This window comes from Nomascus leucogenys, chromosome 18 (genome assembly GCF_006542625.1).
Source record: "Nomascus leucogenys isolate Asia chromosome 18, Asia_NLE_v1, whole genome shotgun sequence".
Lineage (NCBI taxonomy): Eukaryota > Metazoa > Chordata > Mammalia > Primates > Hylobatidae > Nomascus > Nomascus leucogenys.
In genome coordinates, this window is record NC_044398.1 from 44,598,981 (window position 1) to 44,671,069 (window position 72,089).

Genomic DNA, 72,089 nt, shown 5'->3' on the forward strand with positions numbered 1-72,089 from the left:
GGCATGAGAAACAATCTGTCTCCCACACCCACCAGTGCTTTCACGCGAGTCAGACCAGAGCTTTTCAGATGTTACTGTGCGCACACATCATCTGAGATCATGTAAAGTGTGAATTCTGATTCCGTGGGTCTGGAATAGGACCTGACTTTGCATTTCTAAAGGGTCCTTTCCCCCAAATTTTCCCATGCATATTTTAATATCCTCATATTCATAAGAATGGTGGAAAACAAGAAGGAAAGCCATGAGCAGACAGAAACCAAAGAGTAATCTCTTGCAGAGAGAACTAAAGACTTTTGACTTAAACATTTCCCAGTCCAGGGCCGGGCACCGTGGCTCACGCCTATAATACCAGCACTCTGGGAGGCTGAGGCAGCTGGATCACCTGAGGTCAGGAGTTCGAGACCAGCCTGACCAACAAGGTGAAACCCCGTGTCTACTAAAACTACAAAAATTAGCCAGCTTTGGTGGCAGGCACCTGTAGTCCCAGCTACTCAGGAGGCTGAGACAGGAGAATTGCTTGAACCAGGGAGGCGGAGGTTGCAGTGAGCGGAGATCATGCCATTGCACTCTAGCCTGGGTGACAGAGCAAGACTCCATCTCAAAATAAATAAATAAATTTAATTTAATTTAAAAATTCCCAGTCCAGATAGGAAGATGGCTAGAGAGGACAGCTGAGATGCTGACAGAGGTGCCACTTTAAGAAACAAACCAGAAATGAAAGTAAACACACCCCAAACCTCAACCTGCCCTCTGACTCCTGTTCAATCTCCCCACTGGTGCCTCCTCCAGTCTTTGATAAAGTGTGGAACATCCTCACCCTCTCCCATTCCTCATCTCTGATTCACAATTACCTGTCTTGATTCTCCAGTCTTTCTTTCCTACCATCTCCTTCTCCCCTGTGACCTCCTCACTTAGTCAGCAAGTTGTCTATGTCCAAAAAGCCATGGGAAGTTTTTCAGATCTTGGAAGTTGTCACTCGCATCCCCTTCCTTTAGTGAATCTCTCTAACCCCTCACTTCAGAAAAAGCCCCAAGTCTTCTGATTTTCCAGTACTTTCTCCTTCTACTCCCGGGGTTCTCCTCACTTGACAGAGAATTCAGTGGATCTATCAATCAGGTGAATTTGTCCTCTCCAGCACTCACCAGACTGCTATGTGCTGATCTCCTGAGCAATCAAGAGGGGAGACAGAAACCTGGCTTCATGAGTACCCTGGCAAGTGGATTCAGGGCTGAATCACCCCTGCTTGTAGATAATGTATGCTTATTTCAGCTGCAATTTGTATATGAGATAACCCTTCCCTTAAGAACTCCTTATAAAGTGAGAATTGTGCACCCTGTTCCCACTGAGGAGGCCTACATAGAAAACTAAAGACTGAGACATCAGGTGGCTGCCCTGAGGAAGAATCTCACTCTGTCATTGGGCAGTGAGTGGGCAGGGGTCCTGGCCTAGGTGGAAGCAGGAGCCTCTGTGAAAACCACCCCACTTTTGCCATGTTGGCCAGGCTGGTCTCAAACTCCTGGCCTCAAGTGATTCACCCACCTTGGCCTCCCAAAGTGCTGGGGTTACAGGAGTGAGCCACTGTGCCTGGCCTCTACTAACTGTTTTCATGTGGGCTTTACACACTGGAGAGTTTAATGCCTGATTCCGTTTTGGAATATTTTGAGTGGAATAATGGATATAAAACTAAAACCGGCTGGGTGCGGTGGCTCATGCCTGTAATCCCAGAACTTTGGGAGGCCAAGGCGGGTAGATCATGAGGTCAGGAATTCAAGACTGGCCTGGCCAAGATGGTGAGACCACGTCTCTACCAAAAATACAAAAATTAGCCAGGTATGGTAGCGGGCACCTGTGGCAAAGAATTGCTTGAACCCCGGGGGCAGAGGGTGCAGTGAGCTGAGATCGTGCCACTGCACTCCAGCCTAGGTGACAGAGCAAGACTCTGTCTCAATAACTAAATAAATAATAAAATAAAACGCTTCTGTTTCTCCAGTTAAGAAAGAAATAGCTGGAAAGATCACAATCACACCAGGAGAAGTGTATCCAGACTGTCAATAACTAAGTAAAAGGGACTGTGTTGAAGAAAAGCCTATGGTCAGGGTTTTATATCAAATACTATAATCCTGAGTAAGCCCAGGGATACAGGGTTCTGAGTTGCAGGCAGGCCAGATGAAGATGTATTTCCTTCTCTTTATGCACCCAGTCCAGGTGTCAGAGTGCTACATCAAATCCCAGAATGAAAGTGTGTCCCAGGCTGGGGGCAGTGGCTCACGTCAGTAATCTCAGCACTTTTGGAGGCCGAGGCAGGAGTTCGAGAACAGCCTGGCCAATATGGTGAAACCTCGTCCTTACTAAAAATACAAAAATTAGCCAGGCTTGGTGGCATGTGCCTGTAATCCCAGCTACTCAGGAGGCTGAGACAGGAGAATTGCTTGAACCTGGTAGGCGGAGGTTGTAGTGAGCCCAGATCCGGCCATTGCACTCCAGCCTGGGCAATAAGAGCGAAAATACATCTCAAAAAAAAAAAAAAAAGTGTGTCCCATGGGAAGACATGGAAATTGGCTGGTGCACTGGCAAGTGGCCCACTGGAGTTGATGGTGCAGAAAGCAAGCACAAGAAACCATGTAGAATGAGGCTGGATCTGCCAGAGTGTTCACTAATGTATTTGTTGCCTCCACATTTCCAGCCATGTTTAAGACTTCTTTCCTGATTGCATTTGAAGTGACATATTGAGAGAACAGATGTAACAGTTTTACAAACTGCCTGGGACATAAGAGCAGGTCAACAGGTATTGCTTGTCTTTTAGGATAGAATCCTTATCGTGAGTTATCAAGTCCCCACATGAAATACTAAGGAATGATTAAAAGCACATTCCTGGTCGAGCACAGTGGCTCATGCCTGTAATCTCAGAACTTTGGGAGGCCAAGGCGGGTGGATCATCCAAGGTCAGGAGTTCAAGGCCAGCCTGGCCAACATGGTGAAACCCCGTCTCTACACAAAATACAAAAATTAGCCGGGGCACGATGGTGTGTGCCTGTAATCCCAGCTACTCGGGAGGCTAAGGCAGGAGAATTGCTTGAACCTGGGAGGCGGAGGTTGCAGTGAGCCGAGATCGCACCATTGTACTCCAGCCTGGGCATTGCAGCGAGACTCTGTCTCAAAACAAACAAAAAACTGCATTCCTCTACGCCCTCCAGTAAGGAGGAGGCAGCCACAGGGTTTGATTATGACAGTCACAGTGTATTCAGAGTTAGGTTTTTGGCTCATAGGAGTCTCCTTATCTAGTATTGCATCTGGAATGAATGAACTCTGAGGTATGTATGAATGATTCCAGGCTCAGCAGTAAGTATTGGTAATTAGTGAGCTCCTCTTTAAATGGATTTTCATCAGAGGTCCCATCACATGGATTGTGTGTTATGAAGTGCCTTTGACTATGGGGAGATGACAGAGAGCCAAGGAAAGTCAGTCAGTCCTTGAACAAAGCTTTTGTGAGACCTAAACAGTGAGAGGGAGGCAGAAAGAACAAGTGAGCATGAGACAAAAACAAGTGTAGGGTGGGGAAGAGGTGAAGGAAGAGTGGACACACACCCGTTGGCCAGCCCTGGCTTTAGGATGCCAGCCAGTGTCTCCTAACCCAGGGACCTTTCCTTATGAGACCACAGATGGGACAGAGAAGGAAGTGATTCTTGGTATTGAGCTCAAATAGACACTTAAAGTTATGTAGACTAAATTGGATAAAACTTGAATCTTGTTTTCCCACTTAGATTTGGCTTCAAAACCAGATAAGACACCTGAGGCTGAGCTGGCTGCAGTGTGGATGCTCCTCAGGAGGACAGCAGCTCCAAGGACATGAGAAGCCTCAGCCCTGGGCCCCAGGTGAGTCCCCAGCAGTGTCAGTGCACTTCCCCAGCACAACTCTTAGAAGTAGAAATGTCTCTTTAGGCTGTTTCCAAATTTGTTGCAGAGAATGCTGTCTCTTCCACAGCACGCTAGTATTGGAGATGTGACCACCATCCCTATCTTGTGGGAAGGTAGTTTGGAAGAAGGGAAGGCCATGGATCTTCCAGTCCTGGTGTGGCAGGCAGTGCAGAGTCCTCTTCTTCCAGCACTGCAGGGGTTTAATCCAAGGGCATGAGCACCTCAGGGGCCTGGGAGGGAGTAAGGATGGTGAGAATAATATTTGAAAATGTCTGTTGTAGGGTTGATGTGAAGATGGCCTGAAAGCCCTCTTTTCTTCCCGTTTTCCTACAGAATGCTTAACCAAAGGAGGGAGACAAAAGCGATGCCATCACTAAACCACAGACAGGTGTCCTCCTTCAAGCTTTTCAGAGGAACTGATTCATTGGAACTGCCATCAAGGAAGTGCTGGCAAAACAAACAGGCATTCCAGAATCCAGAATCTAGGTAAGTTTTCTGTCTGTGGTGCACGATTCGTCCCATAATTTTGGAAGTGGTATTGCCCACTTAGATGGTACTAAAGAAATGGGAGCTGGTATCTTGACAGAAGTTGAGAGTTCTTTGTTATAAGGGTGCTGTCTTATGTGTCTTGTCTTATGTCATATTTGTCTTATGTCTTTCTTATGTGTTATGACCTTTATCTCCAATCCAGTCTTCTAGGCACTAGACACTAGTGTAGACTTTGCCCCTCCACTAACCCCCAAGTGTGATAATCTAATCATCTAGGGGCCTCTCTTTTGTGGGAAAACCCTGCAATTCTAGCAAATCAATGTGGGATCCATTCGTGGGCCAGTGCGATAATTCTCCTAACTTGTCCACATTTTGCTGACTAAATGTTATATACAGACAGAATCACCAAGATAAAGCCCAACAGATGTCACTTCTGCCTCACAGATGAGGGAATGAAGCTGGAACCTCTTACATCTTCTGACATCCTTGTTTCCCTTTCTCTTAGATGTGGGCTCAGAACCAAAGAGCTTGGCCCCCAGGCCAGAGCAGAGGCAGCCCTGTGAATTCCCTGGCAGCTCCAGTCACAGACCTCACCCTACTGCTCAGCTGCAGCACAGCAACCTGTGCATTGCCCAAGCAGCTCTGAGCACAGGCCTCCCTCCAACTCCCCCAGCAGTCATTGGTCATCTGTACCAGCCCTTCCTCCACTAAGCAGGTCTGTGGAGGCTGTGTGAGCCAGGCACCAAGGGCCATCCTGCACCAGTCCACTTGGGTTGTGCCAGGAGATCTCTCCTCTCAGGACCCATGTGTCAACAGGACCAACTCTTGGAGGGGTGCCCCCACCCACTTAGTCTTTCTGGCATGTGTACTAAGAAAATTGCCAGAATGACAAGGACAGTGATGGCACTAGCCTGGGAGTTCTGCCCTTCAAGGACACTACTCAGCCTCCATATGATCATCCTGAGCAAGGATCACAACAAGGTGTGCAAGACACAGCCCACCTTAGGCAATGGTGGTGTGAGCAGCGCCAGGGCATGGTGATCAAATCGCCACCTGGGGACAGGGAGCTGCTCCACAATGTGATCACATGGACACACCTGCAGCAGCCTAGGGCATGGCCAAGCAAGGGGTCATCTCTTTCCTTTGAGAATCTTTTTTTCTTTTTTTTGAGACAGAGTTTCACTCTTGTCACCTAGGCTGGAGTGCAATGGTGTGATCTCAGCTCACTGCAACCTCCGCCTCCCGGGTTCAAGCAATTCTCCTGCCTCAGCCTCCCGAGTAGCTGACAATACAGGTGCCCGCCACCACACCCTGCTAAATTTTGTATTTTTAGTAGAGACAGGGTTTTACCATGTTGGCCAGGCTGGTCTCGAACTCCTGACCTCAGGTGATCCACCCACCTTGGCTTCCCAAAGTGCTGGGACTACAGGTGTGAGCCACTGTTCCCAACCTCACCTCATGCCTTTTAGATGAATGCCCTGACAACCTCACAGTTTCAGAAATCAGCATCACCAGTTAGGATTAGGACAGGAGAACCCTCCACAGCCCGCAGCCAGGAAGAGTTTCAGGCTCTGCTCAATGCCCTGCAGAGCTCACTAGGGCTTCAGGTTTAGGAGGGAGAAGGTGTCCTTCTCACCACCTCATCAGGTTCCTCCCCAGGATGAAGAAGTTGCATGACTCACAGGGGGATAAACAAGGGGACACACCATGTCCTGGAACAAGACTAACGCAAGAGGAAACCGAACACTTGGAAACCCAAAAGGAGCGTCTTTTCTCTGCCTTGTGGACACTGCTTAAGTTTCCAGCCTCACTTGATGGCCTACGTGATTGTTTCTAAGATCCACACTGTCCTGCAGGCACCACAGACACCAGGCAGTGGATACCTTTGCTGAATCCTAAGGAGCCAAAGCTGCGATCGTCACATCCTGGGTAGTCTGGACAATGCACAAACCAGAACTGAACCAAGGTGAAAATAGGTAAAAGAGACACATCCACACTTCACTCCCTTTGGTGAGTTCACAGGGTGAGCCTGAAGGCAGACTGATGCAGAGAAAACGGGGGTGCTATATTTCGTCTTGATGTCAGTTCATCACAAAGGGTTTGCATCTTAGCTCTTACCGGAGGAGATGGGAACTAGAAGTTATCTCACTATCTATCTACCAATGATTGGTAACACAAGCTTAGATGCATAATACTGAACAGTGTTCACATGTAATCCTCCCTTTAAACATGTAGACAGAGAATATGACAAGGAAATGCAAAACAGCAACTCCATGAAATCACTGAACAAAGCAGGATGTTCATCTTCTGACACTGTTAGCATTTTGTATATATTTACATGCACGTCTATGCACAAAGCTGCCCTTTTTGTTATAAATAAATTTTTGTCAAGTTTAAGCCTCTTGGTTGTCTTTGCCTCCTCTCTTCAAGTGGTACCTTCCAAGAATACATCACAGATTACCAAGCTATGTCTGCTTCCAATGGTGCCTTAAAAAGGAAATGTGATTTATCAAGATACCTGTCTTTCCCACAGTTCCTTCATTCATTTGTGCTGTCTCCTTTCCATGTGAACCTGTGGGACCAGAGTCTGGATGCCTTGCTCTAGTTCATAGCTTGTATCTGCAAAGACACCATTCTGTTATTACTACACACAGACACAGACGCATTTTGCTTTAGAGTTTCTTTAGAGTGTGCATACTCCAAACTCACTGTTTACTTCCAGATGATCGGCACAGGATACTTTTCTTCAGGTTTTGTTTTTGTTTTTTTTTTTTTTTTTTGAGATGGAGTCTCACTCTGTCGTCCAGGCTGGAGTGCAGTGGCGCAATCTCAGCTCACTGCAAGCTCCGCCTCCCGGGTTCACGCCATTCTCCTGCCTCAGTCTCCCAAGTAGCTGGGACTACAGGCACCTGCCACCATGCCCAGCTAACTTTTTGTATTTTTAGTAGAGCCAGGGTTTCACCGTGTTAGCCAGGATGATCTCAATCTCCTGACCTCGTGATCCTCCCGCCTCGGCCTCCCAGAGTGCTGGGATTACAGGCGAGAGCCACCACACCCAGCCTTTTGTTTTTTAAAGAGACGGAGTCTCACTCTGTCACCCAGGCTGGAGTGCAGTGGCACCACCATAGCTCACTGCAGCCTTGAACTCCTGGGCTCAAGCGATCATTCAGATTGATTCTATTAACTGGGGTATTATAAATCTCTCTCCCAACCTCACCTCACATACACATAGGCTGCATGCCCATACACACGCACTCATAATAGTCTCACAGTTTCCCCTGAAAATAATCTGACAAATGTCTTAGGCAGCATTGGGACCATGCCGTTAGGTGTTGAGTTTGTTTTCTTTCAATAGTGTCCCAACATATTCCTCATGTGCAGAGATGAGACTGTAGCATGGCCAAATGCCAAATTTCCAAGAGACATTTTGTCTTCGTCCATTTGTGCGAACCATGGACTATAACAAACCACCTGAGACTAGGTCATTTATAAACAATAGAAATTTACCTCTCACAGCTCTGGAGGCAGGGAAGGCCAAGATGAAAGCGCCAGAAAGGTGAGTATCCGGTGAGGGCCAGGTCTCAGCCTCCAAGGCAGCCCCTCCTTGTTGTTTCCTCTTGAGGGGAGTGACACTGGGCCCTCACATGTCAGAAAGGGGAGGGGCAAAAAGGGGTCTAGTGTGTTCTCTCCAGCTGGCTCCTAAGATCACTAATCGTTCATGAGGTAGAGCTCTCATGACCTCACCACCTCCCAAAGGCCAAACCTTTGCAAGCTGTTGCACTGAGGATTCAGTTTCAACTTGACTTGTTTTTTGTTTTGTTTTGTTTTGTTTTGAGACGGAGTCTTGCTCTCTTGCCCAAGCTGGAGTGCAGTGGCACCAACTCAGCTCATTGCAACCTCTGCCTCCCGGGTTCAAGCAATTCTCCTGCCTCAGCCTCCCAACTAGCTGGGATTACAGGCGCGACCATGCCCAGCTAATTTTTGTAGTTTTAGTAGAGACGGGGTTTCACCATGTGGCCAGGCTGGTCTTGAACTCCTGACCTCAAGTGATCCTGCCGTCCCGGCCTCCCAAAATGCTGGGATTTGTGCTCGGCCTCCCAGAGTGCTGGGATTTGTTGAGCCACTGCACCCGGCCTCAACATGACTTTTGGAGGGGGCACAAATACTCAAAGCATATTGGATGTCACAGTCACTCTCCCTATGTTCAAGGTAAGGTCATATAGTCTGTGGCCCAGGTGTAGGCCATCAGACCCCATGATTGCAAGATTCACCCTGTGGCATGTTGGCAAGCAGCAATGCCAGGCCACACTCAGGCACACTGGCAAGGGGTTTTGCATTCGGAGAGCAGGAGAGTTACTTCCTCTGGTAATCTGGGGAGAACTGGTATCTTTTTCTCTTCTCATCAGCACCTGGACCATGGGCCACCATGCATGTGCATCTTGACACTCTTAGGGTTCAGTAAAGCATGTATGGTGGCAGCAAGTGAAAGAGCAGCACAGGAAAGGGGTGCAGGTACTACTCTTCCTGAATGCCTCATTAGGCAACTGGAGTGCCACACTCACCTCCCTGAGTTGTCTCCTGCCTTTCCACAAACCTCATAATAGGCCATCTGCATGCACAACCCAGGGGTGTGCAATAACAAACAATAGTCTGTAGGGATGTTCCATGCAGCCAGTGATGATAATCAGAGAGCTCCAGCCAGACCTTTGGAAAGTGGGGCTCAAGTGCTGATCAGTTCGTGTGCAGTGTGGTCACCACCTGTAGAGGTAGGAGCCTCAGAGACCACCTGCCAAACAGGCTGAGCCCAAGTCAAGTCATGAAGGGATACAGCCAATGGGTGAGCACTCTTGTCCTGTGCACAAGAGCATTTTAGAATGGGAAGAGATGCGACACTCGCCTCCCCCAAGAAAAGTGCATTACAGCACAGGCCAAGTGCAAACCTGCCAGCAATTGGTGGTTCTGTCCAAGAAGCCTTTGCCATAATATGGAACCTGTCGGTTAGCCAAGAGCAGTTAGTTAAAATTGGACTACACGACCCTGGCTTTGGATGGGCCATCCTGTTTATGCCAATGGTTGTAACTGCTTCCTTTTCACACTGATGGTGAAGGAGGGATCCCCAGCCTGATGCTATAGAAAGGTTGAACACTGAACACCTGACACTGGACAGATAAGATCTAGGTGAGTTTGTCAGTCACACCAACTCTCAGAAAGGTGAGAAGGACACCACATGCTGGGCAGAGCCACACAGGGTTCCACTTGGGAGCAGAGTGGAAAAGGAGGGGTTGTGGTGAGCAGCTGTATTATCCAGAGAGTACAGTGACCACTGTTTGCTGTGGGAGGATGTGAGGAGTTTGGTGAATAATTCCAAGAGCTGGCAGGGAAGCAAATCTTACTACTTAGGAATAAGCAGGAACTGCGCCTGGCCCCCCTGACAAGGAGGACTGTCTGCTAAGTTATCTCACCTGTGGAAGCAGAGTGGAGATGGAAATGAGGTTAGGTCATTTGAGGCCCTATTGGCTTCAGATGTCAAGAGAACCAAGAATACTAGTCCTTAATTTCAGGTCAGTTACCATAATTTAAAATATATTAAGGATGTATAAAAGCAATTCAAATGTTCATTAATGATGATTTTACATGTTCAGTCAGAAACATACGACTAACAAAAGAACACCTTAGTACAGAAACAAGATGTTCCTCAGGGTTGGTTGGTTGTTTATTAATTTATTTACTTAATACACTTCATTTTTTAGAGTAGCTTTAGGGTTACAGAAAAATTGAGCAAAAAGTACAAAGAATTCTCATATAACCTTTTCCCCTCCCATCTTCCACAGGCTCCCCAATCATTAACATCTTGCACCATTATGGTTCATTTGTTATAATTAATGAGCCAACAGTGATACGTTATTATTAACTGAAGTCCAGAGTTGACATTAGGGTTTACTCTGTATTTTCCATTCACTGTTTTCCATTCTCTGCGTTTTGACAAATTACAGTACCCTAGAGAGTACTTTCACTGCCCTAAAAATCACCTCTCTACCTGCCATCCCTCCTTTCCCCTCAACTCTCAGCAACCACTGGTCCTTTCACTGGCTCAATAGTTTTGCCTCTCCCAGAATGTCATGTAATTGCAATCATACAAAATAGAAAGCCTTTTCAGATTGGTTTTCACTTAACAATAAGCATTTAGGGTTTCTCCATGTCTTTTAATGACTTGATGTCTAATTCCTTTTTATGATCTACCTGAGGACTGTATCCTGCAACCCTGCTATAATTGCTTATTAATGTCAGCAGGGTTTTTGTTGTTTATTTAGAATTCTCTACAAAGACAATCATGTTGTGAACAAAGACATTTGTATTTCGTCCTTCCAAATCTATGTGCATTTTATTTCCTTTTTTTTTTATCACTGCATTCGATAGCACTTCCAGTACAATGCTGAAAAGCAGTGGTGTTCCTTGCCATGTTCCTGATCTTAGTAGGAAAGCATCAAGTTGGAAACATCAAGGATGATGTTAGCTGTAGGGTTTTTTGTAGTATGTTCTTTATCAACTTGAGTAAGTTCTCCTGTATTCCTTCTGTGTTGGGAGGTTTTAACATAAATGCATATTGGATTTTGTCAAATGCTTTTTCTGTACCTGTTGATATGATCATATTTCATCTTTGAGCTGCTAATGCATGCAATGGATTACACTGAATATCAAATGTTGAACAAGCCTTGCATTCCTGATTTGCTAATATTTTGAGGATTTCTGCATCTGTGTTCAATGGAAATACTGATCTGTAGTTTTCCTTTCTTGTAATATCTTTGCCTGGTTTTGGTATTAGGGTTATACTGGCCTCACAAAATGAGTTGGGAAGTGTTATCTCTGCTTTTATTTTCTGAAAGAGATGGTAGAGACTTGGTATCATTTCTACCTTAAGTATCTCAAAAAAAGCACATCAGTGAACCCATTTGGTCCTGGCACTTTGTTTTGGAAAGTTGTATTATTATTTTTTGAGATGGAGTCTCATTCTGTCACCCAGGCTGGAGTACAGTGGCACAATCTCGGCTCACTGCAACAACCACCTCCTGGGTTCAAGTGATTCTTCTGCCTCAGCCTCCTGAGTAGCTTGGACTACACGCGCATGCCACCATGCCCAGCTAATTTTTTGTATTTTTAGTAGAGACGGGGTTTCACCATGTTGACCAGGCTGGTCTCGAACTCCTGACCTCGTGATCCACCCACCTCAGCCTCCCAAAGTGCTGGGATTACAGGTGTGAGCCACTGCACCCGGCCTTGGAAGGTTATTAATTACTGCTTCAATTTATTTAATAGATACATATGCCTATTGAGGTCTACCTTGTGTGAGCTTTGAGAGAATGCATCTTGCAAGGAATTGGTCCATTTTAGCTAAGTTATCAAATTTATGGACAGAGTTGTCCATGTTTCTTTCTAATCCTTTTGGTGACCACAGGATTAGCTGTGAAGGCCTCTTTCATTTTTGGTATTAGCAATATTTGTCTTCTGTTTTTTCTTAAGCTAGCTAGAGGTTTATCAATTTTACTGACCTTTTCAAGGAACCAGTTTTGGGTTTTATCAATTTTCTCTTTTCAATTTCAATGATTTTTACTCTAATGTTTTACCAGGTTACTATGGATTTAATTTGCTCTTCTTTTTCTAGTTTCCTAAAGTGGAAGCTTAGATTACTTGTGTAATCTAGGATCACCAGACTGTATAATCTTAGATTATTTCTATGATCTGATCATGTAATATAGTATACAATCTTCACACTGTCAATAAAAGCCCCACGCCAGCTTGATTCTGGCTCTGCTCCAGCCTCAACCCTCCTCTTCATATTCTCAAAAGTCTCTGAGGGCCCAGATCCCTGTCTGGGTACAATGAGCCTTGAAATGACAGTCCAACAGCCCTGGGCAGCAACTGGGCCGTATGTGTGGGCCTCTTTCCAGGGTCCTGTCTTGGAGAGCAGCTGCTTAAAGAAAATTTGGACTATCACTTACGCTGAAGGCTGGAATGTTCACATATGTACCCTAGGCACTTCATGGCATGGGATGAGCCACAGGTAGGAAGAGAAAGGGAGTAACATGGAGGCAAGCCTAGATCTTCACATGTGCAGGATAGATTTTTTTTTAGATAATTTGTTATTTTGATTTATACCTTTTAAACGGATAAACATTAGCTCTGTGGGTCTCCTTTTAAATTGTTTCAGGACATGACAAACATCTGGGATGGGCCTGATGATGTAACCACTACTAAACTAGGATACCTACTTCCTATTCACAATTATGTTAAATTCCATTATGCATATGAAACACACGATTTATATCACATACCACCTATACATATGTAAGTCCTATGAACTTCAGGGACAATTCGCAGATGTGCTTAATGCTATTGCCCTGATTATTCAATTTATCTGTGCTTTAAAAAAAGCTTCATAGTCAAGTGGATGCAAGGGATAGGGTTGCAGAAAGGGTGTGGTTATTAATACAATAAGGGAACTACTTGAGGCTAAATCCTGATTCCTTTGTAATCCTGATACAGTACAGATCTCAGATTCCTTTTCAGTTCTGTAAACTAATTGTGTTGACGGTTACTCAAATGTAGAAGTGGTAAAAGTTTGATATAACCACACACACACACACACACACACACACACACACACACATACACACACACACACACACACACAGAGTGCATGCAAACCATCGTAAAATCTGACTAAGCCTGTATCTACTAGCAAGGTAACATCGATTTCTTGGACTTGACCATATACTAAGATTGTATATTATCCTTAGAGGAAGTTTGGTGAAGTGTACATGGGAATTCTCTCTACTCATTAAACTTCTTGTGAGGTTATTTTAATTATTACTTTTTTTAAGTTCTTAAAGCTTTACATTCCACAATATACATCTATAAATTATTGTTAGGTGCCCTAAAAACTATTATGGCATCAAACTCAAAACAGAACTTGTCATATTTTATTTCTAAGCAAAATTTTCACTTTAGATGTCTTAAATTGACAATTTTCTGCTCAGTGTAAATTCTAACATAATCTTATTTGTATTTCTGCCAAAAATTTTCACAAATTCAAAAAAATCTGTAAGGTGTTATGCCTGTATTAACCATCTGATATTACACAGAATATCACTTCCTAACAAAAGCTGTCCTATAATTGTTGTAGTTTATGGGTTTATCCCCTACTATTACTTTGGAATAATGTAAGGCGAGTTTGTGGATAGTTACTGAACATTCAGGATGTCAACAGGGCTTTCTCCACAGTGTGAATACTCTGAGGCATTATGGAGGCTGACTTGTGGCTGGAAATTTCTAATATCCATTTCATTCATAAGGTTTTTCTCCTATGTGTCTTCTCTGATGTACAATGAGATTTGACTTTTGAGAGAAAGTTTTCCTGCATTTGTTACATTCATAGGGCTTTTCTCCTGTATGTGATCTCTGATGTTGAGCAAGTTCTGATTTACGGTAAAAGATTTTTCCACATTCATTACATTGACAAGATTTCTCTCCTGTGTGAGCCCTGTAATGTACTGTGAGTGATGATTTGTGCCTGAAGAATTTCCCACATTCATTGCATTCATAGGGTTTCTCCCCTGTGTGCTTTCTCTCATGGAAAATAAGTCCTGACTTTACACAGAAAGATTTTCCACATTCGTTACATTTATAGGGCTTTTCTTGTGTATGGGTTCTCTGATGTACAATTAGAGCTGACTTATGGCAGAAAGCTTTTCCACACTCATTACATTTATAGGGTTTCTCCCCTATGTGAATTCTCTGATGCTGAGTGAGTTGTGACTTCTGGTAGAAGGTTTTTCCACATTCTTTACATTCATAGGGTTTCTCCCCTGTATGTGTTCTATTATGTTTAGTTAGGTATGATTTATTGTAAAAGATTTTTCCACATTCATGACATTCATAGGGGTTCTCTCCTGTGTGTGTTCTATAATGTTGAGAGAGGGTTGACTTATAGCTAAAGAATTTCCCACACTCAGGACATGCAAAGGGTTTCTCCCCTGTGTGCGTTCTCTGATGTACTGTGAGGTCTGACTTCAAGCAGAAGGTTTTCCCACATTCATAACATTCATAAGGTTTCCACCCTGTATGAATTATCTGATGCCTGGTGAGTAATGACTTGTGGTAGAAAGTTTTCCCACATGCATTACATTCATAAGATTTATCTCCTATGTGAATTCTCTGATGCTGTGTAAGATTTGACTTTTCACCAAAGGATTTCCCACACTCAAGGCATTCAAAAGGTTTCTCACCTGTGTGAGTTCTCTGGTGTACTTTAAGGTGCGAAGTCACACGGAAGGATTTTCCACATTCATAACATTCATAGGGTTTCAGCCCTGTGTGTGTTCTCTGATGTTTAGTGAGGTCAGATTTCTGGCAAAAAGTTTTCCCACACACATTACATTGATAGGGTTTCTCCCCTGTATGTGTTCTCTGGTGTAATGTGAGGGCTGACTTATGGCTAAAGGCTTTCCCACATTCATTGCATTCAAAAGGTTTCTCCCCTGTGTGTGATCTCTGATGTTTAGTGAGGTTTGACTTATCCCAGAAAGCTTTTTCACATTCATTACATTGAAAGGGTTTCTCTCCTGTGTGCACCCTCTGATGTCGAGTGAGATATGACTTCTCCCAGAAAGCTTTCCCACATTCATTACATTCAAAGGGTTTGTCTCCTTTATCACCTTTCTGAAGCTGTGACAGACACAATTTCCTCCTGAAATTATTCCCACTTTCACCACAATCATAGCGTTTCATAGATACCCCATGATGTTTAGAAAGGGTGGACTTCACACATAGGAACTTGTCACAATCACTAAATTCATAGTGATTGTCCTTTGATGGAGTTATCTGATGGAACAAGAGGGATGAACTATCACACAAAGTTCTCCCAAATTCATTATATTCACAGTTATTCTCTTCTGCGTTCTGTCTCTTCTGTGTATTGAATACTGCCTTTTCAAGGAGGGTTTCCTGACATATACTGTATTCAAAATTGTGCTCTAAAGTTTGAATCTTCTCATGCTGCAAAGTGTCCTCATGATGACTCAGTGTGTTCCTATTTTTCAAAACTTCATTTTTCTCTCGAGTATGAGTTTCGTCATGCTTAATGTGGAGTAACAATTTCCCACGGGCATTAAATTCATCAGACTTTTTTCCTAAATAGTTTATCTTACTGATAAGTTCTGAAACAGTGTTGAAACTCATTCCACATGAGTAACACTGACAGAGCATTTTTCTGGAAGGAAAAGAGCTTACGTCCACATTAAATGGTATTCCTATTACATCACCTTGTTCCTTAGTCAGCATTTCATTATTGATGAATACAACTTCCCACACATGTTTAGATTGGTTTTCTTGGCTCCTCTCTTTCAGGTGATCAGCTGTCCAGACTTCTAGAAATGAGCAAAATTAATCTTACCATATAAATACCAAAACATTTCTTAGGGAAGGAAATCGCTATACAAATGCCCCATGTTGTAGCTGACTGGTTTTTTGGCCAATTTCCAAAGATGAACATAATTGCAAGTGCATATTTTTTGTATTTCATGGGTTTGGGGTGAAAAAACAAAAACAAAAACTAGAAACAGAAGGCCTAGGCTAGTGGAAAAACAGAGAGGAATTTAACTATTTGAATGCACACATTTGGTTTCTAGTGTAAGAAGAATAACAGCAACTGCTTACATCTGCATTTCCCCATGCATCCCCCCAAGAATTATAAAGGTCACCATAGGCTGGGCATGGTGGCTCACGCTTGTAATCCCAGCACTTTGGGAGGCTGAGGCAGGCAGATCATGAGGTCAGGAGATCGAGACCACGGTGAAACCCCGTCTCTACTAAAAATACAAAAAAATTAGCCGGGCATGGTGGCGGGCGCCTGTAGTCCCAGCTGCTTGGAGAGGCTGAGGCAGGAGAATGGCGTGAACCCAGGAGGTGGAGCTTGCAGTGAGCCAAGATTGCACCACTGCACTCCAGCCTGGGCGACAGAGCGAGACTCCGTCTCAAAAAAAAAAAAAAAAAAAAAAGTCACCATAAGTGGAGCAAATAACATTATCTATAACAATCTGTGACTTTAACATAAGTACGTGATGGAGAATATTACTAATTTCAAATCACCACTAAGCAATAGATATTCAAATACAGCAAAAAGTGACAGCCCATGCCTACAAAGAGAGTCAGCCAGAGACTGTGGTGATTACATGGAATAGAGGAGACAGGCAGCCCAGAGAAGATGAAACACAAAACCACTCCCAGAAAGGGAAAGTTTCACTATGAGTGGGAAAATACTCAGAAGATGTCTGAGTTCACGTAGATTAAAGCTCAGGCTACTGGGAAATCCAAGAGAAGAGACTTGGACTGTATATAAACTAAAGAGGCAAAGGGTAATCAAACTCAGGAATGAAGTTGTAAAGAGGACAGAGTAATCACAGAAAATAAGACTTGTAATTCAAGTCTTATTAAGACTTATTAAAGACATTCCTTATTAAGGAATCTGTTATGGACTAAACTGTGCCCCCCAAAAATGTGTATGTTAAAACCCCAACCTCCAGTGTGACTGTATTTGAAGATGGGGACTTTAAGGAGATTAACTAAGGTTAAATGAGGTCATAAGGGTAAAACACCAATACAATGTCATTGGTGTCCTTTTAAGAAGAGGAGACTGGAAAGCACATGCATGAGCTCTCTTTCTCCCCCAATCCGCCACCCCCAACCACTGGTCATATGCACAGAGAAAGGCTGTGTGAGGACACCAGAAGAAAATGCCATCTGCAAGCCAAGGAGTGACACTTAACCAGAAACCATCCCTGCTGGCACATTGACTTTAGACTTCCAGCCTCCACAATTGTGAGAAAATTTATTTAAGCTACCCAGTCTGTTGAATTTTGTTACAGCAGCCTTAGTAAACTAATACAGAGCCAAAGGGGAAACTACACTTGACTGAAACTTGAATAAACAGCATTGTAAAGGAGAATGAAACAAGAAAAAGAAGAAGCAATAATTTTAAGAGTAAGAAAAAAGAAAATTGGATCAGAAAGAAAGTTCTGGATAAAGATGTTCTACAATTAAATAAATAAATTATAATATAGTATATGTTATTGCAGTCCTTAAAGAAAAATGAAAACAACAGAATAAATCTAATATTAAAAAGTATAATCTAAGAAAACTGTCCAAAAATAAAAGACCTGATCCACATATTCAAAGGAACCATCACGAACCTAGGAAAAATGTTCAGCAACAGTTTTCTCCAAAACATATCTTAATAAAACTACTAGATGTTAAAATTGAAGAAAAAGTACTCTGGACAAAAAGACCAAGTCTCAGCAAACTTTTACTTTGAGTCTTAAAATCAGGTAATTCTATCCATACAACTCAGCTTTTATTTTTCAAAGTTTTAGTTATTCTAGTTCCTGTGTATTTCCGCATAAAGTTTAGAATTACGTACCCAATTACTACAAGAAATCCTGCTAATTACTACATGGAATTATATTATTTTGAATCTATAAGTCATGTTAACGACAAAACATGTTAGCAATATTGAGCTTTCTGACATAAGCAGGGAGTTCCACTTGTTTAGGTCTTCAATTTCTCTCTGCAGTGGATTGTTTCTAGTGTGGTCTTTCACATCTTTTGCCAGACATAGCTGCAAAAAAAATATTTTTGATGCTATTGCAAATGGAACTTTTAACAATTTCAAGTTCCAATTGATCATTGCTAATATATAGAAGTAAAATTCATTTTTACATATTTTTCTCCTGCCACCTAGCTACACTTAATAATTATAGTCATTCTTTTTCCCATTCTTTTTCTAGGGAGACTCCATTAGATTTCCTACATAGATAATCATATCTTTTGTGAATAAAGACATTTCTACTTCTTTTCCATTCTAGTCTCCTTTCTTTTTCTTCCCTGGTTATACTAGGTAGTATATATTACACTATCAAGTATGGGTGGACATCCTTGTCATGTTCCTGATATTGGAAAGAAATCATTCCGTTTTTCACAATTATATACAATGTCAATTGTATATTTTCTATAGATGACTTTTATCAGATTAAAGAAAGTTATCTTCTATTCTTCATTTGAGAGTTTTAATCAGAAATGGATGCTAAATTTTGTCAAATGCCTTCTCTGCATATATGGAAATGGTCATATGGGTTTGACTTTTTTTCTATTTTTTTCTTTTTAATACAGGGCGGAGATGACTACATAATTGATGGGGCCAGTGCAAAATAAAAATGTGAGCTCAGTTACTCAGAATGTATAAAAAGAAGTATAGTAAAAGGTAAAATAAATTATGCTTTTTTCTTTTAATATATTTTATTACTTGTAAAATGTAATAGGTATAATCGTAATATACAACAACATAAATTTACAAATCACAAAAAAGTTTTGTTGTAATAACTTTAAATGATACAATAATTACTAATAGTTTGTTAATATGATATCTTGATTGATCGTAAGATTTTCTGGCCCTCTTTTTGCAAATTCATTTAAGTCATCAAAATTTATATTTTTAGCAACTTTATTTTCAATATATAATTGAAAGTAACATGTATTCTTGGCAAATGCAAGGTAAGTAATTTTTGTTAATTTTTAATTTTGAGAAGGTTTTCAGCTGATGCAATCATTAGGAACCTGTTGGTTCTTTATACGTTGTGACAATATGGGTTAAATTTCTGATTTCTGATACTTTATTGCACAATAAAAGTTAAAAAAATACAAGTTTTGGTATATATAGACAAAGACTGGAGTAGCAGTTCTCTGAAATTAATTATTCGTGAATATTAGTTTTGTACAAAGCAGAATTCAATTTTACATGTAAATTTATACAATGGCATTTTAATGTTTCCTCTGACATTTCCTACATCTTGTACAAGAAACAAAAAATGGCTTCATGATTTGCATACAATTGGAAACACCTGTTTATGCAGTGTATTGCTATATTTCCAAATGCAAAAAAAAACTATTTTTAAAATTGACTTCTTTGTTAATACTTGATTCATCCAAAATTTTATAAGAAAATCATGTTCTCTCCCATCAAATGAAATTCCTATTTCTAAGCCTGTGGATATTAACTTTGCAATGTTGCAGCAGTTCTTAAGACCAGAGAATCTACACTCCAAAGAATTCTAGGAACTGCCTAGTGTGCCTTAACACAATGTCCACAAGTATGCTTTTATTTTCTAATACTTTACTGACCATGATGACTGCCTGAAAGCTGGAGGTTACTGCCCCAGTATTCAGTCCAGAAAATTAGTATTTCCTAAGAATGTCAGAGGGACAGGCTTAGGGGAGACAGTAGTAAGCCAGCCTCACACTGTGGGTCCTCGCTGGAGTGCAACTGTTCGTGAGTTTGCTGCTGCTGCAACCAATGCAGACAAAGGTCATGGCCCTGGCTACCCACACACAATTCCAGGACACTCCCAGGCCATACTACACAGACCAACAGCTGAGTAGGTCACTGCCTCTCAAGTATCCTGTCTACTTGCACACATAGTCCAGTGTCCATCAGACTTCACATACAAATCACAAGTTCAAAGATAAAACTGTGAAGAACTTCAAGATGACAACAGCAGGGCATTAAGCCAAGTACAGGATCCCTTCTTACAAGAGTGCAGCAACGTGTGACTGCACAGGTCACCTAGCCATGAAGTTGGCCTAGACACAGGGAATTACACTGACTGCTTTTCAAATGTTGAAAAAGCCTGCCAGGGATTAACCACACTTGGTCATGAGGTATTAATAACCATGTTATACGCCACTGGTTTCCAATCCCTAGAGTATTTGAATTTATGTTCATGAAGGACATTGGTCTATAGCTTTCTTTCCTTGCAATGTCTTTATCTGGTTTTGTTATTAGGGCAAAAAGAATGATTTAGGAAGTATTCCCTCTCCTTGAATTTTCTGGAAAAGTCTGTAAAGAAGTGGTAATATTAATTGTTTGCTGGAATTCACTACTGAAGCATCTGAAGACCTGAGGTTTTCTTTGTGGAAAGGTTATCTGTTTTGGAGTAAGTGGTAGTAGCTGTTTATTTGAAGGAAACTGTCCATTTCATCAAAATCGTCAAACTGATAACTTACAGGTATAGTATTTCCTCACTTCCTTCATAATATCTATAGAATCTTCAGTGATTCATCATTCTTATTTTTGATATTGATAATCTGTTCCACCTAGAAGTTTATCCATTTTATCGATCTTCTCAATGAAACAGCTTTTGGTTTCACTGATTTTCTCAATTGTTTTTCTGGTTTTACAGATTATATTGTTCTCCATTTTGTTTTTTGTTATTTCCTTTCTTCTACTACTATATGGATTTGTATTCTTTTCTACATTCTCAAAGTGGAAGTAGCTAAGACCATTAATTTAGACCTTTCTTCTTATCCAACACAAGTTAAACTTCATACATGTGTATATTAGATACATACATATACATAAACACATACACATATGAAATTCCCTATATGTGAAATTTACACATTAATATACATCACACATAATACATTATATCCCATATATGAGAAACTTCATATATGCATTTACATATGGTAGATATATACATACATAATACAAACACACACAATGCATATTTGTGTTGCCTAAGAAAGATCTCAAATCAATGACCTCAGGTGCTTCCACCTTAAAAAGCTAGAAAAAAGCAAATTAAACCCAAAAGTAAGCAGAAAAAATGAGTAAGGATCAAATGGAAAACAATGAAATCAATGTACTCATTATATGTATTTTATATTTGCTATATCTAAATTTCCTATATGTAAATTTCCCATAAATTCTGTTTTCATTAACCCAAAGTTCAAAATACTTTCTAATTTCCCCTTTGAACACTTCTTTGAAGAATCCATTATGTAGAAGTATATTCAGTTTCCAACTATTAGGGATTTTATAGATACTTCTGTTATTGATTTTTAATTTAACTAAATTTAAACCCCTTATGGTGGGAGAAAATACTCTATATTACTTCAATCCTTTTACATTTATTAAGATTTGCTTTATAATCAAGAATGTGATTTACCTTTGTTAATATATTCATTCATCTGTCCTTGAAAAGAATGTATATTCCACTGTTTTATTTGGGGAGGAGGGTGCAAAAGATATTTTATAAATGTCAATTAAGTTATTTAGGGTTAAGTCTATTATATCTTTGCTCCTTTTCCATTTCCTGTTTTATCAATTATTAAAAGGATGCTAAAACCTCTGATTATAACTGTGGATCTATTTCTCCTTCCAGGTCTATCAGATTTTGCTTCAAATATTTTGTAAATCTGTTACTAACCTAAAGTTTAGGATTGTTAAATCCTCTCAATGAATTGATCTCTATCAATATGAAAAAAATCTTTATCACTGGTATTCCTGGCTCTGAAAGCTACTTCATCTGGCTGTCACAGCACTGCAGCCTTGTGAATAATTTTACCATTCTATGTCTTTTCCCATTCTTTTTGTTTATCTATTTGTCTTTGAATCTAGCATGTTTCCTTTATAGGCAGCATGACTGGATCTTATTTTTATTTATCTTATCCAGAAATCTCTGCCTTTAAATGGGGTGTTTTAGACCATTTATATTTTCTGTGATCATCAATGTTTATAAAAGCTTTTGCAGTGTACTTTTCAGTAATAGTACATATATGGATCTTCCAATAGTATATACTTCTTTTTCACAGCCTTTTTAGGCTATGACTGTCATATATTTTAAATATATGTTATAAACCCCACAATACATTTGATATTATTTTTGTATAAAGTCAATATCCTTTTTAGAGATTTACGTAAAGAAAAATATCTTGTATACATATCCAAGTAGTCAACATTTCCTGTCCTTCATCCCCCTAGGTAGATCCAGATTTCCATCAGACATCAGAACACCTCTTGTGGTGCAGGTCTGCTGGAGAGGAAATCTTTCAGCTTTGTTTAACTGGAATGTCCTTATTTCTTCACTGTTTCTTATAGCTATTTTTACTGAGTATATAACTCTATGTTGAGCTTTTTTGTTTTTAAAACTAATGTTCTACTATTTTCTCTGTTGCCTCATTTAAGGAGAAATCTGCTATCATCCTTACCTTTGTTCCTCCATAAAACATGTCCTTTGTCTCTGGCTGCTTTGAGGATTTCATTTTAACACTGATTTAGAGCATTCTGGTTATGACTCATGTGGCTTGGTGTAGTTTTCTTCATGCCTCTTGTGCTCAGGGTTTGATGAGCTTCTTAGATCAGTAAGTTCCCATCACATTTGGAAATTTTTTCATCATCTCAAAATATTGTTTTCTGTTCTTTTCACACTTTCCTTTTACAGACTCCAATTCCATGTGTGTTAGAGACTACTTGAAGTTCTCTTAAAGCTCATAGGGGCTTGCTTTTTTTTTTTTTTTTGAGACAGTCTTGCTCTGTCGCCAGGCTGGAGTGCAGTGGTGCAATCTCAGCTCACTGCAACCTCCGCCTCCCATGTTCAATGATTGTCCTGCGTCAGCCTCCCGAGTAGCTGGGACTACAGGCTACAGGCACCTGCGACCATGCACAGATAATTATGTATTTTTAGTAGAGACGGGGTTTCACCATGTTGGCCGACATAGTCTCTATCTCTTGACCTCGTGATCCACATGCCTCAGCCTCCAAAAGTGCTGGGATTACAGGCATGAGCCACCACACCCAGCCCAAGGGCTTGCTTATTTTTCAAATATGTTTTTTCTCTGTTTCATTTGGATGGCTTCTATTACTATGTTAAGTTCACTAATCTTTTTCTTCTGCAGTGTTTAAACTGCCATTAGTTGTTGCCCTATATGTTATTCTTTTTTTTTTTTTTTTTTTTTGGGGGGGGAGACGGTCTCACTCTGTCACCCAGGCTGCAGTGCAGAGGTGCAATCTTGGCTCACTGAAACATCCACCTCCCAGGCTCAAGTGATCCTCCCACCTCAGCCTCTCAAGTAGCTAGGACCACAGGCACACCCCACCACACCCAGCTAATTTTTTTGCTGTTGCATTTTTGGTACAGACAAGGTTTCACCATGTTGCCCAGGCTGGTCTCAAACTCCTGAGCTCAGGAGATCCTTGCCGTGGCCTCCCAAAGTGCTGGGATTACAGGCATAAGACACCAATGGCTGGCCATGTATTTCTCATCTCAAGCATTATAGTTTTCATTTCTAGAAATCTGATTTCTATCTTTTCTGTTATACTGAATTTTGATTTGGTTTTTTTTTTAAATCTTCTGTGTCTCAATAGTTAAGTTTTAGAACATATGGAATCCAATTATAATACTGTTTTCAATGAACTTGTCAGTTAATTCTAATATCTATGGCAATTCTGAGTCCATTTCGATTTCCTGGTTAGTCTCTTTGAGAAAGCTCATGTTTTCCCATATGTCTGTAAGTCTGGTAATATTTTAATGGATGGAAGACTGAGAGTTTTACTTGGTTGAATGCTGGGTACTTCTGGCTTCCTGTAAGTATTTTTGTGCTTTTTTCTAGGATGCACTTAAGTCACTTGGAAACAATGTGACACTTTCAGGTCTTGCTTTTATGATTTGTTAGGCAAATCTGGAGCAGTGCTCAGTTTGGGGCACATTACTCCTTACCACGGAGAAAAGACCTTTCTGAACACTCTAACCAGTACTCTGAATTATCAGTTTTTCCACTCTGGCTGGCAGGATCAGTCCTTTTCCAGGCCCTGTGTGAGTACTGTGTACTATTCCCTCTGATTCTTTTCTGAAGTTATTTCACTCATTTCCTCATATACATGAGCTGATTAGTACTTTGCTGAACATTCATGGAGGCCCCTTTACAGATCTCCAGACCTCTCTCTGTGTGCATCTATCTCCTGCAAGCCACCAGCACTCCTCAACCCCCACAGCTTCAGGTTCTAGGAAAGAACTGCCAAAAGGCCTTGAGCCAGCCTCCTCCACCACCCCAATTAAAATATCCAGCCCAGTCATGGCAGTCTGAGAATACTGGAGTACAATGACCACCTAGCTCATTGAGAAGAGATTCCAAAAGAAACCAAGAAGACCAGACACTACTGCCCCAACCCAGATCCCTGATCATAAAGCACAGTATCACCCACCCAGAGAAAAGCAAAACACTGCTGTAGCCTCCAGATCCCGAATAATGGAGCAGGACTCTCACCTAGGGCCAGCTCTAAGGACAGAGAGTTCCAAAACTCTCCTCCAGAAAACTCACTTTGTTCAGAACAGAGTGTGGGTGAGTGCAAGCCTAAGGTGACCCTCAAAAAGAATGGAAATTCAATGACAACCAATTAAGAAGAGGGTGGCAGTTCTATGACAGCAATAAGCTAAACCACAGATCAACTGAAAGTTTACTGGAGAGAGCAAGGGAAAGAGATGGCTAAGAAGAGACATCCAGGGCACTTAGATGTGTTCTTATCTACCAGAAACACTTATACAAATACATACACAGATTTTCTACAGTAACGATTTTTAAATTTATGTTTTCTAGGAGGTGACTTTCAGAATGGCAACATAAAAAGCAAACTCAAAGCCTCAAAGACAACCCTCTAGAAGGAACCCAAATTTAACAAGACCAAACTAAGGGCAACATATGGTCCAGGACAGTGTTGAAAACAATAGAGCAATACGTCAGCAATCAGTAGCGGCTATCAGCAAAGTGTAACAGCAACAGAGGCAGACAGGCTAACACAGCAATCACAGAAAGAGACACTCAAAGAGAGCACTGTTAACACCACTGCCATCCTAAAGATAGTGTGCATTTCCAAGGTGGAGCCCTCTGACAAGCAACATCAGTGAGAACCCAATGGCAGTGAAAAAGCTTCTCTCAAATAGTACAGTCAAGTCACCTAAATAAATAAACAAGCCCTAGAGAGAATAGAGGAACCAGTATCTAGAGGAAGCACAAAGTATTCTCTAAAATGTCTATACTTCAACAAAAAAATTACAAGACATTCAAAGAAACAGGAGACTGTCACCTATATACAGGAAAAACGACAGGCAACAGCAACTGCCCTTGAGAAGATCCAGCTATCAGACTTAGCTGAACTCAAAGCAGCTATTATAAATATGTTCGGGCCAGATGTGGTGGCTCACACCTGTAATCCCAGTACTTTGGGAGGTCGAGGCAGGTGGGTCACCTGAGGTCAGGAGTTCAAGATCAACCTGGGCAACATGGTGAAACCCCGTCTCTACTAAAAACACAAAAATTAGCTGGGTGTGGTGGCAGGCACTTGTAATCCCAGCTACTCTAGAGGCTGAGGCAAGAGAATGAGTTGAACCTGGGAGGCGGAGATTGCAGTGAGCTGAGATCATGCCTCTGAACTCCAGCCTGGGTGACAGAGCAAGACTGTATCAAAATAAAAAATAAAAATAAATATGTTCATAAGGAAACACTACTTAGAAAAGGGAGGTATGATGATGCCTCATCAAACAGAAAATATCAATAAGAAGACAGAAAAGAATACAATGAAAATTCTGGATTCAAAAATTATAACTGCAATGGAAAACTCACCAGAATGACTCAACAAAAGATTGGGCCAGGCAGGGTGGCTCATGCCTGAAATCCCAGCACTTTGGGAGGCCAAGGCAGGCGAATCATCTGAGGTCAGGAGTTCAAGACCAGCCTGACCAATATGGCGAAACCCTGTCTCTACCAAAAATACAAAAAAATTTGCTGAGTGTGGGAGCGCATGCACCTGTAATCCCAGCTACTTTGGAGGTTGAGGCAAGAGAATCGCTTGAACCCGGGAGGCGGAGGTTGCAGTGAGCTGAGATAGTGCCATTGCACTCCAGCCTGGGTAACAAGAGAGAAACTCCATCTCAAAAAAAAAATAGAAAAGAAAAGAAAAGAAAGGTTGTAGCTGGCAAAATAATCAGTAAACTTAAAGATGGATCAATAGAGATTAAGTAATCTAAAGAACAGAGAGAAGTAAGAGTGGTGAAAAATGAAGAAACCTTCAAAAAAATGAGGAACCCCATTAACTACACCAATATATTCATAACAGAAGTACCAGAGGAGTGGAGAAATATCAAGTAGCAGAAAAAATATTCAAACAAATGAATGGCTATGCTCACCTTGCAACACATATACTAAAACTGAAACAATATCAAGAAGATTAGCACAGCAGCTACACAAGAATGACACACAAGTTCATGAAGTGTTGCATTAAACAAAAAAAAAAAAAGAGGCCAAAAACTTGCAAATCTGTTGATGAAGAGAAAATCTTGAAAGCATCAAGAGAAATACAACTCCTCACATGAAGGGAATGTCCTAAGATTAACATATGGCTTCTCATCAGAGATAGTAGAAGCCAGAAGGAGGCAGGATGACATATTCAGTGTATTGAAAAAAAATTTTTTTTTTTGCAATGAAATACCTTTTATTCATACAGGAAAATTATTTCTTTAATCTTCACCACAATACTAGTGGAGTTGTGGGGGGAGGTGGGGAAAATATTGTGTTCCTAGTTGTCAAATAAAGAAGCTAAGGCTTACAGAATTTGACCTGAGGTCACACAGCTATTTTTTTTTTATTTTATTATTATTATACTTTTAAGTTTTAGGGTACATGTGCACAATGTGCAGGTTTGTTACATATGTATACATGTGCCATGTTGGTGTGCTGTACCCATTAACTTGTCATTTAGCATTAGGTATATCTCCTAATGCTATCCCTCCCCCCTCCCCCCACCCCACAACAGTCCCCGGTGTGTGATGTCCCCTTCCTGTGTCCATGTGTTCTCATTGTTCAATTCCCACCTATGAATGAGAACATGTGGTGTTTGGTTTTTTGTCCTTGCGATAGTTTGCTGAGAATGATGGTTTCCAGCTTTTTAAATAACCTGTCACCTAAAATAGTAGAACTATTTGCAAAACAGAGGGTGAAAATTAAAAATCCTCAAATTAAAAAACAAATAGAAATCAAAAAAACTTGAGAATCCATTGCCAGTACACTAACCATAAAAGAAAGAAAAGAAGTTCTTTAGGGTGAAAACAACTGATTCCAAACACTAGTTCAAATCCACAATTATTGTGGGTAAAGGCAATGATCCAAGAGAGTAAAAAAGGCACATTTTTTCTCCTTTCTTTTCCTACCCAATTTAATAAGCAAGTATGTATAAGTCAATGTTTATAAGGGTATTGTTGGACCTATAACATATAAAAATGCAATATATTTAACAATAAGACAGGCCAGGCATGGTGGCTCATGCCAGTAATCCCAACACTTTGGGAGGCTGAAGCAGGAGAATCACTTAAGCCCAGGATTTCAAGATCAGCTTAGGCAACATACTGAGACCCCATCTCTAAAAAAAAATTTGTTTAATTAGCCAGGCACAGTGGTGCACACCTATAGTCTCAGCTATTCAGGAGGCTGAGGTGGGAGTATTGTTTGAGCCCAGGAAGTTGAGGCTGCAATGAGCTGCGATCCTACCACTGCACTCCAGCCTCAATGACTCAGAGAGACCCTGTTTCAAAAAAAAAAAAAAAAATACATTGATAAACAAGGAAACAAATAAAGCAAAAGAAAAACAAAAGAATAAAGCAAAAAAAATAGAGTGGCTGGGTGTGGTGGCTCACGCCTGTAATCCCAGCACTTTGGGAGGCCAAAGCAGGCAGATCACCTGTGGTCAGGAGTTCGAGACCAGCCTGGCTAACACAGCAAAACCCCGTCTCTACTAAAAACACAAAAATTAGCTGTGGTGGCACATGCCTGTAATCCCAGCTACTCGGGAGGCTGAGACAGGAGAATTGCTTGAACCCAGGAGGCGGGAGGTTACAGTGAGCTCAGATCGTGCCACTGCACTCCAGCCTGGGCAACAAAGCAAGACTCCACCTCAGGGGGAAAAAAAAAAGACAGAGGAACAAATCTGTGCCAGAGTAAGGAAATTACACTAGATGGTAACTCTAAATCCACACAAACAAATGAATTGAAGCAGAAATGATGAATAAGAAGGTTAGTATAACAAACTTTACCAATAGATACTTCCTATCTTTCTTTCAGCTTCTTCAAAAGACATCAACACATGAACGCAGGGAGGGGAACAACACACACTGGGGCCTGTTGAGGGGTGGAGGTGAGGGGAGGAAACTTAAGAGGATGGGTCAACCATCATGGAACACATATACCTATGTAACAACCTCCACATTCTGCACATGTATCACAGAACTTAAAGTAAAAAAAAAAAAAGCCATCAAATGACATAAAGTAACAATTACAGGTTGAGTATCCCTTATCTGAAATGCTTGGCATCAAAAGTGTTTCTCACTTTAGATTTTTTCCAAATTCTATAATGTTTACATTATACTTACTGGTTGAGCTTCTCAAATCCAGAAATCTAAAATCTGAAATGCTCCAACAAGCATTTCCTTTGAGCATGTTGAGCATGTTGGCACTCAGTTTCAGATTTTGGAGCATTTGAGATTTTTGGATTTGGGATGCTTAGCCTGTATAACAACGTATTGTTGGGTTTTAAATATATATGTAATATATATAAAAATAACAAATGGAGAAGAGGAAATAGAGATATATATATAAGTAATGTTTCTGTATTTTACCAGAGTTAAGGTAGTAGAAATCTGAAGTAGATTTTGATAAGGTAAGACTTATTAGGTAAGTTCTAGAGCAACCACTAGGTAAATAAATTTTCAAAGGGACATAGTAATTTTAAAAATTAAAATGTTATACTAAAATATATTCATCTCATGTTGTGTACACATAAAAATAGAGAGTGGAATGAGAGACACTGGAGACTTGGAGGGGTGGGGAAGAGGGTGAAGGATAAGAAATTACTTGGTGCTATTCTGCTGATGGCCACACTAAAAGCCCAGACTTCACCTCTATGGGCTACATCTGGGTAACAAAACTGCACTTGTACCCTCGAAACCTATAAAAATAATAAAATAAAATATATTCATGTCATGTAAAAGAAAGCAAAAGTAAAAGGAATAGAGTACCAAAAAAGCAGGAGACCGAAAACAAAAATGGCAGAGGTAAAACCAACTACAGATGCTCCTTGACTTACGATCAAGTTACATCCTGATAATAGTCAAATTATCAAAACAAAATATTGTTTTTCCACTTAAAATGGGAATACATTCAAGTAAAGATAGAAAAAATAGTAAGTTGAACCTTTGTAAATTCTAAAAATACAAAGGGGTTTCAACCCAATAAACCCATTGAAAAGTTAAAAAATCATAAGTCAAACCATTTTAAGTCAGGAACCATCTGTATAGCAATAACAACAGGAAAAAGGGAATGATTTGAAAATCCAATCAAAAAGCAACAATTCTCAGGTTGTCGAAAGTGTGAAAATCCAAACATGTGCCGTCTATAAGAGATAGATACAAACAGGTTGAAAATTTGAAAACAGAAAAAGATATATCTGGCACATGGCACCTATAAGGCTGGAGTAGCTATCCTAATATCACACAAAACACACTTTAATACAAAAATTTTACTAAGGATAAAGAGGGGAATTTTATTAATATAACAATAAAAGGGTCAATCAATAAAGGAGACATAACAATTCTAAGCATATGTACTACTAACACAGCCTCAAAGTATGTGTAGCAACAACTGACAGAATTAAAAGAAAAAAATATACAAGTTTACAATACTTATTGCAAAATGTAATACCCCATTTTGAATAATGGTTAGGACAACTGAGCACGCAATAAACATGGAAACAGAAGATATAGATGACGCTCTAAAGCAATCAGATCTAAGAGATATAGACAGAACATTCCACTCGAAAACAGTGGAGCAGGTATTCTTCAAAAGTACACATGAAACATTCCCCAGAATAAATTTAAAATGATTCTCTGACCACAGTCGAAATTACAAATCAGTAAGACAAAGGAATTTTTAGAATGAACAAACATGCACAAATTATATAACGCATTCTGAAGTTAAAAAAAAAGAGTTAAAGAAGCAGTAAGAAGTGAAATTAGAAAAAACGCTTTGATATAAAAATGAAGACATACTCAAACTTACGGAACACAGATAAAGCAATCCTTAGAGATTTGTAGCTGTAATAACCATATTTAAAAAGATCTCAAATCAATAAACTAATTTTCCACCTTAAAACACTTGGACAGGAGCAGCAATACAAACTCAAACCAAGCAGAAGACAGGAAAGCAGAAAGATTATAGAGTAAAAATTAATGAACTAGAGAACAGAAAAACAATAGCTGATTCCTGGAAAGATCAACAAAATATACAAACCTCTAACTAGACTGACATTGTAAAAAAAAAAAAAAGAGAGAGAGAGAGAAGATTCAAATTACTAAAAGTAGGGATTAAAGATGTATTACTAGTACTCTTACAGAAATAAAAATAATTACAAAGAATGGTATGAACAATGTATGCCAACAAATTATTTAACTTCAACAAAATGGAAAAATCCATAAAAGAAAAACAACTAAAATCAACTCAAGAAGAAAAAGAAAAATTTGAAAAGACCTATACAAGTAAACAGACTAAAGTTGTAAATTTAAAACTCCCCATTATGGGCGGGATGCAGTGGCTCATGCCTGTAATCCTACCACTTTGGGAGGCCAAGGCAGGTGGATCACTTGAACTCAGGAGTTTGCGACCAGCCCAGGAACATGGTGAAACCCCATCTCTACAAAAAAATACAAACAATTAGCTGGGTGTGCTGGCATATGCCTGTAGTCCCAGCTACTTGGGAGTCGGAGGTGGGAAAATTGCCTGAGCCTGGGAAGTCAGGCTGCAGTGAGCCATGACTGCACCACTGCACTCCAGCCTGGGCAATATAGTGAGGCCCTGTCTCAAAAAAAGACAAAAAAAAGACAAGAAAACTTCCTATTACAAAAACAAAAACAAAACCCAGGTCCATATGGGTTCACCGGAGAATTTTATCAAACATTTAAAAAGAATTATCAATTACTCAAAAACTCCAAGAAAATAAGAAGAAACACTTGCCAGCTCATTCTATGATCCCAATACTACCCTGGTACCAAAATCAAACATGAAAAAAATACAGATCCATGTGTCATGATTACAGACCTGTAAATCCTCAACAAAATAATAGCAAATTTCATCCAGTAGTATATAAAAAGGATTACATACAATGATCAAGTGGGATTTATCCTAGTAATGAAAGTTTGGTTTATCATTTGAAAATCAATTAATACACCACGTAAGTAGAAAAGAAACAATAACCACGTGATCATCTCAGTATACAGAGAAAAAGCATTTAACACAATCCAATATCCATCTTCTCTATAAAAACAATCAGCAAACCAGGAATAGAGTTAAACTTCCTCAGCCTGATTAAAGGCATCTACAAAAGTCCACCACCAACATCATACTAAATAATGAAAGGTACAGTGATTTCACTCTAAGAACAAAAAGAAGACAAGAATGTCCTCCTGCTGGTTACACATCACAGAGGAGATTCTAGTCAAGAAAAGCAAGGGGAAGGGGAATTCAGATTGGAAAAAAAAAAGTGAAACTATCTGTATTTGCAGTTGACTGCTCATGCACATAGAAAATCTTAAAGAATCTGCTGAAACACTATTAAAACTAATAAAAGAGTTCAACAATGTTGCAGGGTGCAAGTTCACTAACAACAAACAAATCATAAATGAAAATTTACAAAGAATTCTGGCCGGGCATAATGGCTCAAGCCTGTAATCCCAGCACTTTGGGATGCCGAGGTGGGTGGATCACCTGACATCAGGAGGTTGAGACCAGCCCAGCCAACATGGTGAAATCTCATCTCTACTAAAAATACAAAAAAGTTAGCCAAGCGTGGTGGCATGTGCCTGTAGTCCCAGCTACTTGGGAGGCTGAGACGCAGTGAGCCGAGATCGCGCCATTGCACTCTACCCTGGGCAGTAAGAGCAAAACTCTGTCTCAAATAAGTAAATAGATAAGTAAATTCCATTTTCAATAGCATCAAAAAGAATAAAATACTTATAACTTTAATCAAGGAAATACAGAGCTTATAGGCTGAAAACCACAAAACAATGATGTAAGAAATCAAAGGCAGCCTAAATAAATGGAAAGGCACTGAATAGCATTCATATGGTTAAGATGGCAATAACTGCCAAATTAATACCTAAATTCAACACAATCCGTACCAAAGTCCCATCTGCCTTTTTGGGGAAACTAACAAGCTGGTCTAAAATTTCATGTGGAAATTTAGAGAACTGAATACAATCAAAACAATCTAAAAAAAGAAGTAGAAAGTTAGAAGACATACACTTCTCAATTTGAAAATTTGCTACAAAATTATAATAATCAACATGGTATGATACTGGCATAGAGGTAAACATATGAAATAAAATTGAGAGTTCATAAACACTACTATATATGATGTTCAGTTAATTTTCAACAACGATGCCAAGACAATTTAATGCTGAAAAATCACCTTTTTGGCTGGGTGCAGTAGTTCATGCCTGTGATCCTAGCACTTTGGGAGGCTGAGGCAGGCAGATCACAAGGTCAGGAGTTCAAGAGCAGCCTGGCCAATATGGTGAAACTCCGTCTCTACTAAAAATACAAAAAAATTAGTCAAGCATGGTGGCGCATGCCTGTAATCCCAGCTACTCGGGAGGCTGAGGCAGGAGACTTGCTTAAACCCAGGGGGTGGAGGTTGCAGTGAGCCAAGATCGTGCCACTGCCCTCCAGCCTGGGTGACAGAGTGAGACTCCCCCTTAAAAAAAAAAAAAGAAAAAAGAAAAAAAAAAAGAAAAATCACCTTTTCAAGAAATGATGCTGAGACAACTGAATATTTGTTTCCAAAAAATCAAAATTATTCCTTTCCTCACACCATATACAAAAACTAATTGATAATGGATCACAGGTCTACATTTAAAAGCCATTACTTAAAGAAAATACAGGAGTGGATCTTCATGCCCTGGGGATAGACAAAGCCCTTTTAGATAAAGTACCAAAAATACAAGCAACAAAAGAGAAAACAAATTAGACTTCATGGAATGAAAAACTATTTTGCTACCAAGAACAAAGTAAAGACAATAAAATGACAACCCACAAATGGGAGAAAAATATTGGCTAATAATGTATGTAATTAGGGACTGCTACACAGAATATGGAAAAAACTCTTAGAACTCAACAATAAAAGGACAAATAACACAACTACATAATGAAAAAAGGAATTGATTTTTCTATATTAAGCTTCTATCCTCCAACTTTGCTATAAAGACTTAATAGTTTTGGGAGTTCTTTAGAATTTTCTCCTTAGGCAATCATGCCTGTATGAACAAAGAAAGTTTTATTTCTTCCTTTCCCATCTATATGCCTCTTATTTTGTTGTCTTATGGCATTACCTACAATTTCCAATGAGATGCTGAGTAAGAGTGAAGAGACAAGACATCTTGTTTCCTTATCTTAGGGAGAAAGTATCCAGTGTCTCACCACTAAGTATGATCTTAGCAGTAGGTTTCTTGTAGATTTTTTTTTTTATCAAGTTGAGGAAGTTCCTCTCTATTTCTAGTTTGCTCGGTTTTATCATGAATGGGTGTTGGATTTTATCAAATGCCTCTTGTCCATCAATTGACATGATATGGTTTTCTTCTGTAGCCTGTTGATGTGGCGGGTTACAGAAATTGATTTATTTTTCTTTTTTTTTTTTTTTGAGACAGAGTCTTGCTGTGTCACCCAGGCTGAAGTGCAATGGCGCAATCTCAGCTCACTGCAACCTCTGCGTTCCAGGTTCTAAGTGATTCTCCTGCCTCAGCCTTCAGAGGAGCTGGGATTACAGGCACGCTCCACCACGCCCAGCTTATTTAGTATTTTTAGTAGAGACAGGGTTTTACCATGTTGGCCAGGCTAGTCTCAAACTCCTGACATCAGGTAATCCATCTGCGTCAGCATCCCAAAGTGCTAGGATTACAGGCATAAGCCAACGCACCTGGCCACATTAATTGATTTTCAAACTCTGACCAGCCTTGAGTGGTCACAGCATCCAATTATTTTCATACAATGTTGGATTCCATTTGGATTTTTGCATCTATATTTATGAGGGATATTAGTGTGTGGTTTTTCTTCTTTGCAAGGTCTTCATATGCTTTTAGGATTAGAGAAAAAACAGCCTTTTTAAAAAGTGTTCAGAAGGTTCCCTTTGCATCTCTTTTCTGAAAGATACTGTAGAAAACTGGTATATTTATTTCTTCCTTAAATGTTGCACAGAAATCACCAATGAAACCAAAAAGAGTCTGATAATTTATTTTCTTTCTTTTTTTTCTTTTCTTTTACGAAAGCTTTATGGATTCAATTTCTTTAACTGATATTGGTCTGTTTGAATGGTTTATTTCTTCTGTGTAGCTCTTGGTAGTTTGTGTATTTCAAGGAATTACCCATTTCACTGAAGTCATGGGTTCAGGAGGAGCCAGGAATAAAGGCATCCTGTACCAAAACATCTAATTGCATTACAAATGCAAAAAATAGTATCAATGAAGGACCCCCTTCAATGCAGGAGGAAGTCCTGACCTTAATTACTTTGGAAAGAGATAGAAGTCTGTGAGACTAAAGGAAAATCTGCACATAAGTACTGTATTTTAGTTGATAAAATTATAAAATTATTTTCCACATAGGCATGATTAACAATTCTGACAGTGCCATACATGTATACAGGTAAAGAATAATGAAACTAAATGGAAGGCCAGGCACGGTGGCTCACAACTTTAATCCCAGCACTTTGGGAGGCCGAGGCAGGTGGATCACCTAAGATCAGGAGTTCGAGACCAGCCTGTCCGACATGGCAAAACCCCATCTCTTCTAAAAACACAAAAATTGGCTGGGCATTGTGGTACGCACCTATAGCACCAGCTACTTGAGAAGCTGAAGCAGGAGAAATACTTGAACCCAGGAGGCGGAGGTTGCCCTGAGCTGAGATCACACCACTGCCCTCCAATCTGGGTGACAGAGTGAGACTCTGTCTCAAAAAAAAAAAAAAAAAAAAAAAAAGAAAAAAAAGAAAATAAATGGATGATGCATGGTTAGAGCCAGATTTCTTACTGTTGGGTATGGTAATTTACAGGGAAGCAAGGGAAGAAAGCTAGAATGATGCAGTGGTAATGAAGAATTGAAGGTATAAGTATAAACATATGTTTAGCTTAAGAGAGATACAGATGGTTACATGTAGAACTATTTATAAGTAAGTATATTACATGGTTTATGCACATGTGTATTTCCCTGTTCTGTCAGCTGAGACGGCCACACCCTACTGCTGTAAGCAGACCATTAGCCCCTATCTTGGTTTCTAATACCATTGTCAAATAAAAGGAACCAGGATTACCTGAAGAAATGATGGCTGATTTTAGAAAGGAAATATACAAGATGAGCCTGGACCATCTTGTAGTGACAGAAAGAAAGTGCTCTAAAAAACAACAGCAACAAAATTCATAAATCTCCACTTCTTACATGAGTTGTGCAGAGTAACATTGTTCTAATGGGTACAATATGGAAAATACAAAAAAGATGTAACTTTATAGTGGACAAACTCTGTTTGCCAAGACATTTAAGGCCAACATCAACAGTCATAAAACATGGTGACAGTAAGCACGCTTGATATAATGTGACAAAAAAGGTACTTTACCACTGTGGGCTTTTTCCCCAAAACCTATAATCCCAGTCTTATCTTGAGAAAAACATCAGACACATTCCAATAAATGGAATTTATATATACCTCACCAGGACTCCTCTAAACTGTCAAGGTCATCCAAAACAAGGAAAGTCTGGGAAACCACCATAGCCAAGAGGAGCCTAAAGAGACATGAAAACTAAATGTAATATGGTGCCCTGGAAGGGATCCTGGAACAAAGAAGGACATTAGGTAAAATCAGCAGACCCTAAATAAAAATATGGACTTTAGTCAATAATCATGTACCAATGTTGGTTCAACAGCTGTTGCAAACATACCATCCCAATACGTTAACAACAGCAGAAACTGGGTAAATGGCAATTCTCTCTACTATCTCCCCAATTTTTCTGTAAGTCATGAAATAAAGTGAATGTTTTAAATCGACAAAGGAGATACATAAATAGCCAACAAGTGCATAAAAAATGTTCAACATCAGGCCGGGAGCAGCGGCTCACGCCTGTAATCCCAGCACTTTGGGAGGCCGAGGCGGGTGGATCATGAGATCAGGAGTTCAAGTCCAGCCTGGCCAAGATGGTGAAACCCCATCTCTACCAAAAATACAAAAATTAGCCTGGCGTGGTGGTGGGCGCCTGTAATCCCAGCTACTCGGGAGGCTGAGGTAGAGAACTGCTTGGACCCAGGAGACAGAGGTTGCAGTGAGCCAAGATCCCACCACTGCCCTCCAGCCTGGGCAACAGAGCGAGACTCTATCTCAAAAACAAACAAACAAAAAAAAGTTCAACATCATTAGCCATTGGGAAATGCAAAAAACCACAATGAGATACCTCTTTACAACTACTGGATTGGTATAATAAATATTAATATTAATGAAAAATGTTGGCAAACTAGAAAAACTGGAAAGTTCATGCATTGCTGGCAGGATTGTAAAGTATTGTGGCTGCTATGAGAAATAATCAGGCAGTTCCCAAGAAAGTTAAACACAGAGTCACCATATAACCAGCATTCTACTTCTAGGTATCTATCTGAAATGACTGAAAATACATGTCCATGTGAAAACTTATACATGAACAATTACAGCAGAATTATTCATAATAGTCAAGAAGTACAACTAAAACCAAATGTCCACCCACTGACAAATGGATACATAAAATGCAGTATATCGATACACCATGTTATATGGCCATTAAATAACAAGTGAAATATTGATACATGCTACAACATGGATGAACCTTGAATATGTTATGCTAAGAAAAAGAAGCCAGGCAGAAAAGGTCACATACAGTTCCATTTTTATGAAACATCCAGATTAGGCAAATCCACACAGCAGAAAATTCAATTTTGGTTGCCAAGGGCTACAGGAAAGGGGAAAGAGAAAGCAATTGCTAACAGATATTGGCTTTGTTTCAGGGATGATGACAATGTTCTAAGAAACATCGTTGGCCGGGCACGGTGGCTCACGCCTGTAATCCCAGCACTTTGGGAGGCCGAGACAGGAGGATCACAAGGTCAGGAGTTCGAGACCATACTGGCTAACACGGTGAAACCCCGTCTCTACTGAAAATAGAAAAAAATTAGCCGGGTGTGGTGGCGGGCACCTGTAGTCCCAGCTACTCGGGAGGCTGAGGCAGGAGAATGGCGTGAACCCAGGAGGCAGAGGTTGCAGTAAGCCAAGATCACGCCACTGCACTCCGGCCTGGGCGACAGAGCAAGACTCCGTCTCAAAAAAAAAAAAAAAAAAAGAAAGAAAGAAACATTGTCAGCTGGGTGCAGTGCCTCACGCCTATAATCCCAGCATTTTGGGAGGCCTATGCAGGCACATCACTTGAAGTCAGGAGCTCCAGACCAGCCTGGCCAACATGGTGAAACCCCTTCTCTACTAAAAATACAAAAAAATAGCTGGGCGTAGTGGTACACACCTGCAATCCCAGCTACTCAGGAGGCTGAGGCAGGAGAATCGCTTGAACCTGGGAGGTGAAAGTTGCAGTGAGCCAAGATCGTGCCACTGTACTCCAGCCTGAGCAACAGAGCAAGATTCTGTCTCAAAAAAACAACTGTCGGCCGGGTGCGGTGGTTCACGCCTGTAATCTCAGCACTTTGGGAGGCTGAGGTACCTGGGTAACCTGAAGTCAGGAGTTTGAGACCAGCCTGGCCAACATGGGGAAAATATAAAAACAGCCAGGTGTGGTGGCATGAGCCTGTAATCCCAACTATTCAGGAGGCTGTGTAATCCCAGCTACTCAGGAGGCTGACGCAGGAGAATTGGCTTGAACCGGAGAGGCAGAGGTTGCGGTAAGCCAAGACCGTGCCACTGCACTCCAGCGTGGGTGACACAGCGAGACTCCATCTCAAAAAAAGTAAAAAAGATTGTCAGGAATGTTGCACAATCCTGCAAATACACTAACAATGTTTGATTTATACCCGTAAAATTGTTGAAGAGTACAGTATGTGAATTATATCTCATATAACTCTCACGAAAATTGTTTCTTATATACCTGTTTCGTGGTGTATAAATAACACACAACTGATATTATGTATTGTTCTTACAGCCAACCACCTCACTAAACTAACTTTTTTTAGTAATTTGAATCACTTCTGTGTAACATTTACTTTTGCTTGTACAGATAATCAAATCGTCGGGCACGCAAAATGACAATTTGACTTCCCAACCTTTATTTTTTTTTTATTGTCTGTATAATGGACAGTAGATCCTCTATGAGATTCAGTAAAACTGGTGATACAAGAGATCCAGCATCTCTTATATAGAAAGTGTGCTGTGATTTTTCAACAAATAGTGTACAATATGTTTTCGTCCATTACGTTTTATTTTACTTTATTTTATTTTATTTTAAGATGGAATCTCACTCTGTTGCCAGGCTGGAGTGCAGTGGCGCCATCTTGGCTCAGTGCAACCTCCACCTCCCGGGTTCAAGCAATTCTACTGTCTCAGCCTCCCGAGTAGCTGGGACTACAGGAGCGCACCATCACGCCCAGCTAATTTTTTGTATTTTAGTACAGACGGGATTTCACCATGTTGGCCAGGATGGTCTCCATCTCCTGACCTCGTGATCTGCCCGCCTCAGCCTCCCAAAGTGCTGGGGTTACAGGCGTGAGCCACTGCACCCGGCCTATTACCTTTGCTAAAGATTAAGAAGCTGAATTACAGTTGGTAGGCAATTTACAAAACTTTTTATTTGGAGACAATTCTTTTTTTTTTTTTTCGAGGCAAGGTCTCACTCTGTCACCCAGGCTGGAGTCAAATGGTGCCATCACAGCTTACTGCAGCCTTGACCTCCTGGGCTCAAGCGATCCTACTACCTCAGCCTCCCAAGTAGCTGGGACTGCAGGCACACACCACCACACCTGGCTAATTTCTTTACTTTTTGTAGAGATGGGGTTTCACCACTTTGCCCAGGTTGGTCTCAAACTCCTGAGCTCAAGTGATCCACCCACCTTGGCCTCCCAAAGTGCTGAGATTACAGGCATATGCCACCGCACCCAGCCTGGAGACAATTCTTAAATTGACATGCAGCTGGAAGAAATAATGAGAAGATTCTGCATACCCCTCACCCAGTTTTCTCCATGGTAACAATTTGCAGAACTATAGTTCAATATCAGAACTGACATTGATTCATTCAATCAACATTATTCAGATTTCACAAGTTTCACGTGCATTACTTGTGTATATTTAGTTCTATAAATTTTGCCACACGTATAGATTTTTGTGACAATCACAACATTGGTGATACAGAACGGTCCCATCACAAGGATGCCACACATGGTAACTACAGCCATCTCCCACCCTCTCTGCCTTCCTAACACTGGCAACCATGAATCTGTTTTCCATTTCTATGTTGTCATTTCAAAAGTGTTATACAAATAAAATCATGAAGTATTATGACAAACAGCCTAACTGCATTTGTGGTAATTGGCTGCTAATAGATTTCAAATCCCACCCATCTCCCCTCTTACCCTACATTTGGGCAAGCCAATAATAAAGCCTAGGTGGTCCCTCCCTCAATGCCAGTAGGAAACTCAAACCACACAAACTCCATCCTTTTTGTATGTGCTCACCCCACCCCAAATTCCTAATGACAAGCAGACATTCTTCTCCCTTCCTTCTCAATCCACATTTAGACCTGCTTAGGAGCCTTCTCTGGTCTCCCTAGAAACCTGTCTCTATAAGTAATAAACTCCTTTTTACACTCTTGATATCATTACCAGTTTTGATATCTAAACCAAACGTTGGGGGTAGGAGGGTTCATCCCAACTCTATGGGGTGGACCAGAACAAATACGTAAATTGTTGAGATTGGGTTTTTTAAAACCTCAGCTTAATCTCTTGAGATTCATCCATAATGTTACATGTATTGGTCATTCATTCCATTTTAATACTGGGTAACACTTCATGGTATGGACGCACCACACATTATCCATTCAAGAACATCTGGATTATTCACGTTTTGGCTATTACTCATAAAACTGCTATGAAATCTTTTTGATGGAACATAAGTTTTTATTTCTCAAGGATAAATGTCTAAGTGCAACTAGTGACTGACATGCTAAGTTTGTTTTTAGTTTTAAATGGAACTGACAAACTATTTTCTAGAATGACTGTAGCATTTTACATGCCATCAAAAACGTATGAACAATTCAGTTCCTCTAAATCCTCACCAGCAATTGTATTATCACTTTTATAAGGCAGGTCAAATAAGAGCATGATAAAAACATATTTCAGTATGACATGTCTGGGTATAAGTCTCTTTGCATTTATCCTCCTATGAGTTTGTTGAGCTTCTTGGATGAATTAGTGTTCTTCAACAAATTGTGGGTGTTTCTGCGAATTCTTCAAAAAATTTTTCTTTCCCTTTCTGTTCTCTCACATTGATACTCCCATTTGTATATGCTGGTGCAACCAATGATATCCGTTTCCCAAGGTTTTGTTCATTTTTCATTATTTTACTGGCTTTTCCTCAAATTACACAATATACACTGATCTGCACCAGACAACTCGGTTTTTGCCAACTTAAATGGCAGAAACCATATTATTGTGTTGCCTGTTGTTAGTCCTGTGTGTGGGTCACATTTTTCCTGTTTCTTTGCAGATCTCATTTTGTTGTTGTTCTTGAGTGGACAACAGGTCCATGTTGTTGAGTGACATAACCAAATGGTGGAGTACACAGCTCCAAACTGTCTCCCCACAGAAACACCAAAAAATAAGAACTATAAAAACCAACCTTGTTAGAACTCTGGAAAACAAAGGTTTACAGTAACCAAGTGAATGCTAAATCAGGAAAAAGGCTACTTCAAATGGTGGGAAAGTTTTGTGGCATTTTTACTTTACAAGAGGTCCTCATTAATATTAGGAGCTGATATCTCCTTAGAAATCAATTGAAGGCCTGAAGACAGATGGATGACATATATAAATTGCTGAAAGAAAAAAACTAGCATCTGAGAATTCTCTAGCTGGTAAAACAGTCCTTCAAAATGAAAGAGAAATGAAGTTAATCCCAGATAAAAATATGCTGAGAGAGTTTGTTACTACTAGGCCTGCTATACAGGAAGCACTAAAGAGTGTCTTTCAAGAAGAAATAAAAAGAAACTAGACTCAATCTGGAGGAAAAAATAAAGATTTCCAATAAAGTTAACTATATAGACAAATATAAAAGCCAGGGTCATTGTATGTTTGCTTTGTAACTCCATTTTGTTACTTCCTGCAGGACTTAAAAGATAAATGGATAAGAACTAAATATAAATTTACATTATGGGCACACAATGTATAAAGACGTAATGTGTGACAACATAAAGGGGATGAGTAAGGTGCTAGGTAGAGGCAAGGTTTTCATATAACATTGAAGTTATGAGGGAATTAATTTAAACTAGATTTTCATGAATTTAGAATGTGAAAGTAATCCCCATGGTTAACTACAAAGGCAATATCTAAAAAACATACACAGAAGGAAATGAGAAGGGAATAAAAAGGATTCACTATAAAAATCAGGCCAGGCGTGGTGGGCTCATGCATGTAATCCCAGCACTTTGGGAGGCCGAGACGGGTGGATCACTTGAGGCCAGGAGTTCAAGACTAGCCTAGTCAACATGGCAAAACTCCATCTCTACTAAAGACACAAAAATTAGCTGGGTGTGGTGGCACGTGCCGGTAGTCCCAGCTACCTGGGAGGCTGAGGCATGAGAATCACTTGAATCCAGGAGGAGGAGGTTGCAGTGAGCCAAGATCGTACCACTGCACCCCGGCCTGGGCAACAGAGCAAGACTTTTGTCTCAAAAAAAAAACAAAACACAAAGAAGACAGTAATAAAGGGAATATGGAACCAAAGAAGGTATACAACATACAGAAAACAAAATGCAGTATGGCAGAAGTGCTTCCTTGTCAGTGATTACTTTAAATGATAATTGATTGAACACACCAATCAGAAGGCAGAGGCTGGCAGAATGGATTTTATTTTATTTATTTATTTATTTATTTATTTATTTATTTATTTTACACAGGATCTTGCTCTGTCACCTAAGCTGGAGTGCAGTGGCACAAACATGACTCATTGCAGCCTTGACTTCCTGGTCTCAAAGGATCCTCCTGCCTCAGCCTCCCAAGTAGCTGGAACCACAAGCGCACACCACCACACCCAATTATTTATTTTCTATTTTTTTGTAGAAACGGAGTCTCACTTTGTAGACCAGGCCGGTCTCCAACTCCTGGGCTCAAGAGATCCTCCCAAAGTGCTGGGATTACAGGTGTCAACCGCCCAGCTTCAGAAAATATTTTTTAAAAACATGATCAAACTACACATTGTCCAAAACAAACTGACTTTAGATCCAAAGACACAAATAAATTAAAACTGAAAGGCTGATAAAAGATATTCCATGAAAATAGCCACCAAAAGGGAACTGGGGTGGCTATACTAATTTCACCCAAAATAGATTAAGTCATAAGCTGTTACAAGAGACAAAGAAGGATACTATATATGAATAAACGGTCATTCCATCAGTAAGATATAAAAATTATAACTATATATGTACCAAGCAGCATCCTGAAACATGTAAAGCAAACACTGACAGAATGCAAGGGAGAAACTGACAGTTCTTACAGTTAATAGTTTTAGACTGAGGCTGGGCATGATGGATAGCACCTGTAATCCCAGAGGTTTGGGAGGCCAAGGTGGATCACTTGATGCCAGAAGTCCAAGATCAGCATGAGCAACATAGTGAGACCCTGTTTCCACCAAAAAAAAAAAAAGAGAGCTTGGCACAGTAGGCATGGTGGTATATAGCTGTAGTCCCCTCAGGAGGCTGAATGGGGAGAATCACTTGAGCCTGGAAGTTCGAGGCTGCAGTGAGCCATAATTGTGCCACTGCACTACAGCCTGGGCAAGAGTGAGACTCTGTCTCTCAAAAAAAAAAAAAAATACAAATGCAAATGAATAAATGAATGAATGAATGATGTATATGAATACAGATACAAAGCTACACACACACACACACACACACACACACACACACACACACACAAATTCCAGTAAAATATATTTAATGGTATATTAAGAGGACTATACACCATGACCAAGGGACCAAGGGGGATTTATCCTGGAAATGCCTGTGTGGTTCAACATAAGAAAATCAAAGTTAAAAAAAAGAAAAGAAAAGAAAAGAAAAGAAAATGAATGTAATACACTTCATTAATAAAACAAGTAAAAAAAGGACATGATCATCTCAGTTGATGCAGGAAAGGCAGTTGACAAAATCCAACCCCCTTTCAGGATAAATACATGCAGAAAACACAAAACGGAATAGAGGGCATTTATGGAAAATTCACAGCTTTACATCATATTCACTGATGAAAGAAAGCTTTCCTCTTAACATCAGGAAGATGACAAAAATATACACTTTTGCCAGTGCTATTTAACACTGCAGTAGAAGTTCCAGCCAAGCAACTAAAAGACAGAAAGGCATCCATTGCAAAGGAAGACATAAAACTATATCTACTCACAGGTGACATAATCCTAAAGACAGATTATAATCTACAAGAAAGATACTATAGCTAATGAATGAATTCTGCAAAGTTGCAGGATACATCAACACACAAAAATCAGTTGTGTTGCTACACACCTGCAAAGAACAATCTGAAAAGAAAATTAAGAAAACAATTCTATCTATACCACCATCTTAAACAATAAAATACTATTTAGAAATAAAGTTAACCAAGAAGGTACAAGACTTGTACACTGAAAACTACAAAATACTGATGAAAAATATTAAAGAAGGCATAAATAAAAGAAACAGTATCTCATGTTCATAGTTTGAGAGATGTCATATTGTTAAAAGGACAATACCATCCAAAATGATCTACAGATTTAACACAATCCCTATCAAAATTCCATCAGCATTTTTACCAAAATAAAAGGCTGATCTTTAAAGTCACATGGAATCATAAGGGCCCTGAATAGCCAAAACGATTTTTAAAAACAAGAACAAAGTCAGAGGACTCAAAATCTCCAATTTCACAACTTACTAGAAAGCTACAGTAATCCAAACAGTGTGGTCATGGCACAGGTATAGACACAGACAGATGGAATACAAGTGAGAGCCCAAAAATACACTACCTATGGTCAACTGATTTTTGACAAGGGTGTTAATTCTATTCACTGGGAGAAAGAAAAGACTTTTCTTTCAGTCGATGCAGGCCAAATATTGTCACGCTACTGACATGAAATATTCATGACAGTCATACTCACAGAGACAAAATAGATTAGAGGTTGCCACAGACTGGTTGGAAGGGGGAATGAGCAGTTACCACTTAATGGTGATAGAGTTTCTGTTTGGAATGATGACAAATGACCAAAAAATGATGCTGGGTCAACGGGATTTCCACAAGAAAATAAAGTTAGAAAATAAAGTTAGATCCCTACTTTGACTATATACAAAAATGAACTGAAAATAAGAGCTAAAACAATAAAATGTTTAGAAGAAAACATAAGGAAATCTTTGGGTTTGCTGATGGATTCTTACCTATGACATAAAATACACGAGCAACAAAAGAAAAACTAAGTAAGGCTGGGTGTGGTGGCTCACGCCTGTAATACCAGCACTTTGGGAGGTCAAGGCGGGTAGATCACCTGAGGTCAGGTGTTCAAGCCTGGCCAACATGGTGAAACCCTGTCTCTACTAAAACCACAAAAATTAGCCGGGCATGGTGGCATGTGACTGTAGTCCCAGCTACTCAGGAAGCTGAGGCAGGAGAATCACTTGAACCCAGGAGGCAGAGGTTGTGGTGAGCCAAGATCGCACCACTGCACTCCAGCCTGGGTGACAGGGTGAGACTCTGTCTCAAAAACAACTATCTATCTATCTATCTATCTGTCTATCTATCTACACATTAAAAATAAATCAGTGGTACCCCAAAAAGCTAAAAGAAATACACTTTGATAAAACAATTCTACTCCTAGGTTTATAACCAAAAGAACTGAATACAGGAACTTGAGCAGATAATGATATGCCAGTGTTCACTGAAGCATTATTCACAACAGCCAAAAGGTGTATGACCCAAGTGTACATCAACAGATGAATGGATTAAACAGCCAGAAAAGAAAGTCTTGATAACTTGTTACAATACAGATGAAAGCTGAAAGCATCATGCTAAGTGAAATAAGGCAGACATGAAAGGCCAAATGTTGTCACACTACTGACATGAAATATTCACAACAGTCAAAACTCAGAGAGGCAAACTAGATAAGAGGTTACCACAGGCTGGTGGGGGGCGAGGGGGAATGAGTAGTTACTGCTTAATAGCAATAGAGTTTCTGTTTGAAATAATGAAAATGTTTTAGAAATTGTGGTAATGGCTATACAACATTGTGAGTGTAATGCCACTGGACTGTACACTTAAAAACTGTTAAAATGGCAAATCTCATGTTACATATATTTTACCACACACAAAACAAGATATTGTTAAAATGCTCCAGCATCATTTGCTAAATACCTGACTGAATTTCTTTTGCATTTTTGTCAACAGTTTGTCAAATGTCTTAGCTTCGGCAGACTGTGTGGCTTAAACAACAGAAGTTTATTTCCTCACGGTTCCAAATGCTGGAAGTCTGAGATCAGGACACTAGCATGGCCAGGGCCTGGTAAGGGTCTCTTCCCAGCTTGCAGAAGGCCACTGCGTGTTCACATCGCCTTTCCTCTATGCACATGGTGAGCGAGCAAGCTCACTTCCTCTTCCTGTAAGGCACTAACCTCATCTTGAGGGCCCCACCCTCATGACTTAATCTAACCCTAATTACCTGCCAAGGGCTCCATATCTCCAAACACCACCACACTGAGGGTGAGGGCTCCAACATATGAATTTTGGGGAGACATGAACATATAGTCTATAACAGCATAATCAATGTTGAGGTTTTCTATTCTTTTCCATGGTTCTATATGTATGTTCTACCAATGTGTATATTCTACCAACATCCTATCCTCTTGATTATTACAGCTACTAATATATACATACAGTAGTCACTCCTTATCCAAGGGGGGTACATTTCAAGACACCCAGTGGAAGCCTGAAACCTCAGATATTATTGAGCCCTATAAATACTATGTTTTTTCGTAAATATACAAACCGATGATAAAGTTTAATTCATAAATTAGGGACAGGGAGAGATTAACATCATAAAATAGAAAAGTTATAACAATATGCTAGCATCACTACTCCTGCACTTTAGGGCCATTATTAAGTAAAATAAGGGTTACCTGAACACCTATCGTGACAATAAATAAGACAGTTACTAAGTAATTAACTCATGGGTAGCACATACAGCCCGGGTATGCTAGACATAGGGTTGATTCATGTCCTGGGACAGGACAGTGCAAAATTTTGTCATGCTACTCACAACAGTGTGCAATTTAAAACTTAGGAATTATTTATTTCTGAAGTTTCCTATTTAATATTTTTGAACCACAGTTGCCCTCAGGTAACTGAAACTGCAGAAAGCAAAACTACAGAAAAGGGAAGACTCATGTAATAAGCCTTAACACTGGATACAATAATTCCTACTATTCTTTTTCTCAAAACTTTTGAGAAAAATTTTCTCAAAATTGTTTCAACTGTTTATGACTTTGACTGTTTATACGAATTTTGGAATAAGTTTATTTAAAGCTGAGAAAAGCCTTACTGGAATCTTGACAGGAATGCCATTAAACCTACAGATCAATTTGGAGAGAACTGGCATACTTACTAAGTTGAGTTTTCCAATCTATCAAGAGACCATGTGTCTTCATTTATTTCTATTATCTTTCATCAGCATTTATAATTTTCAGCACAAGTCCTATACATATTTTGTTCAATTTATACCAAAGTATTTAATTTTCTATGGAATAAGTGGTATTATGTTTTTAATTCAGATTTCCATATGTTCATTTTTAGCAGAGAGAAATTGACTATATGTGTTCATCTTGGATCCTGAAACTTTTTGGAAATCATTCATTCATTCAGGGAGGTTTTCATTTTTTCTTTTGTTTGTTTTTGAGACAGAGTTTCACTCTTGTTGCCCAGGCTGGCATGCAATGGCATGATCTCGGCTCACAGCAACCTCCGCCTTCCAGGTTGAAGCAATTCTCCTGCCTCCCGAGTAGCTGGGATTACCTGCATGCACCACCACACCCAGCTAATTTTGTATTTTTAGTAGAGACGGGGTTTCTCCATATTGGTCAGGCTGCTCTTGAACTCCCGATCTCAGGTGATCCACCTGCCTCGGCCTCCCAAAGTGCTGGGATTATAGGCATGAGCCACTGCGCCTGGCCTGAGGTTTTTATTTTCTAAGATTCTTTGTAATATTCTACATATACAATCATGTCATACGTAAATATAAAGTTTTATTTCTTCTCTACGTGTATGACTTCTATTTCATTTTCTTGCCTCATTGTGCTTGGTAGAAGTTACAGTACTACAATGAATAAGAGTGGCAAGAGCAAACATCCTTGCCTTGTTCCCAGTTTTACGGGGAAAGTATTCATCTTACCAGCAAATATATTTGCTATAGATATTTTGTGCATGTTCATTTATCAAATTGAGGAAGATCCTCTAAATGTCTAGTATGGAGAGTTTTTATCATGGATAGATATTGCATTTTGCCAAATCCTTTCTCTATATTAACTGATGTTATGTAATTTTTCTTCTTTAGCCTATGATGGGTTAATTACATTGATCGATTTCTGAATGTTGAACCAGCCTTGCTTCTATAACTCAAGTAAATCCCACTTGGTTATTGCGATGTATACTTTTTACATGACTGTTTTCTATTTGCTAGTATTTTGTTAAAGATTTTTGCTATTAAAATTATGGGAGGTATAGGTCTGTAGTTGTATTATTTTTGTACTGTCTGTATGGTTTTGGCATCAAAATAATTTTTTAAATGTGTTAAGAAATGTTCCCTCTTGGCCAGGTGCGGTGGCTCACACCTGTAATCCCAGCACTTTGGGAGGCCGAGGTGGGCGGATCATGAGGTCAGGAGTTTGAGACAGGCCTGGCCAATATGGTGAAACCCCATCTCTACTAAAAGTACAAAAATTAGCCAAGCGTGGTGGCATGTGCCTGTAGTCCCAGCTACTCAGGAGGCTGAAGCAGAACAGTCATTTGAACCTGGGAGGCAGAGGTTGCAGTGAGCCGAGATTACACCACTGCACTCCAGCCTGGGTGACTGAGCAACTCCATCTAAATAAATAAATAAATAAATAAAATAAATGTTCCCGCTTCTATTTTCTGAGGACATTGTGTAAAATCATCATTAATTCTTGTGTAAATGTTTGGTAGAATTCTCTAGTGAGGACTACAACTCTCTTGTACTCAGAAATTGGTTTTTTGGAGATTTTTATTTAAAATTTAAATTCTTTGATTCAAATTATGTCAACCTTTATGAAAACCTATGGGTCATTCAAATTATCTATATCACCCTGATTGAGTGGTAATAGCTTGTGGTTTCTGAAGAACTGGTACATTTCTTCTATGTTGTCTTTTTTTTTTTTTTTTGAGACAGAGTTTTGCTCTGTTGCCCAGGCTAGAGTACAATGGCACAGTATCAGCTCACTGCAACCACCCATTCCCTGGGTTCAAGCCATTCTCCTACCTCAGCCTCCTGAGTAGCTGGGACTACAGGCGTGCACCACCACACCAGACTAACTTTTGTATTTTTAGTAGAGATGGAATTTTACCATGTTGGCCAGGGTGGTCACAAACTCTTGACCTCAGGTGATACACCCACCTTGGCCTCCCAAAAGTGCTGGAATAACAGGCATGAGCCACCACACCTGGCCTATGTTGTCATATTTATAAACAAAAGTTGTTGACAAGATTCCCTTATTATACTGTTAAATGGATGGTGGAGTGATATTCCCTGTTTCATTCCAGATATTGATGATTTGTCATCTCATTTTATATTTTTAATCAATATTGCTAGACATTTATCAATTTTATTGATTTTTTCCCAAGAACCCTCTGTTTCATTAGTTTTCTCTACTTTTTCCTATTTTCAATTTTACTGATTTCTGCTTCCAGTGTTATTTTCGTCCTTCTACTTGACAGAGGTTTTATTTTGCTCTTTGCTAGTTTCTTAAGGTAGAAAGTCAATTATGGGTTTGCGACCTATCATCTTCTCTATTGTCAGCATTTAGTGCTATAAATTTCTCTATCAGCACTGCTTTAGCTACCTCCCACATATATTGATATGGTATAGTCTCATTTTCATCAAGTCTATGCATTTCTATTATTGAATTTGAGGCCCCTTCTTCACTCCAGACTTTATTTAGAAGTCTGATGTTTAATTTCTAAATGATTAAATATTTTTCTATTGTCATTCTATTACTGATTTGTAGTTTGGTTTCATTATGGCCAGAAAACATACATACTCAGAATGATTTCAATTCTTTTAAATCTGCCAAGGTTTATTTATGGCCCAGGATATGGTCTATCTTTCTGAATATTCCATGGACACCTGAGAAAAAAATTTTATTTTGCTATTGTTGGGCACTGTTCTTTTTTCTTTTTCTTTTTTCTTTTTTTTTTTTGAGACAGAGTCTCATTCTGTAACCCAAGCTTTGTAACAAAATCTTGGCTCACTGCAACCTTCGCCTCCCAGTTCAAGCGATTCTCCTGCCTCGGCTTCCTAAGCAGCCAGGACTACAGGCATGCGCCACCATGCCTGGCTAATTTTTGTATTTTTAGTAGAGACAGGGTTTCACCATGTTATCCAGGCTACTCTTGAATTCCTGACTTCAAGCAATCCACCCGCCTCTGCTTCCCAAAATGCTGGGATTACAGGCATGGACCACCACACCCTGCCTTGTTGAGCACTATTCTACAATGTTGCTTCAGTCCTGTTGGCTGATGTTGCTGTCTTGTTTTTCTGTATCTGCTAGTAATCGTGGCTAGTAATTCTACCAATTGCTAAGAGTGAAGTGATGAATTTTCCAACTACGATTAAAAATGTGCTTTTCTCTTTTCAGCTCAATCAGTTCTGTTTTGTGTTCTTTGAGGTTTGCTAGAGACACATTTAGGATCATTGTATTTTTGTTGGATTGATCCTTTTATCATTATATAATGTTCTTTTTGTCTAATAATTTTCTTTGCTCTGGAGTCTACTGTATTTGATATTAATAGTGTCACTCTTTGTTTTGATTGTACAGTTTATCTTTTTATATACTTTATCAACCTACATTGTTCACTATGTTATGAGTTTCCTAAGAAAACATTTTTAGGATAGGTGGAACAAGATGGTGGAATAGAGAACACTACCGATCATACCCACTCCCCTGCAGGAAGACTAAGATTGGCAACTATCTACACAAAATAAGCAGTTTCACAGGAACTAAAAGAGGTGAGCACTTACAGAGCAAGGTTTTCACTTCATATGGCTGAAAAAGAGCAGTTTGGAAGTTCCTGAAAAAACTAATAGAGCTATCATATGATCCAGCAATCCCACTCCTAGGTATACACCCTAAAGAAAAGAAATCAGTACATCATTGAGATATCTCTGCTCCCATGTTTACTGCAGCACTGTTCACAAGAGCTAAGATTTGGAATCAACCTAAGTATCCATTCACAGACAAACAGATAAAGAAAATGTGGTACATATACACAATGGAGTACCATTCAGCCATAAAAAAGAATGAGAGATCCTGTCATATTCAACAACCTAGACGGAAATGGAGGCACAGAATGTTAAATTTTGCATGCTCTCACTTATTTGTGAAAGCTAAAAATTAAAACAACTGAACTCATGGAGGTGAGGTAGAAAGTAAAAGGACAGTTACCAAAGACTGGGAAAGGTAGTGGGGTGGGGTGGGGGGAAGGTGAGGATGGTTAAAGGGTACAAAAAAATAGTTGGAAAGAATGAATAAGACCTAATACTTGCTAGCGCAACAGGGTCACTATAGTCAAATTTAACTGTACATTTTAAAGTGACTAAAAGAGTATAACTGGATTGTTTATAACACAAAAGATCAATAATCACATTAGGGTAAATGTGATTATTACACATTGCATGCCTGTATCAAAACATCTGTACTCCAAATATATATATACCTACTATGTACTCATAAAAATTAAAAATTTTAGAATCATTTTATGTTTTTCCCACTCTACCAATTTATATTTTAATTAGTATACTTTGATCATTTATATTTAAGGTAAATATTGCTCTGTTAGGCTGCTATTTGTTTTGTTTTCTGTTTTCCATTCATCTTTTAGATTCCATCTTGGTTTATTTATAGTGTTTCTAAGTGTATCACATTTTATAGTATTCTCAGTAGTTGCTCTAGGTATAAAAATGTACATATGTAACTTATTAGTCTATCAGACATTTTACCACTTCAAGTGAAATGTACCAAGTTTCATTCCACTTAGGCCCCTTTACCCTCCCTATTTTTAAAATATAATTGTCTTAAGTGTTTCCACTACATACAGAGCATTTTGCTCCAACCATCAAAAATGATTCTACAAACTCATAAGAAAAATATATTTATCCCTATTTTTGCCAACCTCCAATCTTCTTTCTTGCCTGCATTCCAAGCCTTCTTGTGTTATTTCCATTCTATTTAGAGAACTTCTAGCCAATTTTTAAAGGTAGGTTTGCTAGCAACATTTTCTCTTAGCTTTTCTGTCTAATAATGCCTTTAGTTCCCCTTTATACATGAATATAGTTTCAAAAGATACAGATTTTTTATTTGATAGTGCTTTCCTCTCAGTACTTGAGAAAATATACTACTTCCTTCCAGCCACCACAGTTTCAGAAGAGAAACCCACAGTCATTCCCTGTAGGGAATGTGTTGTTTCTCTCTGGCTACTTTGAAAATTTGGATCTTTGGTTTTCAAAAATTTAATTGGAGTGTGACTTTGCCATGGACTTATTTGATGTTACTTCAGACTCGGGAATGTGTAGTTTTATATCTTTTTGCTAAATTTGAGAAGGTCCAGACATTACTTCTTCAAATACTTTAAACACCTCTTTCCCCTCCTTCTGATGTTACAAACGTTAGTTCTTTCGTTATTGCCCCACTTTCCAAATACTGAGAGAATCAAACTTCATCCCATTCCCTCCTGCCTTCTGGCTTTGTCCAAGCTACCACAATCACTCATAAGGAAAACTACCACAGGCCTTTAATGAGCTCTCTATGCCCTATGCCATGCCCAATATTTTCCCTACAGAGGTGGGAAAGAGCTTATAGAAATATAAATCAGATGTTGCTCATCTGCTGAAAATCTACCACTAAATTAAAAATAAAATTAACTGAATAAGGCTTATGATAGGCTCACCTTTGGACTCTAGCTGCCTCCCTCACCTCACCTCCTGCCTTTCTTCCAATCAACCTCTCCCTTCAGCCACTGTGACTTTTTGGTTATTCCTGAAACCCACCAACCACATTCCTGTCCAAGGCTAGCAGCTGCTATTACCTCTGCTGAAAAGGGGCAGAATCCTCATGGCTCACACAGTCATTTCATTCAAATTTCTGCTCTCATGTTGACCTCATTAAGGTTTCCCCTGACTGTTCTTTAAAGTACCACATTTAGCCAATCTAACTTGCTTTAATTTCTTTCATAGTCTTTAAAACCACAGAACATTTAATATACATATACATATAAGTATACATAATAAACTTAGAGACATAATTTTTTTATTTTTTTATATTTATTTACTTATTTTTGAGACAGAGTCTCACTCTGTTGCTCAGGCTGGAGTGCAGTGGTGCAATCTCAGCTCACTGCAACCTCTGCCTCCTGGGTTCAAGTGATTCTCCTGCCTCAGCCTCCCAATTAGCTGGGATTACAGGCATCTGCCACCACACCCAGCTAATTTAGTATTTTTAGTACAGATGGGGTTTCACCATGTTGGCCAGGCTGCTGTCGAACTCCTGACCTCAAGTGATCTGCCTGCCTCGACCTGTGCTGGGATTACAGGTGTGAGCTACCACGCCCGGCCTAATGTTTTTCATCATTATATCCTCAGCACACACCAAGTATACAAACATTATTTGCTGAGTTTAAAAATGAGTGTATAAAAAATTCTGACAACAGAATAAACACAAAACAATGGAGGTAAGCTAGGACACTGAAAGTGCTTTGAGAAAAATGATAACCAAGAAAAACAACAGTAAAGTTGAGGTGGGCAAAGACTGAACTATTGGCAGGTATAAGAATAGTAAACATTCAAAAAATGATTCAAAAAGGAGGAATTTTTTGTGAGTAGTATCTGGAGGTTTGATTTAGGAATCAGCATTCTCCATCACTTCCAGAGGTTAGGACCCCTATGGAGATGTTCTTGAAAAATGTTCCAAAGTTGCCAAACCCTGAATTAACTAATTAACAACAAATCCCCTGATGTGGGAAACAACAAATCCCCTGATGTGAATCTGTGCAGTACATATTAACTCACCTGGAAAGCTCTGGCTTGGGAATTCTTCCTCCAGTCTCCATGGCTCTTCTCCTTGTTCCAGCCTGAAGATCACCTCTGGTTTATGAACACAATACCCTGTTAACAGGAAATAATTTAGGATTTGGACCAAGCAGTCTAGACTTCAGGCCTTTGAAGCAGGAAGAAGCTTCTGGGGCTGCTTCAAGTTGCCAGTGGAACATTTTCACTGGAGAGGTGAACACAAGTATCTTCTGGTGCTCAAAGGTGATCAATCAACACTGACTCCTGAAGCCTAACCTTAAATATCATTAAACTATACAGACTGTCCATATGCTTCATAATCAAAAGAATAAACAAATGCTATTTAGAATGATACAGTGAACAGACCTTACCCACTGAGACAAGGTTGCTGTAGTTCTCCAGCATCACATCTCTATACAGAGCCCTCTGACTAGGGTCTAGGTGCTGCCACTCCTCCTGGGTGAAGCCCACAGTCACATCTTTAAATGATACTGACCCCTGGAACTTCTGTTCTACCTGAAACGTTCAGAATTAGCTGGCATGAAACAAGAAGTATGGGCTAATCCTTACCATGATTATTATTCACAGAATATTCATTTTGCTTTATACTTTTAGGGAAAAAGAAATCATAACAGAAATATTCTGCCATTAATGCATTAAGATATTAATTCATGCAAAAGAAATTATCAAGTTCTTACAATGTACCTGGAACTATCATCACTGCTGGAAATACTAAGATTAATAAAATTCTTCCTGTGTTCAAAGAACACACAGAGTGGTAAGAAAATATATGTGGTAGTATGTTACAAGTACTAAGGCGCAAGTACAAACACAATAGACTAACATTAGGAGCAAAGTTAGCTCTGTTTTGAGCTTAACAGAGGAAGTACAGCTGTTGGTTGAATTATGAAAAACACTCTATTACGTTCTTCATAAGCATGGGGCCACGATACAAGCAAAGGTGAGGGCCTCCAACACACTGCAGACATCAACAAAATGGCAGACAGCACAGGAGATGGCCTGGTGCTTTCTTAAGAACAAAAGCCAAGGAAATGGGTTATAGAGTAATTTTAGACCGATGGGCTTCAAAGTATTTGATCATTTACCATTTTAAAGAATATTACTGAGAACTACAGATTTATATTTACAAATCACAGAAATAAATTGTCAGTACCTTTATTATGAATTCTAATTTAATTCTCATTTGGATTTAAAAATGTAGAAAAAGAGCCTGACATTTTCTTCATCACAATACATATTCTGGGTTCTAATCCTTTAATTCAGAGACAGTAATAAGGATGTGTAGAAAATAGAAAGATTTTGGAACTATTATACTTGAAACCTCTGTGGAGTACATAGGAGAAGACATCCAATTGGATTGTTCTGGATATCCTCTAGGGCACATCTTTTAGGGATCACTGCTGTGAAAAAGGGAGAGCCAAAGATGAGATGTGAGCATATACTGCAATTGCGTGACCAGGTTTTGTTTACAGAACCAACTCTATTGAGAATGGCAAAGGACAAAACAACATTTACATAAACTACTGTAGAAGAAACCAGGATGCAAATAGGGCACGGATAATAGGAGACAAGAGCAACAAAATGTGGTCACCAATTCATTAAGAAAAAAAATGTTTCTCTGGCTATCTCCATGAACAGCTGCCCAGATACTAGGACCACAATGTAAACCAGGAAAGTTAGGGCAAAATAGGTTGGACACAGTATTGTAGCACGAAACATCCTAATTATATTAAATTTGACGTATAGGCTTGGCACCATGACTCACACCTGTAATCTCAGCACTTTGGGAGGCTGAGGTGGGTGGATCACCTGAGGTCAGGAGTTAGAGACCAGCCTGACCAAAATGGTGAAACCCCATCTCTACTAAAAATACAAAAAATTAGCCAGGCGTGGTGGCGGGTGCCTGTAATCCCAGCTACTTAGGAGGCTGAGAAAGGAGAATCCCTTTAACCTGGGAGGCAGGTGTTGCAGTGAGCCAAGGTCAGCACCACTACACTCCAGCCTGGGTAACAAGAGCAAAATTCCAACTCAAAAAAAAATGAAGCATAATATGAAGATCAAGAATGAAACAAGGACTACAGAGACATTTATAATATAGTGGTGTTCAAAGCCATCAAGATAAAATCAGAAGGTTGTCAGAAAACTGGGGAAAGAAAATAATCAAGAATGGAATTGGAGGCCAGGCACAGTGGCTCACATCTGTAATCCTAGTACTTTGGGAGGTCAAGGCAGGTGGCTCACTTGAGGTCAGGAGTTCAAGACCAGCCTGGCCAACATGGCAAGACCCTATCTCTACTAAAAATACAAAAACATTAGCCAGGCATGGTGGCAGGTGCCTGTAATCCCAATTCCTTGGGAGGCTGAGGCAGGAGAATCACTTGAACCCAGGAGGTAGAGGTTGCAGTGAGCTGAGATCGTACCACTGCACTCCAGCCTGGGCAACTCTGTCTCAAAAAAAAAGGTAAGTAATTATTCCCAAATTTATACATAGGTTCAATTCAACCCCAAAGAAAGTCTCAGCAAGTTATTTTATTAATACTAACAATATTTATATGGAAATGCAAGGAACTAGGAAGAACCAGGATCTTGCTGAAGAAAAAATGTGTTAACCCACTACTAGACGCTAAGATGTTTCACCAAGTGTGGTACTGGCACAACCAACCAACAGAACATAGTCCAAAAAACACACAGACATATATGTACACATAACTGATGACAAATATCACAATGTAAAACAGTGGGGAAAGGATGGTGTTTTCAAAAATAATTCTACATTAACCACATGAAAAAAGGAATCTGACATCTACCTCATACAAAAGTAGACACTCATTCCAATGAAAGAGAGGTAAATGTGAATGCTAAAACAATAAATATTTTAAAAGATAACAAAAAAGAGTATCTTCATGACCTTGAAGTAGGAAAAGTCATCTAGAATAGTACACAACACCAACAAATAAACTTAATAAACTAATCTAGGGATTGGTAAACTTCTTCTGTAAAAAATCAGACATTAAATATTTGGCCAGGCATGGTGGCTCACACCTGTAATCCCAGCACTTTGGCAGGCCAAGGCAGGCGGATCACTTGAGGCCAGGAGTTCGAGACCAGCCTGGCCAAATAAAACCCCGTCTCTACTAAAATACAAAATTAGCTGGGTGTGATGGCACATGCCTGTAATTTCAGTTACTTGGGAGACTTAGCCAGGAGAATCCCTTGGGCCCTGAAGGCAGAGGCTGCAGTGAGCCAAGATCGCACCACTGCATCCTAGCCTGGGTGACAGTGAGACTCTCTCCAAAAAAAAAAAAAAAAACAGACATCATTAAATTTGGGGCTTTGCAGGCCAAAAGGTTCCTGTCACAACTACTCAACTCTGCCACTGAAGCCACAGATACTGTGGCTTATATGTAAATGAGTGAATGAGCAGGGAGGTGTCAGGATTGTGAGGGGGACAAGACGGCAGCTTCAGGAGTGCTGGCAATGTTTGTTTTGACCTGTGTATTCATTATTTGCGCCATGGATTTGTATAATTAATTAAGTTCTCTATTTAAAATTTAGGGGGTTGTCTATCTATCTGCTACACATGTAGAAATAAGATTCATTAAAAATTAAAATACATAATCCCAGCACTTTGGGAGGCCAAGGCGGGTGGATCACAAGGTCAGGAGACTGAGACCAGCCTGGCCAACATGGTGAAACACCGTCTCTACTAAAAATACAAAAATTAGCTGGGCATGGTGGTGCGTGCCTATAATCCCAGCTACTCGGGAGGCTGAGGCAGGAGAATCACTTTAACCAAGGAGTCGAGGCAGGAGAATCACTTGAACCAGGGAGTCGGAGGCTGCAGTGAGCCGAGATCACACCACTGTGCTACAGCCTGGCGACAGAGCAAGACTCTGTATCAAAAAAAAAAAAAAAATTAAAATACATTTTAATTTATTAGCTGGGCACAGTGGCTCACGCGGGTAATCTCAGCACTTTGGGAAGCCGAGGAGGGAAGATCACGAGGTCAAGATATCAAGACCACCCTGGCCAACACAGTAAAACCCCGTCTCTACTAAAAATACAAAAATTAGCCAGGTGTGGTGTTGCACGCCTGTAGTCTCAGCTACTCGGGAGGCTGAGGCAAGAGAATCGCTTGAACCCGGGAGGCAGAAGTTTCAGTGAGCCAAGATCGCGCCACTGTACTCCAGCCTGGCAAGAGAGCGAGATTCCGTCTCAAAAAAATAATAAAAAAATTAAAATTAAAATACATTTTAATTTACTGATCAAACACTACATCCAAAAGAAAATTGGAACCTGTGTAAAATAATTTAAAAAGCAGTTTGACTCAATAGGCTGCATTCATTTCAGGGTTATCACTGGAAGGCTATTCACTATGGGTCCCCATGTTATGACCAAAAAAGGTATCTGCCAGGAAGTCTTTGTGTCTTCAGAGGAGTCAGTCTGTCTGTATCCAGTGTCTTCCTTTCTGCCATGGTTGTTGGAAACATAAGAAACATACGAAGCTCAACTTATTGACTCTAACTTGGCCCTGTTATTGATCTGTTACTTTATATTTTCTGGGAAGTTCCATTTTTATCTATTACTAATTTCTCATCTTAACATATTGACTCTTGGCCAGACATGGTGCCTCACGCTTGTAATCCCAGCACTTTGGGAGACCGAGGCGGGCGGACTGACTGAGCTCAGGAGTTCACGACCAGCCTAGGCAACACGGTGAAACCCCGTCTCTATTAAAATGCAAAAAATTAGCCAGGCGTGGCAGCGTGCGCCTGCAGTCCCAGCTACTCAGGAGGCTGAGGCAGGAGAATTGCTTGAACCTGGGAGGCAGAGGTTGCAGTGAACCGAGATGGGGACACTGTACTCCAGCCTGGGCGACTCCGTCTCACAAAAAAAAAAAAAAAAAACCCACCATATTGACTCTTACAAATCTCACAAAGTCCACTGCAAAATCAAGTAGGGAACTAATAAACAACTTACCTTGTTCATCTTGTTCTGTTCTTGGAAAGACGGAGACAACTCTGAAGATACAGCTGAGTTAGAAAAAGAGGAATGGGGTCATGAAAGATTTGGCCTGCCTGGCAACTCCCGGATTCTTCTGCCCTAAGAAGCCATACACACCCACTAGGTAAAATGCTCCTTCTGGGAGAATATCAATGTCCTCTGACACTTCGGAATAGGCGGTAGAAATGGTGAAAGAACACCCTAATATTACTCCAACATAATTATGTAGCTCTTGGGCACAAGATTTTTTACCGGGTGAAAGTAAATATTTGCTTCCTAAGGATTTCAATCTCCCTCGGTGTTCACAAAAAAAGTATAATGACAATATTGGCCAAACAAGTTAACAATATATTTAATGAAGGAACATTAACACTAAAACCATTGTAAAAATAAGACTAAGCTATCAATTTTCCCAGTAATGTTACTTAACCTCTGGTGAGTGACTCCACAGAAAGCCATAAGCTGCAGTGCTTCAAAGAAAAACTCTGTTTTAATTTCTTCATCTAACTTCGTTGCTATTTCTCAAAGGGATATTTTAAACTCGTTTTGATGTGTGTGGAAAAGTAGACAGTACTGGCTTAGGGGTCAGGAGATGTGACTTAGTCTTCCCTACTAACAAACTGTGATCCTGAACAAGTCAGTAACCTTGACAAAAAAAACAAAAAAAACTTTTTCTTCTAACAAATGAGACAAAATTAGGTAATTTTTTTTTTTTTTTTTTGAGACGGAGTTTCGCTCTTGTTGCCCAGTCTGGAGTGCAATGGTGTGATCTTGGCTACCTGTAACCTCCGCCTCCCCGGTTCAAGCAATTCTCCGCCTCAGTAGCTGGGATTACAGGCATGCGCCACCACGCCCGGCTACTTTTCGTATTTTTAGTAGAGACGAGGTTTCACCATGTTGGTCAGGCTGGTGTCGAATTTCTGACCTCAAGTGATCCACCCGCCTCGGCCTCCCAAAGTGCTGGGATTACAGGCGAGAGCCACCGCGCCAGGCCAAAATTAGGTAATTCTTGAAGATCTTTCCTGAGTGCAAGATCAAGTTAGGACAGAGGAACAGCAAATACCAAGATGCAGTGATGGACCTGACTGGAGGGCAGTTCGGAACCTAAAGAGGATGAATGCAGAACGTGGAACGGAGTCTGTCGGTCTGGCGGTCCACTGCACCGGCCCTTCCCCGCCCAGGTACCAGGCGCCCTAGCACACGCGCACATGCGCACACGCTAGACCAGAGAACTGCCCCTCCCGCAAGGCTCAGCGCGCGAACCGCGCAAGCGCACAAGCCCTCCTCCGCGACCCCCACAAACGGGGCGACACACGCGGCGTAGCCCGCTCCGTACAGAGGCTGCGCCTTTGAGGAACCGGCCTAGCGTCGTGGCCGACAGGGTGCAGCCCCGCCGTCCCCGGCTTCCCCTGTGAGGTCCCGGGGCCTCCTCCCCACCACCTGGCACCGGCCCCCTGCCGCCCGCCCCAGGAGTCGCGCGGGGCTCCCTCTCCGTCCCTGCCCAACCCACCGGGGCTTACCGCATTCCCTTATCGGGTTGCATTCGCCATAGAAGAGCGCCTAGACCCTTGAAATCCCGGGATCGCCTCCCACGCAAAACCTGAGAAAAACGAAAGGGGGAAACGCAGAGGTAGCCGGCGGAAGGGGCATGCGTAGAGCCCACGCGCACAGCCTGATGCTGTTGGCGCCCAACCTGAAAACTACCTTTCCCGTGAGGCCGCGCGAGCAGCCCTTCGGGATTGGCAGAGAGGTGCCCCGCTAGGCAGTGGGCAGATGCTGTCTGAATTGGTGCCGGAACTGCCTGCAGCCCTGGCTCTCCTGGGGCGCCCCAAAGGGATATACTGCAGGGGAGGTCTGTGTGCAGCCAGTGTGCAGTTAGACACGGACGCTCAAGGAAAGGACAGCTGCGCGTCAGTTTCACTTTAAATGTTAGGAAATAGATCTCATCGATACAGTTTAAAAGACTTTGACACTATCAGCGATTCTTTGGGAGTGGGCAAAAAGGGGGAGGTGCGGCAGGAAAGCTACTTCATCAAAATGGTTAAAGCAATAAATGGAAATTGTAGCTCAGTCAGAAAATAGACATAATCCGAAAGAAGAAAATAAGTATCACTTATGATTTCCTCTGTAACATTAAAATTGCTTGACTAAATGGAAATACTTTTAGTCTATCTGTACCTTTCTTAGGAAGCCAAAATTCCTAAAAGAATATCAACAAATTTTTGTATTTTTGTTTTTCTCTTTGATCTTTAGTGTATTGTGTACTTCACACAATACACTAAAAATTTTGTTTTTCTCTTTGATATTTAGTGTATTGTGTACTTCACAAAAGCATTCTCAACTTTATCTGGAATAAGTAAAAACCCAAATGAACAGCCAGTATACATTTTAAAAGGCAGGAAAAAAATGCCTAAGGAGTATCTGTATCTATATCTATCTATATAATATCTATTCAAAGTAGTTTGGTACCTGCTCCATAGAAATAAGCATGATTAAGAGTATTCTTTAATGTGTAGTAAATATAGCATTTAAAAGCAGTGAGGGAAAGAATGGAGTATTCCAAAGAGCATGTCATTCCGAGCAATTTGGAATATAGAGGTATACATAGATCATACATGATAAAATCTCACATGTATACAATACTTAAACATTTAAACCACTAAACGAGTATAAATTTTTGAAAATTGACAAGTGGACCAGGCACAGTGGCCCACACCTGTAATCCCAGCGCTTTGGGAGGTGGAGGCGGGAGGACCACTTGATCCTTGGAGTTCAAGACCAGTCTGGGCACTATAGTGGGACCCCCATCTCTACAAAAAATTAAAAATAACAATTAGCCGGTCATGTAGGCAGGCACCTGTGATCCCAGCTACTCAGGAGGCTGAGGTTGGAGGATCACTTGAGCCCTGAGCTGCAGTAAGCCATCATGGCACCACTGCACTCCAGCCTGGGTGACAAAGTGAGACCTTGTCTCAAAAAAAACAGATGTGATGCCAAAGACAGAAACTATAAATTTAATATCAGTTACATTTTATAATAGAGAAAAATACGCAACTCCATTCCAGCAAAACTTTTTAAGTCCATTATGAGAATTGAAAGTAATGCAAATATGGCCAGGCATGGTGGCTCACGCCTGTAATCCCAGCACTTTGGGAGGCTGAGGCGGGCAGATCATGAGGTCAAGAGATCGAGACTATCCTGCCCAACATGGTGAAACCCTTTCTGTACTAAAAATACAAAAATTAGGTGGGGCATTGTGGTGCACACCTGTACTCTTGGCTACTCCGGAGGCTGAGGCAGGAGAATCACTTGAACCCAGGACGGGGAGGTTGCAGTGAGCCAAGATTGCGCTACTGCACTCCAGCCTGGTGACAGAGTGAGACTGCGTCTCAAAAAAAAGAGAAAGAAATGCAAATATTTGAGTAAAAATATGTGAACCATTAATTGAAATTTAAATTTTTAAATTTATGCTTTATATACTGAAAAGTTCTTTATTTGGTGCATAATTTTATGAGTTTTAACAAATGCATAGATTTGTGTAACCACCACCACAAGCAAGATACAAAATTGTTTCATCTCTGTCAATAAAATTCCTCCATGCTACCTTTTTAAAGTCAGATTCTCTCACCACTCTTAGCCTCTTGCAACCACTATCTATTCTTTGGGCCTGTATGTTTGCCTTTTTTAGAATATTATATAAATGGAATCATACAGTATGTAGTCATTGAATCTGGTATCTCTTAACACAATGCAATTGAGATCCTTCTGTGTTGTTTTGTGTACCAATACCTCTGTTTGCTTTTCCTGCTGTTAGAAACGAGTGCCCGGTGCCACAGAGAAAACCAACGCATAGGCAGAAAATTCCTCAGCAAGACAAATTTACTTCTGCAGAAGGGTGTAGCTTGTGCCAGTCACAATCGCAAGAGTACACTGAGAGGGGTAGGGCAGGGGATTTTATCCCTGATACAGTTCCTAGCATTTCTGTGTCCCTTCCCCATTGGCTGGGGTTGGACCTCACAATCTAAGCTAACTTTATTGGCTAAGGTTTAAAATTGAATAGGGTCTATTAGGTGGGAAGGAAGGAGAACTGTCCATTACTAGGCGGGAAGGCATATCTGGACTTGTTTAGGCACGGCAAAGGTGGGAAGGTTGTTTACAGAACAGGTAGCTAGGAGACAAGGAAGTACAAGGAAGTTGGTCTTAAGCAACAAAGAACAGGGAACTTAAGCTTTTTGAAGAGGAGTTTATCATCTCTGACATTGCTGACTCCTATTTCTTGGTATGGATTTACCAGTTTCCTTATCCATTCCTCAGTCCAGGGATATGCTGGTTGTTTCCAATTGGGGGAAATCATACATAAATAAAATATTTTTAAGTTTAAGATTTGAAAAGATTGAAAAAAACACTAATATACACCTATGGTATGGGCTTGGGGAAATGTTTATTCCCAGTGTTATTAGTCATGATTCTCAAGAGAAACAGAACCAGTAGGAGGGAGTAAGGGAGAAAGAGACATTGGTGGTGAGAAATTGGTTCACATGATTATGGAGGCTAAGAAGTCCCACAATCTGTCATTTGCAAGCTAGAGATCCAGGAATGCTGGTGGTATAATTGTGGTATGAGTCCAAAGGCCTGAGAACCAGGGAAGCCAATGGTGTAAATCCCAGTCCAAGGACAGGAGAGGATGAGATGAAATGTCCCAACTCAACGAGGCAGAAAATATGGGTGAATTCCTCCTTCCTCTGCCTTGTGTTCTATCCAGGCCCTCAGTGGATTGAATGATGTCCATACACATGAGGAGGGCAATCTGCTTTACTGAGTCCACTGATTCAAATGCTAATCTAATCTGTAAACACCCTCATAGACGCACCCATAATTAATGTTTAATCTGGACACCCTGTGACCAAGTCAAGTTTACCATCACAGCTATTCTTTTTTTTTTTTTTTATTTGACAGAGTTTCACTCTTGTTGCCCAGGCTGGAGTGCAACGGCATGGTCTTGGCTCACTGCAACCTCTGCCTCCCGGGTTCAAGTGAGTCTCCAGCCTCCACCTCCTGAGTAGCTGGGATTACAGGCATGCACTACCATGCCCAGCTGATTTTTTTGTATTTTTACTAGAGATGGGGTTTCTCCATGTTGTTCATGCTGGTCTTGAACTCCCGACCTCAGGTGACCCACCAGCCTCTGCTTCCCAAAGTGCTGGGATTACAGGCATGAGCCACCACACCTGGCCACAGCTATTCATTTTTATTGTGAATTTGATTAACTCTGTCTGATTTTTTGCCTCTCATTTTTTCTGTTTTTGTACCTTTTTCCTTTTATATTTAGTTGACACCTAGTAATTGTGCATATTTAGGGGATATAGACTGATATTACAGTCAATCATGTTTACTCTACAGGGCTGTGGAACAACAAAGCTCATTTCTTCTATCTAGCTGTAATTTTGTGTTCATATACCAAACTTTCCCCATCCTTCCCTCCCCACTACCCCCTCACCCTCTAATGCCCATAATTCTACTCACTACTTCTATGAGTCCCAATTTTTTAGCTCCCAAATATAAGTGAAAATGTGCAGTAATTATCTTTCTGTGTCTGACTTATTTCACTTAATGACTTCCAGGCCCATCCATGTTGTTGCAAATGACAGGATTTCATTTTATAGCAAAATAATATTCCACTGTGTTTATATACCAGATTTTCTTTTTCCATTCATCTGTTGGTGGACATTTAGGTTGATATTATATCTTGGCTATTGTGAATAGTGCTGCTATAAACACAGGAGTGCAGGTATCCCTTTGAAATATGGATTTCCCTTCCTTTGCGTATGTGCCCAGCAGACTGATTGTTGGATTGTATGGTAGTTCTATTTTATTTTTTGAGAAACCTCCGCACTGTTTTCTATAATCGTTGTACTAATTTACATTCCCACCAATAGTGTCTAAGAGTTCCCTTGTCTATGCATCCTTACCAGCACTTATTTTTTGTATTTTTTGTAGTAGACATTCTAACAAGGGTGAGATGATGCCTCATTGTGATTTTGATTGGCATTTCCCTGATGATTAGTGATGTTGGACATTTTTCATATATTTGTTAGCCATTTGTATATGTTCTTTTAAGAAATATCTATTCAGATCCTTTGCCCACATTTTAATCAGATTACTTGTTTTTGTTTTTGTTTTTGCTGTTGAGTTTTTTGAGTTGTTTGTATATTCTGGATATTAGTCCCTTTTGGATAAATAGTTTGCAAGTATTCTCTACTGTTCTACAGGTTGTCTCTTCACTCTCATAATTGTTTTGTTTGTTGTGCAGCATCCAAACCTCCCATAATAGGACCCTGTCTGGTGAATCAAAGAGTGAAAGTGAGAGTGAAAGTTCAACATGAGGGAGGAAATAAGAAGAAAAGTGTCGAAGCCAACTCCATTAGAATGTATATTGAAGAACTTTAAGAAAGGCTTTGATGGTGATTATGGAATGAAGATAACACTGCAGAGGCTAAGAACCCTTTGTGAAATTGACTGCCCCTCCTTTAATGTAGGGTGGCCAGCCGAAGGAACCATATATAGGAAAATAATTGGCCGAGTGTTTCGGGTGGTCACTGGGGTCGGAGAACAGCCTGGGCACTCTAATCAGTTCCCATTCATAGACTCCTAGCTGAACGTGATTCAAACCCATCCAAAATGGCTACAGGCCGTTTTGAAAATCATTGTAAGACTCTAGTGGCTTGTACAAAACAAGGAACCACAGAAAAGGCCCATAAAGCATAGGTCCAGGAGAAAAAGCAGCAAGGAAAACAGGAAAAACCTGTCCCACAGGCCCCATAAAAAGAGCTAGAGACTCCACCCACTTATCCAATTTACCAGCCTCTGGCAAAGCTTAGGCAGGAAGTCACTCCAGCAGCTGCCTCCAGAGGGTCAGACTTGGAGGAGAGTACCCCCCAAACTTCACCATGTAGGGAAGAGCCAGGGCTACTGCCCAATAAATCAAAGGAGGAACTCCAAGATGAGGTTGGCCATCTCTAGTCAGGACATGCCTGAGCCATGCAGATGCCCCGCAGAGAAACTAGGGGATAGATCTATTTAGATGCACAAAATGAGGTTCAAGGAGGAGAATGGCTTTATGTTTATCAGCTCTTCTCTACTACAGACATTTTCAACTGGAAACAGCATACTCCCTCCTATACAGAAAAACCCTGGGCTCTTATCGACCTGATGCAGTCCATCTTCTTAACTCACAACCCAACCTGGGCTGACTGCAAGCGGCTCCTTCTGTCACTGTTCAATACAGAAGAATGCCACAGAGTAATACAAGCAGCTCATCAGTGGCTAGAAAGCAACACTCCAGTAGGGACAAGAGATGTCAGACAGTATGCTCAGCAGGCTTTGCCAATAGAAACTGACCCAGGCTGGGACCCAAATCAGGCCCAAGGGCTGCTGAACTTGCTGAGATACTGAGAGGCTCTGATACCAGGAATAAACGCTGGTGGGGAAAAAGGCAACAAACAATGGAAACGTTTCAGAGGTCCATCAGAAACCAGATGAAAGCCCCAGTGAGTTCTATGAGAAGCTTTGTGAGGCTTACCAGCTCTACATACCTTTTGACCCAGAAGTGGCAAGGAATCAGTGCATGGTTAATGTGGCATTTGTGAGTCAGGCACAAAATGACGTTAAGTGACATTTGCAGAAGCTGGAGGGGTTTGAAGGTATGAACATTTCCCAGCTTATCCAGGTGGCAACCAAAGTGTTTGTAAATCGAGATGAAGAAGCAAATTGGGAGGCCAAGTGTAGAGCGAAGGAAAAGGCAGAGTTATTGGCTGCAGCCCTGGTTGAAAGAGAGGCTCAATTTGCAAGAGGACATGGACATGGTCATGGATGTGGTCCCAGTAAAGGACAAGCTAGGCCAGGTCAGGAGACCAGGACAGGTCAGGAAGGTTGGTCTAGACTAGAGAGAAATCAATGTGCAAGATACAGGCAAAGAGGGCACTGGAAAGATGAATGTCCAGAGAAAGAAAAGGATAAAGGCAACAGCCAGGGACAGACTGGCTGGACAAGGCCTCCTTCTGCCGCTAGGCAAGACATAGTAGGATCTGATGTGAATCTAATTGGGCTGGCAGAAGCCAGTGACCACCTTGAAGACTGAGACAGATTGGGCTTCATCTCATTAGGCTCCGAGGAGCCCACAGTCTCAATGGTAGTAGGGAGCCTAAAAATAGACTTTATGGTAGACACAGGTGCTGAACACTCGGTTGTGACTCAAACAATTGGGCTGTTATCAAAACTCTATCCTAATATTATCAGGGCCACAGGTATCACAGAATAAACACCTTTCTTCAAATCAAAGAGATGTATGATTGGAAACCGAGAAGTCCAACACAAGTTCTTATACTTGCCAAACTGCCCAGTGCCCTTGCTGGGGAGAGACTTGTTGCAGAAGCTGCAGGCTCAAATCTCCTTCACACTGAGTGGAGATATGACCTTGAGCCTAGGGCAAAAGAAGGCTATGATACTAACTCTTACAGTACCCAAGGCAGAGGAGTGGAGACTTTATGAAAGTAGTTGCCAGCAGTGTGGAAAGGAGTACAGCACAGCAGAGAAAGAAAAACTGTTCACAGACTTACTCCTTAAGTTACCAGGAGTCTGGGCAGAGGACAATCCCCCAGGGTTAGCAGTAAATCAAGCATCTGTCATAGTAGAGCTACTACAAGGAACCTACCCAGTGTGGAACCATCGGTATCCCATTCTCATAGAGGCTCACCAAGGGATTGCAAAACACTTAAAACAGCTCCTTGAGTTTGGAATAATAGAGAGATGTGTCTCCTCATGGAATACTCCCCTATTGCCAGTGTTAAACCCTTCTGGCAACTACCAGCCTGTACAAGATTTAAGGGCAGTCAACAAGGTAGCTGCTACACTGCATGCTATTGTGCCTAACCTGTACACTATGCTTGGACATATACCTGCTATTGCTGCTTGGTTCATATGCTTGGACATTAAAGATGCATTCTTCTGCATCCGATAAGCCCCTGTAAGTTGAGACTTTTTTGCCTTTGAGTGGGGCCCATCTCAGTATACCTGGACTAGACTTCCCCAAGGATTTAAAAACTCCCCAACTATCTTTGGAGAAGCACTAGCCTCAGACTTAAAGGCTTTCACACCACCAAGTGATTGCTGTGTCTTACTGCAATATATAGATGATCTGCTGTTAGCCACACCCATAACAAAAGAATGTATCCAAGAAACAGAGAGTCTCCTTCGAGTGCTGTGGGAAGCTGGCTATAAAGTATCTAAGGAAAAGGCACAGATCTGTGGCCAAGGAGTTCGGTATCCTGGCTTTTACATCTCCCAAGGGCGGCAGGAGCAAAAAGAGACTCTTTGTAGCATTCCTCAGCCAGACACAAGGCAGCAAGTGTGGGAATTCCTGGGGCAACTGGTTTTTGCCACATGTGGATTCCTGACCACTCGCTCCTAGGAAAGCCTTTATATGAGGCAACCAAAGGAGGGGAAAAAGAGCCCCTCCTTTGGCAAAAATAACAGGACATGGCTTTCAAGGAAATCAAGAAAGCTTTAACCCAGGCCCCAGCAGTAGGACTGCCAGACACGACAAAGCCCTTTTATCTGTATCTTCATGAAAGAAAAGCAATGGCTACAGGAATCTAAGTGCCAATGCTAGGGTCATAGTATCAGCCTGGAGCATATTTGTCCAAGCAACTAGACTTGGTGGCTATGGGATGGCCACCCTGTTTCAAGGCGCCGGCTGCCACTGCCTTGTTAGCCGAAGATGCTAACAAGCTCGCATTTGGGCAGAAGCTGATAGTTTGGGTGCCCCACATAGTTGTCACCTTGATGGAACAGAGAGGACTTCATTGGCTCTCTAACCCTAGGATGCTAAGATGCCAAGGACTCCCATGTGAGAATCCATACATCACCTTAGAGACTGTGAATACCCTAAATCTGGCCACACTGTTACCAATAGAATGTGCAGAACAAGGAAAGCCCTGTTATGTGCCCCAGGGTACCACTGCTGTGTAGAAACAGTGGATGAAGTCTTTTCAAGCTGGAAAGACATAAAGGATCAACCCTTAAAAAACCCAGATGTTGAATATTTTACTGATGGAAGCAGCTTCATATCTGAGGGTATCAGAAAGGCCAGATATGCCATAGTCACATTAAGCTTGGTGGCCGAAGCCTGCCCCCTACAGGTAGGAACCTTAGCGCAGAAGGTAGAACTAATAGCTCTCACAAGAGCACTACTTCTAGAGAAGGGAAAGTCAGTGGATATCTATACTGACTCAAGATATGCTTTTGCCACTTTGCATGATTATGGAGCCATTTACAATGAAAGAGGACTGTTAACTGCTGAAGGAAAAGAAATAAGGAACAAAAAGGAAATAGAGCAGCTACTAGAGGCTCTGTGGGCTCCAAAGGAAGTAGCAGTCATCCACTGTAAAGGACATGAAACAGGAGGAAGTGATAAGGCTACAGGAAACAGAAAAGCAGGCAAGGAAGCAAAAAAGCCTGCAATGACAGAAAACACAAAGAAAGAAGAGAATTATGCCATTCCCTTTTTAGAGCCTCCCCTTGCAGACACTCCTAACTACTCATCCAACGAGAAGGCGTCATTTGCACAGGAAAATGGGAGTTGTTGGAAAGAAGGCTGGTGGAAGTTTTCAGATGGGAGGATGCCATTCCAGAAGACATTGCCCCCTGATTTTAAAGCAGTTTCACCAAGGAACACACGAGGAAGACAGCTTTAGAGATTCTCATAGGGCAGTATTTCTATGTGCCACACCTAACTGCCATCACTCGAGTCGTCTGCAAGCAGTGTGCTACTTGCACCCAGAATAACCCATGGCAAGGGCCTATTGGCCTCCAGGAATTCAGGAAACAGGAGCAGTGCCATGTGAAAACCTACTTGTAGACTTTACCGAACTGCCTCAGGCCGGAGGCTATCAGTACATATTAGTGTTTGTCTGCACCTTTTCAGGGTGGGTCGAGGCATTCCCCACCAGAGCAGAAAAAGCACAAGAAGTAACCAAGATATTATTAAAAGACATTATTCCTAGATTTGGACTGCCTCTAACCTTAGGCTCGGACAATGGACCAGCTTTTGTGGCAGAAGTAGTACAGCAACTAACTCAGATGTTAAAAATTAAATGGAAACTGCATACAGCCTATCGCCTACAAAGTTCTGGAAAGTTTGAAAGGATGTACAGGACACTGAAACAACTGTTGAAGATGTTTTGACAGGAGACTCATTTAAGGTGGGACCAGGTATTGCCCATGGTCCTTCTCTGAGTCAGGCGTACCCCTACTAAATTAACTGGGTATTCACCCTATGAGATACTGTATGGCCCACCACCCCCACTTACATCTCAAGTAAAAGGAGATTTAAAGGAAATTGGAGAACTGACCCTAAGAAGACAAATGCAAGCATTAGGTGAGGTGATGCAAGAAGTACAAGGGTAGGTAAGAGAAAGAATACCTGTTAGCCTTACAGATGCAATACATCCCTTTCAACCTGGGGACTCTGTATGGGTTAAATGCTGGAATCCTACCACCCTCAGGCCCTTATGGGATGGCCCCCATATTTTGATCATGTCTACCCCTACTGCTGTTAAAGTTGCAGGTATTACACCTTGGATCCATCACAGCTGACTGAAACCTGCAGCCTCAGTTCAAGACCAGTGGACGAGTCAGCAAGATCTAGATCATCCAACTCAACTGATCTTGCAGAGGAACCAAGGCGCAGCAGGAAAAGACAACAGCCCTGCTCCGACCACACCAGAAGCTGGTCTGTCAATGCATGGCTGAAGCTTAAAGAAATGTCAAGCCCTGCTCTACTCACACAACTGAAAGGTGACTAGTCTAGGCATGGCTGAAGCTTAAGGAAAAGTCAAGCCCTGCTCTAGTCACACAACCAGAAGCTGACTAGTCTATGCACTGCCAAAGCCTGAGGAAGCCAGCATTAGATAAGTAAATGTAGATTGAATTTGCAAGTGTAGTTATACTATTGCTTATACTGATTGTCTTGCTGTCATGGTATCTTTGCAATTGCTATCAAATTTGTTGCACAGGAGGATGCCCATGCATAGTATAAACTTAACTGCACTAATGACAATAATGTTAACAGGCACGGGAGGAAACCAGGATAATTCTCATCATTGTATGATAGAAGGTTGGTCTGGTAAAGGTATAACTAAAACCCGGTTATATCAAACTTATTATGAGTGTACAGGAACTCCCCTGGGGACATGTGTTTATAATCAAACCAGCTACTCTGTCTGTAACCCAGGAAATAGGCAACCTCAAGTATGTTATAATCCAGGCCTCCTACACTATGACTTCTAGTTTGAAATTCAAATAGGGAACCCTTTATTACCCTCATATGCCAGTCCTAAAGACGTTAGAACTGGGATACTCATAAGCAAAACACAGGTATTCCCTTATTCACATAAAGGATCTGTTTCTATATATTTTGATGCCTGTCAGGCTACACACCTCAGCAACCTAAACAATCTAGGAGTAGTCTGCAAGAACTTAGGACAAGAAAGAGTCAGCAGCAAGGCTGCTAAGATCATTACAGGAAAACCAGAAGAAGAATGTCCTGATTGTAATATTCAGTGGACCACACATGAGTTCAGCCAATACCTTTATGCAGGGAGAGTAGCTCTGCTAACCAGCCAAGAAGCAAAGATAACTTTACCATACTGGAATTTGTTATAAGCTTCAATTCAAACCCAGGTGTCTGGCTATTAAAAACCCCTATCATTGGAAGATACTACACAGCACAACAGGGAAAAGACTTTCAAACTCAAGTAAGAGATATGACTTGTTTAGGTCAGCAATATTTTGAAGAGTCTAAGAACAAGACAGTGGAGAAGCTTTATAGACAATTCCTCTGTACCATATTTTAACCCTCTCTCTCAGTTTCCAGCACTAAATCAATTGTGGTATCAACTAAATGCTCCAAATGTTTGGAAAGCACCGGCAGGACTATATTGGATCTGTGGGACAAAAGCCTATTAACTATTGCCCAAGAAGTGGACCGGAGCCTGTGTTTTAGGGACAATAAGGCCATCTTTCTTCTTGCTCCCACTGAAACAAGGGAAAGATTTTAGTTACCCGGTCTATAATGAAGAAAGAAAAAAGACC

At 40.6% G+C, this 72,089-nt stretch overlaps 1 protein-coding gene and 1 non-coding gene across 2 annotated transcripts; one reads left to right on the forward strand and one right to left on the reverse strand.

Annotated features, from left to right (window-relative positions):
• Positions 1 to 13,240: 13,240 nt before the first annotated feature.
• LOC100599548 (zinc finger protein 33A) lies at positions 13,241 to 60,411 on the reverse strand. Its single transcript, XM_030798245.1, is given in 6 exon segments — positions 13,241 to 13,757; positions 13,759 to 15,827; positions 53,916 to 54,011; positions 54,287 to 54,431; positions 58,917 to 58,969; positions 60,004 to 60,411. Coding segments are annotated over 5 exon segments (2,433 nt in total). The 5' UTR covers positions 58,926 to 58,969; positions 60,004 to 60,411; the 3' UTR covers positions 13,241 to 13,643.
• On the forward strand, positions 26,467 to 26,572 carry LOC115831329. Its single transcript, XR_004026850.1, has one exon. It is a non-coding gene; the product is annotated as a U6 spliceosomal RNA (small nuclear RNA).
• Positions 60,412 to 72,089: the final 11,678 nt, after the last annotated feature.